Source organism: Lissotriton helveticus, chromosome 4_1 (assembly GCF_964261635.1).
Source record: "Lissotriton helveticus chromosome 4_1, aLisHel1.1, whole genome shotgun sequence".
NCBI lineage: Eukaryota > Metazoa > Chordata > Amphibia > Caudata > Salamandridae > Lissotriton > Lissotriton helveticus.
Window position 1 is genome coordinate 807,577,056 of NC_136063.1, and position 72,089 is coordinate 807,649,144.

Genomic DNA, 72,089 nt, shown 5'->3' on the forward strand with positions numbered 1-72,089 from the left:
ATAATGCATATATATTTCAACACAATACCACATTTTCTTATCCTAAATTCTCCTTAATACACCAGTTCTAGAAATAGCAGATATGAGTTTGGTAACTTTTTAGGTAGTCTTGATTTGAAAGTCACTTGTTTGTCATTGCACTCTGTCCATCCTGTTTGACATCTTAAATATATTGTGTAGTGCCCAGAGATTATAATAACTCCTTCATGAAATATGATTGCTATAGTTCTGAAAGTTCTTTTTGAAATGGAGATTTCTCCAGCTACAAAGTTTGTAATTTCAGTTCCTAATTTAGCACCATCCACTCTGCATCACTGTAGCATGACTATGACATATTTTCCATACCTTTGTAGGAACAACGTTGACCTAAATTCTAATCTGCAGTTTGGACAGGTCATATCTTGATGGGCGTTTGAAGTTATATCTTCAAAGGGCACATCTTTACAATCTGGTAATGTCAAGTAGAGGAATTGTTCTGAATTTCAGTGCTAGACGTAAATCACAGTCTTCACAGTTATGGGTCCATTTATAAGTTAAACCAAACAATGAATTGATATTCACATCTTCTTCCTCTAATAGTCCTAGAATTACCATTAAATATTCTTGAGCATCCTACTGAAGATTTTGAGACAACGCTTCTGATCCAGTATGCTCATCTGTAAATTTTCTTTTTCCAGAAGCAGAATGTATAATAGTTCTGTCACTTTTTAATTAACGGGAGACGCCACGCGATGGAGCCGGCCTAAACTACCTTTCCAAATTTCTGCCACTTTGGGCTATCTGACCTGATTGACCCGGGTTGTGAAATTGAAGTATCTTTCACTCAAAAAGAGAAGAAAAAAAAATTAAATAGCGGCTATTGTCTGGATGGAAGAATACACGCACATTTAATCCTAAGAAGAATTCATTCTATTTGCCCTGAAGAAGTCCGTGGAGGACGAAACGCGTTGGCTACAATTGTGAAGAACCAAATAAAGATTGAACTTCTAAAAACATCCAAGATTCTGCTACAGAATGTTTTTCTAATGTTATTCATTAACTTTGATTACTACTGCATATGTTTAAAAAATAATAGTTTGTGTGCTGGATCAGCTTTGCTAAAAAAAAACTATTTTTTTATGAGAAGGGTTAGTAAAACCGTCTTTCCCTCTTTTGTGAGGACTCCTACTCTTATTTCCTTTAGTATATCTCCATAATGCATATCTAGTGCTTGGGGCATATTTTGAATTACCTCTTGAATATCCAATACTTCCTATTGAATTCCTAGTTTTATTATGTTGTGGTTTCTTGAATACAAATTGTCCTTTTACGGGAGTTAGTTGTAGCAGGTCTCCAAAGACAATTAAGTGTTTTCCTCCAAAAAGTACGTTGTAGTCAGTTTTAAATATTTGCTGGATTCCAAAATGTAGAAAAGCTATCATTAGATTAGACACCATGCTCACTTCATCAATAATTAGTTGCTTTAATTTCTTAAATACTCTTTCCACTTCACGACAAGCATCACTAGATCATTTGTTTTATTCTAATTTGTTTTCATGTTCAACTGGCAGCAGTTATAATTGATGAAGGGTACATCCTTTAATATTGTGTGCAGCTAGGCCTGTTGATGCAGAAACTACACACAACATATGGGAATCTGTTGTCTTCTGTAGATAACTTGTCAGTACGTTAATCAAGAAACGTTTTCCAGTTCCAGCTTGACTACTTATGTACAGTAGAACTGGTTTATATGAAGAGAATTCAATTTATTTTTCTCATACAGAAATCCATGTCTACTATACTTTTTACCTCTTTAATAAAGAGTTTCTGATCTGTATTCAATTGTTGTATTCGTTGTTCTAGATCCACAGTTTCTAGCCTTACTTGCTGGAATGCATTCTCCACATCATGCATAACAATTGCAGCTTTATTTTCAATGATTGGCTGTGCAATAGGATGTTGACTTCCAGTTGCTAAAATTTGACTGCTCTGAAAACTCTCTCTTGCTATCTCAGCATCAATTATTTCTTCTAGTTCAAACTCATCCCCCAACATTCAATGATATAGTGGAAACGCAGAGCACTCAATGCTGTCCACAGCATTGAATGAGTCTTCATAACATGCTCAGAGGTCAAAAATCTCCCAGGCTCTTCTAACATCGGCTGGTTCAAGGCTTTAAGATCCACCCTATTTGTTATGGGGATCTTTGGGCAAATCCTGCCAACGCAACCTTCCCCTCAAAAAAGGATTTAAAGGTGCACTATTGGGAATGGGTGGCAACCAAAAGATACTCTGGTCTAACACAAAATAACCTTACTGGTAGTTTTTTTGCTATGAAAGATGTCCCCAGCCTCGAAAACTACTGGGAAATAATAACTAAGCCCCTGGACCGCAAACTCTTTCAGCAATTTAGGTGCGGTTCTTTGCCCTTAAGGGAATTCACTAAAAAATGGGGTAAGGGAGGTCCGGGTAATTGCCCAAGCTGCTTTGGACAAGAAGAGAATTTTGATCACTTTCTTTTTGTCTGTCCGCTGTATGTTGCCCCAAGAGCAAAATGGCTAAGCCCAGTTTGTAGGAATCTGGGAACTCGCTCAGTAGCAAATGCTAGTAGGATACTCAAGTCTGACCTGTCTCCCCTAATAGTAATAGGAGTTGCTAAATATATTGGGTGGGCTTGCATCCTTAGAGCCAGATATATTAATCTGTTATAGATTATATCTTTAAGTTTTTAGAATTGTTAATGTTTATGTGTAATTGTGGATCTCATAATTGCTCTAGGATTATTGTCAAGGTCATTTGACTTAGGTTCTATTGCAAACCTTCCTTTAAATGAATTTCAAAGTTGTCTAATACTAAGTGATTTAATAAGGTCTTATTGTTTTTATATTTACTCTATCTATTTTATGGAATGTACATGTATTTTTATAAATTTGTTCTTGTGTACATGTCTTTTATGATTTAATTATCGAATAAAGACTTTTGAAATTGAGTCTTCATAACAGTCAAATTCTTCAAGTAGGTCGTTTTTTTATTTCACCATGGCTTAAACAACTGTAACAAGGCTAAATAGAAAAACTCTCTTTTCCCAGGAGTTTTGCAATTTAGTTTTCGAAGGTTGATTAAATTTCCTTTGTTATGTCTGACCAAACATCCTTCACGAGCAACCACATCAAATTTAACTTCTTGACTGACATTATTTCTGAATGTATTATGTTGAAGTATTTCATAAAGACTCATCTTCTTCAGATGCGGACTTCTTCTTGGATTGTATGTATCCAGCATACTCTTCAGAATATCTATACTGTGTGGCTCAAATTCTGCAAGATATTGGATTTCAGGAAAAAAATACTTCAATACTCTGTTACGAATATTAGCAAGCCCTAAAAAGACCCATAGAACTCCTCTAGATTTAGAAAACAAACTAACTGAGCTTAACTATCCTACACACCCATAGCAGCCTATCTCCTTGTAAAAAAGCATTTTCAAACTAAAACTATACAGTTTCTTTGTAAGACTCTTTTCTTCTGAAATCTCCTCCCACATCTCCTTCATCTCAGTTTTCTCTGACTTTGTTATATAAGATGTAATGTACCGAGCAACAGCAATTGAGTTATCTGCAACAAACTGTACATCCATGTTTGTATTCCACATCTTCAGAATCATAGAATTGTAGTCATTAATGTACTTGGAAGCCTCTGCTCTTCTTATGTTGCATGTATTTTTCGGTGATTTTCTTGTAAGTGTATGTCTGACTGCAGACAAAAACCTATTGACTCTATCTTGTGAGATGACAGGTTATGGGAATCCGAAACAACATCTTGTATAAAACTTTCATTCTGTTCTGTATTTTTGCTGACATTATTTTCCTCATCTATGATTTTGGAATTTTATAAACTTTTTAAAACTTGTCTTAATAGGTTGTCTCTACTAATAAAAGACAACACATCACTGCCTGCAAACGTTAGGGCATCTTTTACCCAAAACAGTATGTGAATATTGGGAGCACCTCTGGCTTGGAACTATTTGCACCAAATGAAATGAGTCATTTCACCAAGAGCAGATTTTGTTCTGTTCAAGGTGAAAGCCTTCATTGCTTGAAATCTGAGATTAAAATATCTGCAAAAATGTGCTGGGTCTGGTGAGCACAGTTCTCCTGGCGTCTTCAGATGAATGCCTTTTATATTTGAATTGGTGTCCTGCAAGAATTCTAGCAGGTCATCCCATGCATATTCAGCACAACTCAGCATCAGGAACCTAGTAGATTTCCAAAGGTTCCTCAACATGCACTTGAGTTCACCATGACGCCAATACCAATATTCATTAGTCCCACATTGACATGCCATTAGGTTTATTAAATTCTATTCCAAGTGCTCATCTTTTCCTTGAACTATCTCCAGAAATTGTCTCACTGATATTGTCTGCAAAATAACTCTTGTTTTTAGAATATGATTCACAGCATATGAGAGGCCAGACAAGTCACTCTCAAATAATAGGTGAAATATAAACGGAATACACTGACAAAATCTAGGGTCTACTAAATAAAGTCTACTACATCTGTACTTAGCTGTAGGTATTTGCACAGGCCGCTCATTATACCTGCCATCTATTCCAGTAGGAAAAAGATGGCGGAAATACAAGCTAGTAAACTTTTCTTCCACACACTTAATGGAGCTCTTCCTGCTTCCTTCATTTGAAACAGTTCAATGGCATCAGCAATAACCACTTTAGAATGCAAATGGTGGATGCTATAATGTTCATACATGTCTTCTCTTTTGGAATGATCCACCTTCTCAATCTGACCTATTAATGGAAATGCCTGATCCTCCACCTGTGTGATATCTTGTAGTCTTTCCACATTTCTATAGTCACCATTATTTTGTACCAGATATAAAGTAGATTTTTTACTTTGTTAACATCTACTAACGTCTGCCTTATCTTCCTGTTCTTGATAGTCATAACATTTACAAGAAGTACAAGTCCTTCTTCTAAATCTCTATCTACCCCTTCTGTTTCAATGTTTTTCTTGCCATCTAATAGCAAATACACAACTCTAGCTTTTAGACATTCTGCCGCTCTTTTGGGGGTAAGGTGCCTGTCTTTGGCTCCATACGCACTACAGCCTGAAATGAGTACATAGTTTGGATAAGAATAGACTCATAAATATTTAAACCTTTAAATGCTTCAGGAATGGCAACCAGTTCTAAGCTGTTAAGCACAGCTCTAGCAGGCATTGTATTATCCTCTAATTTATTGTACAAGTACTTACATATCACTTGCCATGTGGACAAGACAAAGCATTCTTCTACAAAGAAGTACACAGCAAACGTTTACCAGTTATCATTACATTCTTTTTCATTTTTTAAATATAAGTCAACAATCCATGATTGAATTTTGTAGTGAGTGCGTCGACAACATAAACAAACATACTCTGGGTTTTCAGAGCACACTGTCTTAAATTTTGTAATCTCTTCATCAAAAGTATCAACTGTAGTACCTGTGTACTATTCTCAAACTCCTCCTATTCTCAACTCTTCAATTTCCCTACAGTCCTGTGCTATACCAAAGAAACAAAACTGCACATCATCACAAACCTTTTTTACCTCTGCCACAGTACCATGCAAAATGCCCTATTCACCGTTCCTAAACATAAAGCAGGAGTTTTTACATAGGAAATCCTCCAAGCTAAAGTGTGCATTGTAGAGTGAAGTAGAGCTAACATTCTGAAATGATGAAAGATGCTTTGGCACACTTTCTTTGATAAAAAATCTAGTGAGTATCCTGCAAATGTCCAGCTTTCTAACCTTGAAAAGAACCAAACCTTGTAAGGTACTTATTTTTTGTTTTAAACTTCACTTAGGAATTGTCTTAATAAATCAATGGATTGCTGTCAGATACTACAAACACTACTCAAATTCCATTTGTATACAGGGGTCTGACTATGGCTTCTTTGTACCTCTTCTGCAATAACTTCTTCTACATTTCTAGGTAATACCACCTCTTTTGCTATAGGACTGCCATTCTTCATTATATAACATTGTCCTCTTTCATCAATAGAATGAACAAATCTGTTGTCCTGGCTGGAGATAGCTTTCTTCATTAAAGAAAGACTCTGTAGTAGAAGTATGGATCCATTTTCCACTAAATACTGTACAAAAGTTACTTCTATTTACTAATCCTTTCTTCTGATTTTGTCTCCACATGCACCACACCATTTTGTCAAGTCTTCATTCTGTTTATAATCAAAATGAAAACCTTCCTCTTTAAAGCAAAGGCCTTCTGAACTGCACTCCCAACTTTCTGTTTCAGTGCCTCTCTCCTTCTTTTATACTTTTTCATAGTTCTCAGTAGGTTTCCAACCACTCTACTATGAAACATCCTGGCTATGATGTCCTTAAACTGCTTCTGTCTCCTGGTTAAGGTGTGTCCAACTCTTGTTACATTCTTTCCTGTAGTTTCAATACACACTTTTTCCACTCTTATTCATTCCCATAGTTAGCATTTAATTGCCATTATTTTGTAATCTTTGCAAATGTCCACATATGTATTTTCTAAAACTTACTTTGCCCTCTTACCAGTAGCTCTTTCTTCTTTCACCACTTTCTTTGTATTTTGCCACTTTTATGTCTCATTTCTGCATAGATACTGCAGTTGCTTTTCTTGCTTTTTTCCTTCAAGCTTTTGTAGGCATTCTAGCTGTCTGTAGTTATGTAGATATTGTTCTGTAAAAAAAATAAGTATATTTTAGTTTTTATTCTATCCAATGTACCAACTACTTTAGTACATTTTTTATTTTATGTTGCAATTCAAAACCTACTAAAGAACATAGCTATATAACGATATGCACTTACTGTAATATAGCAACTCAAAGCAAAACACAAAACTTAATTTATTATTTACATTTTAATATTATAGCACCCTTTCATACAACACAGCTGTACCATATCTCAGTTCTCACTTATATATGGTAAAAGACCACTTTATCGCTTCTATAGTAAATTTTAAAGAAAACATCAATGCAAGTGTTAACATACATACAGTGTTTAAATACTGTAAATCCGAAAACACAACATAAGACCTATTTCTGTGCCTCTCTACCACTCTGTCGCTGTTGGATTTAGTGTTTCAGTACTTTTCTACTTAGATGTGTCAGATTTAAATTTTGTACAGCAGTCCATATAAAAATCTACACGTTAATCTCTATCAGAGCATATAGTTCTGTAACTCTTCCATGTGCATGCAAACAGTGTGTGACAGGTTGCATATATAATTCACCAGATGGTTCTGAAAGATGACACAGTCCTCACTAAAACTTGTAAATACATGTGTTTGTAGTTGAATACATCAATACTCCCTGGATGATTGAATGAGTGCATAGGTAGTGCCTAAGTGATTCCCTGAAGATACAGGTAGTGTCTGGATAATTCCCTGTGTATTTGAGAACTTCATGGGTCGTACAATATCTGCATACTCACTGCCTGCATGTTTGCATGAGTATATCACTACTATCTATCTGGGTGTTTACAAGAATAGTGTTTGGAGTATTTAATGAGTGCATGGATAGTGCATTTGTGATTGTTTAAGTGCATGTATACCACCTGGCATATTAGATGAGTGCATGAGTAGTGTTTCAGTGGTTGCATGAGTACCTGGCTACTGCCCATGTGTTTTTGTTTGAGTTAACAAGTAGTGCCTGGGTGTTTCGATACGTACATGGGAAGTGCCTAGATAATTGAATGAGTGCATCAGTAGTTTCTGGCTGATTAGATGAGTACAACACTAGTGTCCCAGTGATTCCATGAGTCCATTATTAAGGCTTGATTGATTGGATGAAAGCAAGTTCCCTGCTAGGGTAATTCTAGTAGTGCAAGAGTATTGCCTCAATAATTTAATGAGTGCAATGGTACTGAAAGGGTGATAGGTTCACTGCAATGGTACTCCCTGTATAATTAAGTGCATGAGTAGTGTCAGTGTTTGGATGAGTACACATGTTGTGCTTCAGTATTTCAATGAGTGAATGGGTTGTAAGTGGCTGTTTGGATGGCTGCATATATACTGCCCAAGTGCTATAATGACTACATAGATACACCCTTGGTAGTTGTATAAGTAAATGGTTAGTGCCTGGGTGATTAGATAAATGCATGGTTAGTGCATGCATAGTTCAATAACTACATAAGGTAGCCTGCATGATTGCAAGAGTACATATCTACTGCCTGGGTAATTGAAGTACTCCATGGATGGTGCTTCGGTGATTTGATGACTGCCTTGCTGGTGGCTGGGTGATTGCGTGAGTGCCTAAATAGTGCCTGGTTGACTGGGAAAGTACCCTCAATGTTTTTAGATACATACCAGTTGTTACTGTATCTGCGACCTATTGGTAATGTCCTCCAATCAGTATCAAATTACTTGTTTTAGTGTATCTATCTTTTTCTAATGAGCTATGTATAAGTGAAGTCTGGATATGACACTTGATATATAATTCGATACATGGTTCTCTAGGAGCATTGTTACTCAGCGGGCACATGCATCAGTAAGTTTCTAAAACAGAAAACAAAACTAAATGTTTTCAATATTTCAAAGCACAACACCTTTTCCTAATGGCATACCTCCATCATTTTTCTCAAATATTTCTCCTACTTCTAAAACATATATTCTTAATTTCTCAAAATAAAGGTACAATCCAAATGAAGCTAGCACAAGAACTCTTGAAACATTGTGCATTATTAACCCTCCTCGATTTTAAACAAACCATGTTTAAGAAAAAGCACCATCCTCACCATATACATGAAATTTTCATTACATGAAATTTTTATTAGCCCTAAAGAACATAGATAACCATGCTAACTCATGTGATTTCTTAATAGTATACACCTTCAAGCCATATTTCCAAAAATATACACCTCTCTGCACCTTTAACTAAACTCTAAGAGTTCCACCGTACATATAACTATTGCAACTAGGAAAAGCATATCTCACCATCTAAGCATATGCAAATCGGTCATATAAGTTAAAAACCACATTGTCAAACACACTACATACCTAACAAGTATTACTACTTTCTAATTCATATGCAGGCGCAAAACATATTTTATTTGTGACTACAGTACTCCCATTTATTAATTTTATTAAAAGTGCTACAACTCCAAGAATACAAAAAAGATAGATGTTTCTATTCTGAACATGATGTTTAGACATTTAATATATTCTTAGTTTTAAATACATTCCTCATTACAACTTTCCACAATACCATACTGTAATTCTTCTATGAACTACACAATGTGAAAAAGGGGCATTAATTAATTTATTCTTACTTACCCAAACATTTGCCACTACCCTCTTAACTACGTACCCTCTAATAGATAAAATTCATCTCATATATTTTTCATATCACTGTGATACTCTTTTTTTATCAAACACCAGTATACATGTTCATTTCTAATATATTTTTTAAATGACTAAAAGGTTATGTACATACCACTGAATTGAGTTTGTCGATAAGATTTTTGTTGTAGCTTTTTTAAATAGTTTTGACAATGTTAGGATTTGTAAAAACTAAGCATAGGATTGGTACACCACTCTCAAACAAAGCAATCATAAAATGGCAACCTCTTCAACTTCCAATCTGTGATCATTCAAAGGGCAGCACATTAAATTGTCTTTCATTTTACACTACATCTCCACTTGTGAATGGATAGTATCTGTTAACCCTTTCCCTCTCTTTCAAAAAGTGATCCCTGCCTACGCATGTTTGCGATTTGTTCACGATCATCGTGGAGAAACGGGAGTCTAGACCTATGTCTAACTTTAGCTTTTTAAAATATTTAAATACTGCAAAACACTTTACTACATACTCCGGAATTGGAAACTAAATGTATGAATAGTAAAATTGCGTCATAACGTGCCAACTTCTCTAATCCCATCCCCCATACAATCTTAGCTGACTGTCTGTAGCAACCCAGTGGAATCAGTATGTCACAAGTTCAAAGTACATTCTAGAATGACCATGGTGCTTCCAAATCAGATGCAGCAGGTGTGGTTTGCTCCACAGATTCAAAAGCCTATGCATTTCTGTATCACATTTCTTTTTTTTAGAAACAGTCAATAATAGGACTTCTTGCTAATGCCCACAACCTAATTTTATTAACTTACATACTGACACCGTCCAATGAAATCAATCTTTAAAAAAAAAAAGAAAACACGTCAATTTTAATTGCTTTTCATTTGGAAAACTACCTTGTTCAGCTCCAGCCTTCTCGGGACTGCTATTGCTCCTTCTCTTGAAAATGCTTAGAGTGTGGACTGTTGGCCACAGCTCTTTCTATAGGGCTAAAGAGGCTGCAAAAAAGAGAGGTATTGACAGGGACTTTGGCTTGCCAAATGTAGAGATTACTTGGTTTGGACAGAGAAGGTTAAAGTTTCATTAGTTGCTGGCATTGATTAAAACCATTATGGATTGCCGAGCTCCTCAGTTCATGTTTGTGCACTGGGGCAGCAATGACCTAGGCACATTGACTGGGGTAGGGCTGGAAATTCTAATGAAAGAAACCTTTGCAGAACTGATGTTGCTTTTCCCTCACACTGTCTTTGTATAATCTAACATATGCCAAAGACAGAAATGGAAGTAGTCAAATCAATTCTGTCCACAGATTTACAAAGGCAGAAAACATGTAAATAAAACTTTTTCTGCATTCCTCATGGACCATATCATGGGCCGTATTTATAACAACAATCTGCATTTTGACATGCATGGAATTTATAGAAATTATGGAGTGCACTTTACAGATGAAGGCAACAGTGTGTTTCTAAGTAACCTGGAACTCTGCATCCGGTCTTATGTGAAGCTGTCATATAGACACAACCAACACAATAGCTCTTGTCAGAGCTACTGTTGTAATATTGTAAATTTTCTTAAAAAAGATCCTTTTTATGTTTTTGGTGATATTCGCATCAACGTCTTGATTGTCACGGATACATCTTGAAAACGTAAAAAAATTAGGCAGACAGTCAATGGCTACCAGCACATCCAAAAATAATGAGTAAAAAAATCCATTGTAAACTTTGCACTACACATATTACTATACACATGCTTCTTCAAACAACTTTTTAAACTCATGATTTGGTACTAAGTTCCTTTAAAATCCATCTTTAAGACCTATTTTCCCTTTTCTCTGTTATTCAGAAAGTCACCACGGCTAGGTTAACTGCGACGATTGTGCCTTTTCCATAAAGTTTAAAACACCTATATGCACACATATTACAGTATTTTACACACTAGAAGTGTATGACAGTACTCTCTAAAGTCATGTTTTTCTAGTGAGTTTCTATAAAAAACATCTCTAAAAAATATTTTCTGTTTTTGTGGTGACGCCGGAGATTGCTGGACTAGCTTCTTGACACATAAGTCAGTTAGTTGTAGCTAGGATGGAGTCTTGGCCTAGACAAGAAGCGGTAGGGTAGTTCCCTGTTACCTGCGAGTACTGTGGGAGATGGTACTTAAATTGGATGTTAGTTCTAATGGGGGCAAGCTCCTGCTTCCAAGACAATTAAAATGTGGACCAACCTACTGTCTGTCAGGGCCAGTTCTATGCAATCCGTGGAGCTGTTGCCTATTGTTGGGGAGGGGATACCATCTCGCTCGCAGAATATTTTCCCCAATCAGAGATCATGAGTCTTTCAGTGAGTCTGACAGTGACTGTATAAATGTATGAGTACATCTGTCTATCAGTGAGTGTAAGAATAAGTCTCTCAGTAGGTCTGTGAGTCAGTACATGACAGTCTGAGTGGGTCTGTGACTAAGTGAATCAATGTTTCACTGGCTATGTGAGTTGATGCATGAGTGTCTGAGTGGGTCTGTGACTGGGTGCGTGAGTGTCTTAGTGGGTCTCTGAATGGATGCATGACTGTGTAAGGAGATCAGTAAGTAGGTATATGAGTCACTGGCTGCATATGTGAATGGGTACATGAGACTGTGACTGGATCTATGAGTTGCTGCATACGTGTCTAAGTGGGTCTCTCTATCAGTGGGTGTGTCAGTGAAAAAACCAAAGGTTACCAGGATGTTATAATTTGGAAATAAAATTAAAATAAATGTAGAAATTCACTGAAGAAACAAAAACCAAATGTTACAGGGATGTTATAGTTATATTGACAATTCACCTATACAAAACATACATTTAGCAGTTATATTTAGTCTGCCATCTGGCTGGGTCATAGTGGATGGGGTAGGCAGACCTGCCATACCCTGCCTGTCCTGTTCTTCCTTTGAAGCCTCATGCTTTATGGCCCTTCCCCCTGCCCTGGCATTCCTGTGTTGCAGAGCCCTCTCCAGCAGATATCCTCTCCCCTGGTGAGCCACTTATCACTTCATCAAATCATTGCAGGATTTATCAGTACCCTTCTTCTAATTCTTTGAATTATATTTATTCAATTCCTAGCAATATGTATGCATCCATAAACTATTGCAATGTTATCCTATATGGCTAGGTATCTACAATGGGGAAAATGTAATGTGCAATTTCTCCATCACCAGGGCATACAAAACATATTTGTTAAAGGCCAAGTTTACACTTACATGACCCCCAACCCCTGGGACACCTAGGGGAGACATTGGGGTATTTTATATGTAAACATAACATGGATCCTCACCCCACAGTGCTCATAGCAGCAAAGTCGATTTTGGGAGGAACTTTACTACAATGGGGAAGTGAAATGTGCAATTTCTGGATGCCCAGGGCAATAAAAAAACATTTTCCAAGGACCCTGCTTATAATTATTACGTGACTTCCCACCCCCTGGGACACCTAAGGGAGCCCTAGAGGTACCTAATATGTAACAGTAATGTACATAATGGTGTTTATGGCGGTGCAGTGGTGGTCCGACTAACCAAAGTTGTAGGGCCCGATTCACAGAATGAACTTAAGACTCAATCCTAAACTTACTGCTATTTTGGTATTCACAGAATGCACTTACTACTTTTGGCATTCATAGAGTGAACTTACTACTTTTGGTATTCACAGAAGTTAGTATTTTGTCTTAAGTCTGTCTTAAGTCTGTCTTAAGACAAACTTAAGACAAAATCCTAACCTCTGTGAATACCAAAAGTAGTAAGTTCACTCTATGAATGCCAAAAGTAGTAAGTGCATTCTGTGAATACCAAAATAGTAGTAAGTTTAGGATTGAGTCTGTGAATCGGACCACTGATACGGAAGTAGGACTAACAGTGTAGCGGTGGCTGGACGCCTCGCCACCCGAGTCTGGCGGTGTTCAAACGGTATGCAGCATTTAGAACGCAAGCATTACCACGGAATACCTTTACAACGCGGGCGTAACAACGAAAGTTGTTACCACGCATTGCACTGGGGGGCGCTCAAGGATAGTAAATGATTTCATTTACTATCCCAACACCTTCCCTACTATCCACGGGGACTGGTGTTGGAATAGTAAATTAAATTAATCAATTTTGCGCCCCCCAGCGCAATGCGTGGTAACAACTTTCGTTGTTACGAACGCGTTGTAAAGGTACGCGTTGTCAATGTATGCGTTCTAACGTCATACATCCGTTCAAACTCCCAAGCTCGTAATCAGGCCCTTAATTTTGTATGCCTAAAACTATGAATCTAACATTGTGTATTGTAATTGGTGCCCCTGTAAAGCGTTCCAGTCCCCTTGGTCTCAGTTTGTGCTGAAAAAAAGTGCAAAATATAAAAAAATAAAGATAAACAGGGCGTTGCATATGTATGCCAGCCTGCTTGTTGTGGTGCTGGTGTATCTTTTTTCAATACAGTGCTTTTCCTTATTTTTTTGTTTAAGTGTTATCTGGAAACAAACAACATTTCTTCTTTGTGGACAATATTGAACTTTACTGGGAAATACCAGTGCATTTCAGTGCAGGTAGTTTGCCTTGCTCCATGCCAAAAAGGTCACAGGGCCAGGTATTGCTTTAATATGCTTATTTCAGCAGACCCGTAGAAAGAGGGTAAGATGGTGGCTGCTTGAAACGCCGTGCGGGCTGCCCACTCCAGCCCACATTAAAATGAGCTAAGATAATCCTGGTGACACTTGGTAAGTAGAATAATGGAGAGGATCATATATTTGGCCAAAAAAAGATTACTGTTTTACCTCAGAGGCGGAGTCCAAGCAGAAGCTAGCGGAGAGCAGGAGCTCACTTCACTGTTTATCCAAGTTAACGTGGAGGTGCTCGGGACATTTATTCACTGTGTTAAGAGTCGGGGTAGCTCCACGATGACCCTAAAGCAGAATATACCCTTGAAGGATCATGCTGAGGCTACAGCATCTATGAGGAAGCAGTGGTATGTTTGGCTCAGAATACTTTGGTCGGGCAAAGATTTTATGACATCAATGCCCTTGCAGTGGAGAGATGTGATGCAGAAGGTCCCCCAGAAAGGAATCTGAGAGAGAAAGAGCAGCAGTCTAATGCTGACACACTGAGAGAGAAACAGCTTTGATCCCAGAAAGCTTTGCTGGGCGATCTGTGGGAGCAGTGAAGAAGAAATAAGGCTGCGCAGAGGCTCTGGTGACGGACTACTTGGAAATAGGAACAAGGACTACTGGCTCCATGGTGACACAGACTGTGAGTACAGACTAATACTCTCCCCAGGGTGGTACAACATCTGGCAAGGATGGTTTAATGCTGGAGGAAGGTGCAGTAGATTATGAGACCATGGGACTGGGGCCTATGCAGAATCAATCACCAGAAATGGAAAACTTGGCGGTCCCAGAAAGTGCATGTTTGGGCCTGGAAGCTAATATGGGGCCAAGATTAGGGTGGCCCGATCTGAGAGGTGGGGGCACCCCAGAAGGCATTAAAAAATTCTACTCAGTAACAGATGAATCAGATATTGCAGAGACTACTGCAGTCAGGACGGAAGATGACTTGGCTCCTGGCATGTGTGGGTAGAGCCGTGGAAGCTCTTGTGTCAAGCCTGTCTTTCAAAAGCGGGCTGCCTTGCAAAAGAGGAAAAAACATATTGAAACATTCAAGTCTCGTGAACTGGGATACGAATATGATCGGATAATTGCCAGTCAGCTGAGATTGGACTACTCTGCCATAAGCCTCATCCAGGAAGTGGGGAGGACAGCGGCAAGAGGCACTTTGGGGAAGGGCCAGCCATGAATCCCGATGCTGAAATAACACCCTCATTGGAGCTAATATATTCCACAATAAAACAGATGCAAGGGAAATCGCGTATTGAGAACATGAGAGCACACCTTTCTACAAAAAAAGCTTAAAGGGACGATGCACAAGGTCAATAAGTTTTGCTCCGAAATGTAATAACGTACAGCGGTTGTGGAAGATTGGACTATATTACTGCAGGCAGGGGCCAAGTCAATAGAGAAGCAGATTTCCTCTCAAGAAGCTTGTATGACAGATATGATGTGGAAGCTGGAAGATTTTGAAAACTGCCAACACAGGAATAATGTTAGATTTCTTGGGGTTGCGTAAAATGCAGAGGGGAGTGACATTCGGTCTGTCATGCTGGGATTGCTTTAGGGAATCTGAGGTGCAGAGAGTGCACCATTTTCCTCTTATGTTAAAAAAAATCGGCAACCCATGCAGAAGGAGAAGCCTAGAGCCATTTTGGTCTTTTTTGGGAACTTTCTCTTGTGCCAGGCAATTTTTGAGTAGGCTAAACCAGAGGCTAAGTTTATATTTGATGGACATTTTTTTGTTCTGCCAGACTTTTGCCATGTGACAGTGGAAAGAAGGTGGCAAATGCAGCAAATGTTTGTGCCCTTTCAGGGACTTGGCCGTGAAGTGTGTCTGTTAAGCCCTGCCTGCCTTAAAAATTTTCTTAAAGGAAATCCCTTGGTATTTAACTCTGAAATTAAAGCCCAGAAATTTCTGAAGGAGATCTCAAGTTGGAGGGGGCAAGGCTCGGCTTAGGAATGTGTTGATGGCATAGATAGGATAAACAGGACCCTATATGTGATATTAAAGTAGAGGTAGTGGTAATTGCAAATCATGTTAGGGTGTGAGGAGCCTAATGGGTAGGACTCAGAGGTCGGCCTAATATTGCAAGATGTACATATTAAATAAAGGCTGGGTCACTAGAGTGGAGGCAGTAGTTGGGATCGGACTGGGGTTGTGGCCAGGTGGTGGTGAGATAGCAGGAGGCATCACCAAGGTCATGTGTGACCTATTTGCTCAAGGCATGGGTGGAGTGCGGGAGAGTCAGGGGGTTGGGGAGGAGGTCAGAGGATAGGGAGACGGTGACTGGTGGAGGGAAGGCATTCCAATCATGGAAGAAGGTTATGGGTAGGTGGTTGGATAAATACAGAGCGCCACATTTATGGCATAGATGAGTAAGTTACAAATTGCTACAGTAAATATTTGTGGGCTAAACAACCTCAGAAAACAATTGACGGGTCGATAAGGACATACAATACCCGAAAGCTAAAAATGTACGTCTGCAGGAGACGCACATTGTGGGAAGTAGGCAGGAGGTATTAGTGTTTGTGGGCTATCAACTTGTTAGTAACACCACAGTAGGAACATGCACACATGTGGTAGCCATTCTGGCTTGCAAAGGGAGGTTTAGGTTTCCACATAGTTGGGCAGACAAATTTGGTTGATAGGCCATTGTGAAATGCTGTGTAGATGATAAATCTGTGTATGGGCCGGTGGCCATCTACCCCACTGTATCTGATTGGCTTAATAATGAATTGGCTGTGTAGCCGCTCCCTCTTATTGTTTGCAGTGATTTTAATATTACTATCAAAGGGGGTGAAATGGAGACAGGTGGCAAGCAGTACCAAGGCCACAAACCATGGCTTTTTGTATCACTGATGCTTCTGGGAGTGGCTCATGGTTTATCTGATGTATGGGTCGAGATGGAAATACATGACCCTTAATATACAGTGTTCTCTGTCCCGCACCGGGTACATGTTTGGTTGGATTATTTTTATTTCTAATGGATTTCAACAGGCAAGTCAGATGCATACATATCCCAGGGTTATGTCTGACCAAAACCCACTGGTATTAGAGGTGGAGGTGGGGGTAGTTTTTTCTCCGGTGTGTAGCTGGTCATTCATAAGGGTTCTTTTGCATGACAAGGAATATGTCGATCATATGAATAATTGGATCCCGGTGTTTATATCAGAGAATATAGGGAGCACCCAGTTAAGTGTTGTCTGTGATGCTTTTAAGGCATAAATCCGAGGGGAGACCTTAAGATGTAGCTGGACCCGTTAGAAGAGGGAGAAAAACGTCTGCGAGACTTGTATGAGGCTGCAGATAAACAACTGATTGAGGACATTTCCAGTGGTGAAAAAATTGAAAAGGTGCATTGCGGTCAGCAAATCTAAGTTAATAGATATTTCTGCTAAAAAGGCGTCGGATAAATACACAGTCTGGAAGAACAAGTTGTATGAATTTAATGACTGGGTGGGGCATCTGTTGGTGCTGCGCTCAAGACGAAGGGTAGCTCAGGGAGAGATCAGGGAGATTCAGGATCCTCAAAGTGAGATGGTCTCTGACCCGGCTGGAATATGCTCCTCCTTTCAAAAATTCTATCAGCATCTGTACTCTTACCAGGGTGGTAAGGAGTCTCAAGAAATGAATGAGTATTTAGAATTAAAGATGCATGAGGGTTATTGGTAGAAGATTGAGAGCTCTTCGATCGACCAATCACGAATGAGGAGGTTATCACAGCCATTCTATTGTACCGGCAAGGAAATTGATCGGGACAAATATGATCCCAGTGGAATTTTATAAGATCTTTGCCCCCTGCTTTCAAACTCTTATGGTTGAAGTATTTCTACTGGCACAAGTGTGGGGCACTGTGCCAGAGTCTTGGGCATTGGCTAATATAATAGCATTCCCCATAAAAAGGAAACATGTGCAGCCGATTACTTTGGTCAATAGCGATGTAAAAATGTATGCAAATATTTTGACCATGAGATTAGCTGGGGTAACATAGAGGATAGTCCTTCCAAGTCCAACACAGGTTTATCCCAGGCCGCAGCACAATCGACCATATACACCGGGTTATTACATTATTTAACGCAGCTAAGGTATCCGGAGACCTTATGGCAATAATTTAACTAGATGCAGAGAAAGCGTTCGATAGGGTCTCCTGTCCTTATCTGTGGGCAGTTCTGGAGAAAAAAAAATTTGGATCTTGGGTTTATAACAGTGGTTCAAACTTTATACCGAACTCCAGTGGCCAGGATCTCAGTGATAAGCAGAAAGTCTTAAGTGGTGATCATAGAACACGGATCAAGACAGGATTGCCCCTGCTCTTCTTTGTTGTTTGCCCTTTACATAGACTCTCTGATTAGGAGAATAAAGGGAAATACTTTAATCTGACCGATATGTGGTCAGGGATGTGAGACAACAACTTTAGCAAATGCAGAGATGATCTAGCGATTGTTACCCCAGAACCTGTGGATGCTTTAAAAGAAATCGAAATGCAGGCTATGAAGTTTGGATTTCTTTCGGGGTATCTAATAAATCAAAATAAAATGCAATTTGTTGTTAATAGAAAGGTTCAACTAAATATTAGGTGGGTGGTGTCAAATGCGGTCTATCTCAGTGTGGATGTTACAATAGATATACAGAATACTGTTCAAAATAATTTCAGCCCGCTGATCCAGAATACTAAGCTAGATTTCGGGAGAATGAATAATCCTAGGCTCACATTGGGAGGAGTAACATTGTGAAAATGCTATTATTACCTAAAATTATGTATTTCTTCAGGGCTACTCCCTTGGAGGTTGAGGGGCACTGTTTCAAGGTGTTGGAGCAGATGGTTTCGAGGTTCTTGTGGGCTTACTTGCTTCCCAGAAGAGCCCTGAAGTTTATTTCACTCCCCAAGGAATATGGGGGTGGGCTGTGCCAAATTTTCAATGGACCTCTGCCCTACATCAGGTGGTAGTTGTGTTACTTGGGGCAGGGGGAAGTGGATCTGGGGAGGGGGAATACCTGTTGATTTATAACTTATTACTAGGAGGTGAGACCAGGAGCTGTCTCATGCACCAACTAGATTTTGGATATTTTAAAAGAGTCAAATTTAAAATGCTGATTTGTGCATACAGAATCTGGACAATGGTCTGGAAGAAATTGGAGATAGGTTGGTTGAATTTTTATATGTCCCTGAATAATAATCCACTGCTACAAGATATTTTTAGGGATGCACATGTTAAGAGCTGGAAAAGAATGCGGCCGGTCTATTCTTGGCGACTTTGTGGGCGATGCAAGTATTTATTTGTTTGATGAGATAAAAAGAAGTTTGAGTTGGAGCATAGGGAATCTTTTTAATGCTTGCAGATATGAGATTTCTTGAGGAAAGGGGGGTGCAGTGGGTTCTCAATGGTTTATGTGATGGATTAACTTCTTAAGTCAAAGTCCTTGGTGGGTACACTATATAGGATGTTGAATTGTAGGATGACAGATGATATAGATAAGAACATTAGCAGATGGCAGGAGCCACTACAAGTGGAAAAGGGGGATTGCAAAGACTCCTTATGCCTGGCCGACTCTATTTTAATATTGGCCAACCTGCAAATTTAGCATTTTTAAACATGGCTTAAGCTTTATATTACCCAGCGAAGATTTTGAAATGTGGAGGAGTTGCAGGGATGCACTGTCCTCGATGTGGGTGTTATGGGGTGGACCTCATACACATGTTTGACACTTGTCCTATTTTATTTTAGGCCTAAAAAGGGATATTAATAGAATGTTAGCAACAAGGCTGGGGTTGTAAATATCAATTATTCCCCAATTAACTATGTTAGGGGTGTGTGAGAGCGAGATCCCACCACATGTGCATGCTTTTATGTGTATAGCAATAGCAGTATTAAGGCTCTTGTTTGGCCGCAGGTTGGTTAGACCCTGTTCTGCCTGCAAGTCATCAGTGGATGGTTCGACTCTTAGCTATGTACCTTACAGAAACAGCAGTTTATGCTCTGAAAGGCAGAGTGGCTAAAAAAAGAGGATTGAAAGCATGGAGCTCTGGAGACTTGGATTTGGGCTTTAGTAGGGGAGGACAGGAACAGGAGAAGGGGTAGTAGTAGGTAGCGGGGATATTGAAGGGGGGTGGCCTGCAATGTCTGATGGAATATACTGTGATAACTTAAGGGGGGTAATCTATGATGAATTTCTGTTCTGTTTTGGTTGACTATGTTTTTCTGTTGTTTCCCCTTTTTTCTTGCACCTCTTTGCTATGTACGAAATGATCCTTATTGACTGGTGGCTTTCGAAACTTGTAACCTTTTAAGGAATAAAGATGAATGTATTGAGATTTGCTTGGAATGGGATTGGTGGGCTACTAGGGGTGTTATTATAATATTGATAATAAAGATTGACAAACATTAAAAGGCCCAAACAACACAATCTAATCAGTAGAACAGGATGCGTGAGTTTCTAAAGAACAAAGTGCAAATTAGTGCCTAAAAGCACAAAGCTTCAACCACGGCTATCTGGTCGTGAAGGACCGGGTCAAATTGCAAAGGTTCAGGCTGATCGCGATGGAGAGCAGGCCAAATAAAGTCCCCATTTAGTCCTGCTGAAGGTTTACCTTCTCATTTTTGTGCAGCACTATTGTTTTTCTGTGCTGGGCAAGATATTGACAGTGGGTACATGTAATTTTAGACTGTTTTTTGACTACGCTTTGAGCTTCTGGACTGAAGTGTGCCCAAAACAACAACTAGCCTTTTTACAATATAAATGTTGAGGCCCATATTTATCAATATTTCATGCAATGCAGAGCAGCAAGCCACCATGCTGTGCTATATCAAAGGGAAGGAATGAAGCGTATTTAATATTATATGGCGCATTCCTGCTCTCTTCCTGTGCCGCTGCACAAACTGGGGCTAGTGCCAACCAAGGTACTCTTGCACTTGCAGACAGGGTTGTTTTTGTGTAGGAAGGACACCTTTCTGTACAAAAACAACCCTCAGAGGCATTTTCCTCTTTCTAAGGGGATATTCACAACGACTTATCTCCGATTCATCCCCACTTGAATGCATCAAAAGTGGAGATAGATATAACACCCCATTCACAAGCTGGTGCAAACTGCAGACATCACCAGTATTCCCGCGACAACTGCCCCAAAATTTATCTCCATGGTGGACACCACCAACTAACCCCAATGAGATGCAGAGAAGGCGTTCCTGTGCAAAAACAGCCGAAAAAACCACAACACCACTGCCAGATCTGCGATGCGAGTCAAAAACACGCAATAAGCCGCAGTAGCAGCAGGTATTTAACACCTGCAGATGTAAAGCCGGATGGCTATCTGCAGTAGGCAACGAAGCCCCGCACACAGCCACACTCAAAGAACAAACTATGCCATGGAGCTACTCATCATGCAGCTCGGAGCCCTAACAGGGCCACAACACCCACCGCCACCACCCCCAGGACCGCCACCACCCCCAGGACCAGTACCCGCCCCCCCGGACCACCACCGAGGCAGCACAGAGTAAGAGAGCAGACCTAACAAAAACGCACCAGTCTCACAGACCTAACGCCGAAGGAAGTCATTGCCCACTACAGGTTCAAAAGGACAACCATCATCCTCATCTTTACCCAGGTTGTTTGTCCCAACACAGTGGAAAACCAAAATGCCTCCGCAGACAAAGCTGCTGGCTGTGCTGCACCTGTTGGCCTCTGGTACCTTCCAACCAACAACTGCCAGAGTCGGAGGAGTCTCACAGCCAGCCCTATCAAAGTTCATCACACATGTTCTGGATGCCATCCTCAGCTTCATACACCAGTACCTTCACTTCCCCCACACTGCGCAGGAACAACGGGAGACCAAACAAGTCTTCTACGCCATAGATGGATTCCCGGCCGTGTTGGGGGCAATGGACTGCACCCATGTCCCACTGTGCCCCCTGCGGATACTGCACACCACTACCACAACAGGAAGTACACGGTGAAGGAACTCTTCACCAATGTTGTCGCAAACTACCCAGGCAGTGTGCACAATTCCTACGTCTTCCGACAGTCCATCATCAACCAGCGCTTCCAGGATGGCACTTATGGAACTGGACTACTCGTTGGTAAGTGCCAAATCAACACAACACACATCTCAAATCCACCATCACACAACACACAACTGTGGGAATGCACAAGTGACCTAACCACATACATGTCAATCAACATGCCCACCTACCAGACACAATAACACCACTCCATGATGATCCTGGGCTACCCCTGCACACAATACAGCTATATCATGGCACCACAGCCACACAACAGCTGAACGTGTGTAAATGCGGAATGCAGCCATGTGTGAAGGAGGCAAGTGACCTGTGAATGGGCATGTACACAACGACAAGTGAGGTGTGGATGTGCAGGACAGACATGGGTATGCAAGCCACAGATATGTCCATGCAGACCACAACTGCTGGTGACTGGAGAGTAGTGAACAGTGGACGCAAACATGTCACTCCAGGCCATGACTCAGATAGCGGAAATACTGCTTGCTGCGTCCCCCCTGGGTGCGTGAGTGTAGTGGGTTTGCCCTGAGTACTCCAAGGCTGTGCAGGGGTGTGGACAAAAACCCCCTGGTGCAGAGCATGGTTCTCTCCTGGAAAGGCCAACGTCACTGCCAGGGCCGGGCCTCGCAGTCCACCACAAGGCCTCCGCCATGAGCAGCGGGGCCTGCGACCCTCTGCTCCTGCTGCACCCCAGGATGTTGATACCCAGACCAGGCCTGCCCAACCCAGTGCCCAAGGCAGCACTGCTCACCTGCCGACACCATCATGTGTCAGAGATGGCCCACCATGTACCGGTACAAGCTCTGAGCCCCAGTTCCACAACCTCTGCAGCCTCCACAGACCATAGCTGGCCCCCATGATGCTGGCCCACTTTACTCCATTCTCATTGACATACTTCACCAGCGTCCTCTTTGTCCCAGTAGGTCCCACATGTGATACTGTGTCCTGAGTCCTGAATGGCAGTGACCCCAAGTCCCTGGCAGCGGCCACAGCACCAGGCTCCCTTTGATCAGTAAGGCATATTTCCATGTCGCAGGCCTGCGACATGTGGTGCCACTAACCCTATTCAACGAAAGCCTGCGACACCTTGTGCCACTAACCCTTTTCAACGCAAGCCTGCGACACGTGGTGACACTAACCCTGTGCACTGTGAGTGACCATCAGCCTCCGGCAGAACATCATTGGTGTTTGAGCCTGTGGCCTGGGGGTTGTCATCAGCAATGGGCAGGGACAGACTTGATGTCTGGCATGAGTCTGTGGCATTCTTATCCACCACGTTGCCGGACACACCTGACATGTGCCCTCTGCATCATGCCCTGGGGGTTGACCTCCCATTCTCCCCAGAGACACTACACGGAAGGCACCTATGTCACATACAAGACCCTGCTCTGCCCTCATGACCCTACCCCAGTCTCCCACAGGTAAGCATCACATGGCGGTGGACCCATGTCGGCCGCTGTGCATCCAGGGCCACTAACCCCTGTGCGAATCAAGTCACCCCCTTGTTGTTCTCACATTGCATTTCTGAGTGCCTGATGACTGTTGGAGTTGTTGCCAACACCAACTACTCTCTGAGGGCTGGCTTACACTCACCCCACACACAGCCAGCACAGGTGTCACTGGATTAGTGGGCCTGCCATCACATCCTGCCGAACCAAGGATTGACTCTTTGCTCCCTGCACTGTCACAAGTGATCAAGGATATGCACTCTGCCCTTGGATGATGAGACCACTCCGAGACCCGAACACACCCGCACAGAGACAGTACAATGTGGCCCACATACGCACCAGGGGCATTGTTGAACGCACATTTGGCGTGTTGAAGTCACGTTTCAGGTGCTTGGATGGCACAGGTGGAAAGCTCCTGTACAGCCCGGACATTGTGTGCAAGATGATCATTGCATGTTGTGTGTTGCACAACATCTGTGTACGCACCAATGCCCCATGGATCCCAGTTCCAGAAATACCGGACAATGATGGGGACGATAGGGCAGGTGCCCACAACCCACTGCAGCTGCGACAGGAATGGCCCATAGGAACACCATCATTGACAATTACTTCTCATGAGCACGTGACGTTATGGCCTTCCCTGGCAATATTGGGACAGTGCAAAATGTCCAAAAGCACAGCATGTGTGAAGAAAACACATTTGCAAGTTACACGTTGTATTTGTACATTGTCATGTCACAGTTTCCTGCTGTGCCAGATGTGATTTGCCATGTTGTGCACATTTGCGGCACTAGTTGTGTCCTGTGTTCTGTTGTGGAGGTGGTGTTGTTTGTACCAGGATGTTGTCAATGTAGAGGTGCACTTATACTTATGAGCGTATTCTGCACAGTGAGCGATTAGCTCCTGCGGCTCTCATTTGTCTCCCACTGGTCCCTTTCATGCGATGTGCCTGTCAGTTCTGTGCTTCCACGGTGCTGAGATGTTGCAGGCTTGGGTAACTTGTGCTCTTTGTCGAGTTGTGACTCTTGGGCATGGTTTGTCCACAGATGTGTCTTTGACGTCAGGGGTTATTTGTGCAGGTGGTTGTGTCTGAGTGTGACCTGCTCCTTTCCGGTTGTGGTCTGCACTCAGCCATCTCAGTGTCGTGCTGTGTACATTGTCATGGTGATTGGACTGCAGCCATACTCATCATGTGGTATCTCTTGCATTGTCTGTGTGGCTTACATACATGCATGTTTGCTGTGTTTCGCACATGTGCATGTGTTGGTTGTGTGCTTAGTGATGTGTTGTGTGGGTGCCCCTTTGGGCACATGGTGTACGTGGGACTACTTTGTGTTTGTGTGTGTGCTGAAGTGTTCTCGTGGGATCAGGGACATGAGCCTGAGTCATTGTGGGTGTGCAGTGTGCTCTGCTTAATTGTGCATGTGTGCCATTGTGCCCATCTTCCCCATCCACCCACTCCCTGGTCGGTGCGCACCCTGTTGATTTGGTGTTGGGTCATGTTGGATGGTGTCTGGATCCCCGGCTACTGTCACCGTCTCCTGACTGGTGACTGTGTCCAACATCTCCATGTCATTCAGTTACTGGTGTTCTTCTGGCCCCCTCCTCCGGGGTGCGTTGCTCTTCCATTGTCCTCCTCTGCCATGAGACAGCATTCACATGGTTCGAGGTGGTGTACCATCTGTGCCTCTTTGTTGCCATTGACACGTTGGAGGTGACTGTACCCCGTCTTCCTCTTCTCATTGGCCTTCCACAGGCCCTGTATTTCTGGGTGTTCCTCCATGGGGATTGTGGGGTTCATGTTGTTCTCTGCAGTCGGTCAGGGTGCATCGTGGTACTCCACAGTTGATGTCATTTTTGGTGGCATTTTCCGTATGCTGTTCTTGTGTTTTTTCCCACATTACGCGTGGGTATTGCTGGCATCTCGCTGGTTGTCACTGTTTTCTTATCACGTTTGGGCACATCGTGTCTTTTTACGCGTTGGGGTTTGTGTTTTTATCTCCGTCGCTGTGGTTGTATCGCAGACATAGGCCGCGTTTTTGTCAGACTATCGCATGGTACCGCCTGGTTGTGAATTCCACGTTGACACAGGGTAATTTTCCCGCAAAAGGCTGCAATGTGTAAAGTTGCGTTTGCATTGTTTGGTGATGTTTAGCACACGTTCTTGTAAATATTAGAAATAAGAAACAATGAACAGAAACAAAGATATGTCTCCACATTGCGACTCTGGTGGGGAGGTGTACAATTCTGATGCATATCCAGTTCTGCCCGTGTTGGTAAATCTGTGAATGTGTCAGAATGCATCAGTTGTGGCATGGGAACACCCATGTTCCACCCATTGAATACCTCCCTGCAGTAGAGTAATGCAAGGCAGTGATATGCACTGCCTTCCATTACTCTAGATGTATTAAGTCATAGAGGGCCACGCAAGGTGGCCTTGCCTGACTTGATACATCTGAGCCTGAGTTTACTGGACAGCACGCATGAGGAAATTCTAAGTTTAGTGAACACACTTTAGAACATTGAATTAAGACAAGGGCATAGTATGTACGTGTATCGATTCTGTTTCTGTATTTTTAATAAAGTATATCGAAACGCTTTCTTTTAGTCTTACCTATCATTAGAAACTGTGCCATTCCATTAACAGCGAATCATTTCATTAACAATAAAAGGAAAGATTCATAATTTGTATTGAGGCCTTTCAGCTGAGGAAACCTCGTTCCCATTGGCCTCTCGACCACTATTTTATCTAATTATACTGTACAAAACCTAATTAGTTCAAATTAAAGCACAAACGCCACAGGAGACAGAAGTAATTCCTCATTAATCATTGTTCCACATTTCCATGATAAACAAAAGCTTCTCCTCAGGGGGAGATAAAACTATTACCGGTATAAATCAATGATCACTGCAAATATTTGTAGAATCAATGTTCTGGATACACTAGTGGCAGTAAAGATGATAAGTAGGGAACAGCAGCCGCAGTGAGAAATATTTCTAAATAGATATCAAACGACGTCTAACAGTGTGTTGCATACAGAATAAAAGATGGGCCTGCCTTTATCTTTGTGAACCAAACAAATAAAATCACAAAAAAGCAGCATTGCTTTAGTTGTGTGCGTCACAAATCTTTGTTTGACATTATTATTGAATCTAAATGAATTAATGCAATCATGTCACTGAACCAGCCAATGCTACAACAGATTGTGTATCTTGAGGGTCAACTTCACTGCTGGCTGTTTACCGAGCAACTCTTCATTCAGGTTCTAGTATTTGTAGGTTTGATTTTTACACTTTATAAGTATAGGCCCAAAAGTTATAGTCTAATTTTACTGTTTGTTGAACAAACAGAACTAACTGCTTCAACGTGACGCTTTTGGCCTGAAGAGGGTTAGCAGATATGATCAACGGTTTATGGCGTTAGGTAATGAATCAAAGCTCAGAGTTTAGTATATTTTGTAAACACATGCACGTTACATACCCTACAGGCAATGAGCATTTGCAAAATGTCTAAATCACTCCATGGGCCAGATCACGAAACATGTTTTACTGGTCCTATTAAGATAGCAGTTACTTTAAACACCTTTTACTTAACTATTATGAAAACAGAATTCTGAAGGTGGTAATGTGTGCACTTTAGGGGCACATTTACAAGGGATAATCGCCACCAGAGCGTCACATTTTATAGTGTTCTGGTGGCGATAAGCCCTTTGATTTATTTGCAAGGCGGCATTAAGCTACACCGCCTTGTAAATAAGGCCCTTTTCACACAGCACTTAGCACGAAAGGGGTGGGTAACGGGTGTTGCGAAGGTGTTCCGCGGCAACACCCATTGCTTTTGACAATGACCCTATTTTCGAGGGTGGCGTAAATATGCACCAAAAATAAGACCAGAAAAAACCTGGTCTTAACCTGGTGAAACGAGGAGAAATTAATATTATATCCTCGGTTTTGCTGTTTCTATGTGTGCTGCATTATATATAGAAACAGAACATCGCCATTAATGATTTTTCATCTGCAGGAAGGTTTCCTCTCATGCACATAAGCAGTCATTCGAAAATGATGAGCTGCAACTTCTATGTGTGCTGCACAAAGCAGCATACATAGAAATCACAAATTGCCGTTATGGATTGTTTATGTGCAGGAAGGGACACCTTTCCGCACATGAACAATCATTCCCTGCATGGCGCTATCAATTTTGGAGCTTTTGTTGCCCTCCACCAGTTTATTGTAAATATGCCCCTTAATGTATTGCGCTTTGTGTTGTTTAATTGCAGTTTTTGTGTTGTGTTCTTTTTTTACTGTTTTGTCGTGATGTACAATGTCCTGTTTTAATCAGCAGTGTCTTTTCCGCTAAGGCGGGAGAGCGTTGCCCAAATGAGAAATAAAATTAACATAAACCCATGCTACTATCATTTTATTTTTCAGTACTGGCTTCGTAGGTGCGGGTTGCCCACAGTGCAGGAGGAGGAGTGCTGGGCACTTTCTAAGTGTGCATAACGGTTTGGCCGGCCGTTTTGGGATGGCCAAACAGACATGCACACTTAGCATGACTCTACCCCGCAGTATTGCACAGCCAGGTGGAGAACACGCACAGACTCCCACTACCTGTCTGAAGGCTGGACCAGGCCACTCAGACCAATCACAACGCTGCTATAATTCTGATGACAGCAGCGTCGTAATTGGCTTAGGAGAGTCTGGCAGCCTGTGTGTTTTCTGTGTTGACCAAAGAGAATGGAGGAGAGGCGGCGGCCAGCAGGTAAGTGACATTTTCTTTTTTCCTTTTTTTAACCCCTCCCTGCCCACCACTTATGCCCAGTAGCAGTTGCTACTGGTTTTGATTGTGCTGTTACGTTTAACCCTAGGCGAAGCACTACTCTACGCTCGCATAGTGTGCGAAGTTTGTGCTACTTTGCACTACGCAAATTACACGTAGTACAGCACAAACACACGTAGCGTAGTGCAGCATTTTTTGCTTGCTCGTGGTCCTCAACAGCAAGTTGGTGACCGCGAGCGAGCAAAATGACATCCCGGCGAGACTTTTTCCTCATTCGCGATCAGCAACATCAAGTTGGAGATCGCGAGCGTGGAAAATAAACCTCCCGGCGAGATTCTCAACGCGGGGAGGCCAAGTTTCTCAATGCAAGTGGTCAAGTATGCCCGTGACCGCTTGCAATGAGAAACTACCAGTCCGCATTGAGAAAGTTGTGGCTCGAGTAGAAATCTACTCGAGCGGCAGAAAACTACCGCTTGCACTGTGCAAGTTGCGGTTTGCACTGATTGCACAGTGCGGACAAGCTTCCAGCACTATGCAATGAGTGCGAACAGCATTTTGCACAGTGCACTACAGCAGATCGCATAGTTACGTGTAGCTCGCGTAGTGCGATGTGCACTTCGCATAGCTACGTGTAGAGCTACTATGTGAACTACGCCCAGGATTAGTTACGTTGCTTTGAATGAGTTGTATTATGTTTAGCTGTTTATTTTAGATATTTCCACCCAAAAGCTGCACATGCCTTGAGTTCCTGTGACAAGCAACTCTTTGCCATTTTCCAATGGTGGTAAAATATCTCTGCTCGATCTCTTCAACCACCTAAGACACCAGATACCTCAAAACTGTGGCCACCACCAGTGCTCACTTTATGTCTTAAAGCCCCAATGTTTACTAAGACCTAATGAGGAGGCACAGTCAAGCAAAAATCAAATCTCAGTAGGATTTTTTTAATAATTAGAAATTAATTTGTAATTAAGATGTGTTTAAGTTAAAATAACTAGGCCACAATCTACATGACATGGCCACATCCAGCTTGAGTTAACAGCTTTTTGGAAAAAAATGTGCACTTTTATTTTACATAAACAAGCCTTTTCACATGCATATCAGTGTGGGGCTTTCCATATTAGAAAAATAAGCAACATAGAATGTCTCTCCAGAGTGTCTGTTGATAAACTACAGTTGTATTAATTTGCTTCCTCATGGGAAAGCAATATTTGGAATGTTCCTGTATGTTGCAATATTCAAAACCCTTTGCCTAGGCATATACTAGAGAGCCATTTATGCTCTAAACATGATTCTGTTTGTGAAGATACAAAACCAACTTACATTTCTATCATTTCCTATGCATGTATAACATAATATTATGTCCTATAATATTATACTCTTCAAAATGCCATGTTTTTGGGAGATGGTCTAGACTTTCCCTGCCTTTAAAAGTGACCTGACGCTCTTCTTGTCTGTTTAGACACTTTACACGTAGACTTTCTGACTGTACAGACTCTGTGGTAGCCTGTCTATTGATTTAAACTCAGACTTTGTTTGCCCTTTACACTGAGCAGAAGTCTGTTTACTTACTTTATACTATATTTTGGCGCTTGGCTGTTTCCTTACTTTGGAGATAGGCACTTTGTTGATCCTCTTGAATTATTTGATTTTAACGTATTATGTCTTCTGAATCCCCCTGATTTAACTAGCAATCTTTTTGTCTTCTGTAATTGTTACACCTGACCTCCTTTGTTTGATTTCCCCTGACTTTTTGCCTTCTGACCTCCTGCATTGCTGACTTCATTTTTGCTGACTTTCGGATTTTGGGCACTTTACCACTGCTGACCAGTTCTACAGTGCAGGCGATCCTTTCCTAAAACATGGTAACATTGGCTTATTCACATCTGGCTAATTTAATTTACTGATACGTCCCTAGGAAAGTGCACTACATGTGCCCAGGGCCTGTAAATTAAATGCTACTAGTGGGACTGTAGCACAGTTTATGCCACCCACTTTAGTAGCCTGTCAAACATGTCTCAGGCCTGACATTACACAGCCTGTATGTGCAGTTTTCCCCTGCCATGTCAACCTGGCAAGTTGAGCCTCTTGCCAGTCCCAAACTTTCCTTTTTAATACATATAATTCACCACTAAGTTAGGCCTTGGACAGCCCTTTGGGCAGGTTGCAGTGTATTTAAAAAGTAGGACCTGTACTGTTGAGTTTGACATGTCCTTTTAGTGAAAAATATTAAATTCGTTTTTCACTATTGCAAGGCCTATATTTCCCATAGTTTAACATTGAGATGCACCTATAACATTTTATGAGTGTAATTTCCAATTGGGAAAAGACAGATATTTCACTTTTGGTGTATCTGGACTCACAATCTAAAATCACAACTTTTGGTGAAGTTGAATTTTAAGTTGCAAGTCTGAAAATGCCACTTTTAGAAAGTTGTCTTACTTTAACCATACTGTGCCTCTGCCTCTCTCTGCATACACGTTTGGAGTGGGTGACAGCTGGGCTTTGTGCATTCCCTCTAAACAGCCACACACAAATGGAGCTTAGGTGTGCCTGATGGGCCATCCATATCCTGATGAGCGATTAACATCCTGATAGGTAATTCTGGGCAGTATGAGAAGGAGGAGCTGACAAACCTGAATATGCTGTGCCTGTCACCACATAAAGAGCTGCATACCCCCCTGTAGTGAGTCTGGAACCAGGTCAGAAAGGGCAGGCATTTTATGCATTTCAAAAGACCTCTCCTTGAAGTCTCCCTCACTTCAAAGGCACACCTGGCTATAAGTACTGGACCTCAGACACAACTAGTTCAGTACACTACTTGACCTGTGGATACTCTGCCAGGATGAATAGCCACTGAGAGGTTAAAAGGACTGATACTCTTCTAGACTCCTGTTTTGCTGTGCTGACCTGTTGCTGTGCCCTCCTTCCTGGGAGTGAGAGGGACTGGACTTGAATCTCAACAACCGAGATTCCAGAGCGACTGCAATGGCCAGCTATCTGGTCTCCTGTTTCTAAAGTCTATGGGACACAAAAGACTTCCAACCAAACTTCTGCTCTGGCACTTGGACTCTGCCATCTGTGAGTCTAATCTACCACATAGTACCACGCCAGTCCTGGACATATGGAAGTGGGCCTGAGGTGCTCTGCCCTCTGTGGTCCTCATCAGAATCATTTAAACTATATTTCGATATTTACGACCATAAAGGTGCAAAAGCATACAGTACAGCGTTGGAAGGTTGAGTTCATGGGAATAATACATTAACTGTTCTACAATCATGAAAGTGCAAGTGCATATTGTACAGATCTTCAACTTGGAATACCTATCTAAAATCCACTCGATACATTTCTAAGATCATTAGTAAAAAATGTATGTCAGATAAAAGGGTAATCAGTATAACAGCAAAAAGAGATAGAAATTAGTAAAGCCAACATGAAAGCCCTGTTTAAGTACATTTAATATCCCACTATAAAATGATGGTCATTGTATAAGTTTTAGTACAACCGCTGCCACCATAAAAGCTATAAAAACGCCATTTGTAATATATAAAAAAGTATAAAATAGTTGCATCGTCAAGAACATATTACAGCACATGTGTACAACCAGGCCTCTCTAATGTCATGCTAAAACTAGAAAGTATCATGCTCGCAGCGCGTCAGGGGTAGAGCTATCAATAATGCATGTAGTGAGATTAAGTATGCATAGTTTGCTGAAAAAAGAGTTGGGTCATAACACTAAAAAATTCCTTTTTATCATGCAATTCCAGTTAAACCCGACTTGCAAACACCCCTCACAGAAGTATTGTCAAAAGCTAAAAACAATAAAATGCATATGCAAGGTATATAAATAGGCCTGGGTTTGTTATCTTGAGAGCCCAGTGACAGCTACTCATAGGCCTCATACGACTGTGGGCTGCCACATTCCTGTCAGGGCCGTCCTTCTAATTAACCATGCATGGCTTAGGAACTTAGCCACACTGCAGGCAAAAAGCGGTCTTGTGTCCGATCTAAGGATTTGCAGGGCAACGCAATACTCCCATGTGTCCAGTTGCCGGCAAATCGGTTTTAACCACTTTTCCCTTGGTGTGGAATGTGCCTCACATACAAACATAACATGGGCAATACTTTCTACAAGGGCCTTGAAGCACAGACATCCTTATACACTGGGTTGCATGTGTGCCATTTGGATGTGGTTTTGTTGACAGGAAGTGTGCCGAACCTAAAGTGGATATAAGAGACTGTCCTGTGGGACCTGGATTATATCTAGAAAAGGCTCTAAATATCTTTCCTGCTTGTGGAAATAAAATTCTGCAGTGAGTCTCCACAGGTTTGGGTTGCTAAATTCTTGTTGGTCCACCCAATCCCAGTAAAGACGCTTGAGCTCTTCTTTCCTCTGTGGGTCTTGTGTGTCCCAGTGGGCTCTGAGCCCTATGGCTGTCATCATTTTCCTGATATTTGCAATCCGACCCACTTTACTATTCATGTCTAGCCTGATGACCTCGGAAAGGGTTTCCACGTAAGGGAGAAGATCTTGGGTTTGCCTAACGCATCAGATCAGAATCAATGCGAAGCCCTGAAAAGCCTTATAGCAAGCTGCTGGACTCACGGTAATCAATGCCAGTTGGCGCTAAGCATAGCAAAGCCTCAGCAAGGCTTGACATTCCTGTTCATCGCTGTGTTTTTCTGTGCCCCGGTTCTGATAAACTGGCAGCTGCCAGTCCATCTGAACCAACGCACAGTGACACCAAGCCCTGCTAAGCCTCAACGCACAGCTCCTCAGGATCGATGCTAAGTGACACCAAGCCCTGCAAAGCCTTTCTGTGCTGCTTCCCAGGACTGACACAAAGCAACGTCAACTCCCCAAAGCCTCACCCCATAGCTTCTCTGAACCAACGCCAGTTCACGCAAAGCCTTGCAAAACAATGCAGCGGTGGACCGTGCAGCAGATGCTGTGTTTAGCAGGCCCCAGTGGGTCCCTGTAACTGGCTTGCACCCCACTGTGGTCGGTCTGAACTTGTGACTTTGTCCCAGTCCATCACAACCCGATAACCACAGTTGGTGCTTTGTGCTCTTATGTGCTATTTTCACCAACTTCTTCAAAATTGAATCTCTCTGAATTTACTAACTGTTTTTTTGTCGTTTTGGTCCTGTTTTATTAAAAAAATCACAATCTTTTTTTCTAAACTGATGTGGATTCTTTTGCAGTGTTTTCACTGTGTTACTGTTTGATATGTTGCACAAATACTTAACACATTGCCTCTTAAGTTAAGCCTGACTGCTCTGTGCCAAGCTACCAGAGGGTGAGCACAGGTAAATTAGGGTTGGTATAGGGTGCGTATCTGACTTAACCTGACTAGGATTGTGGTTCCTACTTGGACGGGGTGCATTCCTCCTCCAACGATAGACCCAATTTTTAACAGTAATGATTTCAATTTTGAATAAACCTTCATAGTTTTAACTTGAATTCCTGCCTTGTAAAGATTTTATGAATTGGTATTAGGACTTAGTATGATGAAGACATACCAGGTCTTACAAAGACTCAGACAGTCCAGATTCTGCATATCAACTCTCTAATTATTTACTTGTAGATTAGACTTACCCAACAGTAAATACATTAGTGTGCAATGATACAATAGATATACTTCTGCAGATCCAACAAGACTAAGTCAAAGCATTTTACACACCAATGTGCAAATGTGGTGTAAAAACAAACAAATGTAAAGATATCTTCCCAATCCTCTTTCACAGAATCACTAATGAGTGAATTTATCTTTTGGAAAGTGTTCTTGTAAATGCAAAAATTAAATCCGGAATTTGTAACGCTCAATTTACTCACCCCTTAAGGGTCTCAAGATGCTAAGCGCCGTCGTGGTGTTTAACTGAGCTATTACCCAGAGTCACATGGTGCTGAGCTGAGCTGCCGCTGGAGCGAGAAATTGAACTGTGATTCCTGCGCTCTGAAGTCAGCTGCCCTGGCAGCTGCGTAACACCTCTCCCTTTATTGAACACCTGTAGTAGAATAACAGTACTCCTTCAAAAGGTAACAAGTTATACTACTGCAGTTATGTGTGGGGAGAGAAGGAGAGATTCCCCACTGCATTCTTTTGTATGGACTCTGTGATGGAGGCACTATGGAGTGTTGAACCTTGACAGAACACTGCAAATAATCTGTAATACATATGATTAGGCTGCCTTGAAAAAACTGCTCTGCAAGCTGTGAGGTGGTGTGCCCCCAAATGTTTGTCTTGACTGTTTAGCGGGCTGGAGAACTCTGTGCACTTTAGCCCTGCTAAGCAGGGGTAAAGTGTCTGTGCTCCTCCTTTTAACCTGACTACATTGGCATCGTTCTAATTGACATTTTAGCTTACATGTAGGTCCCTAGATACAAAGTGTACCACTGGCCTGTAAGTGACATGTTACTGGTTGACTGCAGCACCAATTGAGCCATCCACTACTGTGACCGTGCAAACATGGTTTAAGGCTTACTCTTGTAGCTTGCTGTAGCAGTATAAAATGTGCAATTCAGCCTGTCAAAATATACCCTTTTGACAGGTCATAACTACTGGTGGGGAGTAAATTCCTCTGTACCATAGCAGTTCACTGAGTTTTGCCACTGGCACGCTCACAGCGAGAAATTGCGCACTGTTGTGCACATCACTAACTACACACGGCAAGGATGAGTTCGGTATGTCAGGCCAAGATCTATTGTGTCCAGCATTACAAATGAAACTGAAAGAATAAAAACATGATCTGAAGTTAAATATGGAACTGGCTGAGACCACATTTCCTTTAGGAATCCCTGCATGCATTGTGTTCGACTGCACACAGAGTCTGCATCGATCTGACTGTCTGCAGGTCATGCTTCTGAAGAAAACTTAAACAAGAGTGTTTGTCTGTCTTCTACTGTTGTGTCAGCTTACTGGCTGCTTACTGGTGCTTTCCACCGTAGATAGCTGGCACAGTATCATATGGCATCATTTCATCATTAATGTCAGTGGACTTTATGAACACCACTCACCTTCGTAGCCAGATCTCATTTTCTTAGAAATTATGTTCTATTTTATGCACATATCACATACCAAATGACGCTGAAGGGGCTGCAGCACAAAGAAGACCCCTATTCCTCCTGTATGCCACTACTTGAACATGCTAAAAAATACTGGAAAATGAAGCCTCTCTCTCCCACGGTGTGCGGATAAGTTTTCTCCATTGTCCCAAAAATTAGTATAAACCAAAAACAACACTTTTGAGAAGAGAGAGCTCCTTTAGCCGGGTATGGTGGCTCAGTGGACTAATGGGTGTACTCACTGCAGGGGACTGGGTTCGACCTCATCATCACAGGTTCAAATCACGGCGGGTCCACTCAGCTCTTTATCCATCTGAGGTCGATAAAATGAGTACCATTGAGTTCCGTTACAACAAAAATCTGTTATTCAGCGCCAAGCTACCCGTAGCGGTGAACGTACGATTTACAAATACACATTATGTTATGTTAAGATGGCTGTCTGAAAATGTAAAAAAAAAATATATCATTTGTGTCCCCCTCCTGTCACAACTCCCCCAAACATGCTTTAATGATGCGCCAAAAATTCATACTGCAACTGGAAACATTAAAGCTGTGAAATGTTGTGAGATTAAACAGTGACGATCCAGTAACAAAGTAGTTAAGGTATTTAAGTCAATTCTGAGGAGCTAGATGATAATATGTGACGGGTTGGGATTCCTTTGAATGTCAAGTAAAGTATACAAGGCAGAGACATTTTAGGGTGTCCCTGAGCCCACAAGACATCATCCATATTCATGAGGCATTGTTATTTGCAGACACAAATTCAGTTTTGAGTAATTGAAGAACAAAGTACAATTTGTTTGTGAACCTGCAATTATAGCATAATATGCTTATCCCTATAAAACAATGTCCTTCCCTCAGTGTTGTGATGATGTCCACAGTGACCACAGTAGCAGGGCACTAGGACCAGCCCGAGGTGGGACGAGGGCGGGCAGAAAGGGAGGAGCTGGGGGGCTAGGAACGGCAGTTATCCGTTAGCCCACGAGGAAGAAGCATGGGAAATAAAGGAGCTGTGACCTGCAACCCGTGTCCGCGTGTATTTGTATGACGCTAGACACTACATCTGGCGACGAGGGGACCTCGAACACACACGTGTGTGAAGACGGCTAACCAGGTGCACACCCGGGGGCGATCGACTAGCCCCAGAGCTCGCCCCACGTGTGGGGGTTGAAGCGTGTCACTGCGCCTGCCTACCGGGAGCCCACCCAGCGGCGAAGAAAACAAAGCTCGCCCAGCGTGTGGAGGCTTGAGCGTTTATCTACAGTGCCCACCGAGAGTCCACCTCGGCGGCAAAAGTGACAAAAACACGAAGAAGAAGCGAAGAAACTCCCCTACCTGAAAGAGTGACTCCAGCGGTGAATCGCGGCTGCAACTGACAAGCGGTGAGTGGAGAGTGGAAGCACAGAGTGAATGAGTGGCTCCGGCCGAAGAAACGAGCAGAAACGACTGAAATCTCGCTGAAAACGAGATTCCCGGCGGCCATTTTGAAGTCAGGCAATATTGACCAATCCCCTGCGAGGGATCATCGGCGGCCATTTTGAAGTCAGGCAAAGAGCCTGAAACAGCAAGCAAGCACTGGCAAGCAACAAACAAGCATTGGCAAGTAACAAACAAGCACGGGCGAGTGCAACAAAATAACAAACAAGCACTGGCGAGTGCAATAGAAGCAATAATAAAGCACTGGCAAGTGCAACAAAAGAACAAACAAGCACTGGCAAGTGCAATAAAGACAATAAACAAACACTAGCAAGTACAACGAAAACAACAAACAAGCACAAGCAAATACAATACATAAATGAAGGCAACGGCAAATAACGACAAACAAGCAATAAGGAAACATGACAAACATGAGTAAAGACTAATACCAAAGTAACCTTTCAACACTGCGTGAAGAGAAATAATTGGAAAACACGGGAAGCAAAGTAAACAGTCCTGTGACCGTAGCAGATCAAAATCTTCCTCCCTCATGGCGGTGGAAAAAGCAACACAACGATCCAATCCCTGCATTGAAGTGCCACCCCCAGTGACACAGACTGACACTCAGAGTTTGGGTCCTAAATGGAACCGGTGGCTGGAATCACTGGATAATTTTCTTGACACCAACGGTGAGCGAAGAGATGGAAAATGTTTGACACTACTCCTCCAGTTGGTGGGTCATGAGGGCCGACGTTTAATCAGAACTTTTTCTGAAAAGGACACAGAGACTTATGAAAGACTCCAAGAGACGCTACGCGCCCATTTCAATGCAAAGGACGACGTGGATCATGAACGCATCGCCTTCAACACAGCACGGCAGGAACAAGGAGAATCATTGCCAAACTTCATCACTCGGCTGCAAAGTCTGGTACAATGCTGCCACTTCAACACATTTACAAATGAGGACGCAGTTCGACTCCGGGTAATCGAAGGCTGTTCAAGGTCTGAGACAAAGCACAAGATTCTTCGAGGGCATTTGTCGCTAAAGGAGATAATCAGGAAGGCCGAAATTGGAGAGCGGGTCAAAGCAAGAGAACTATCAAAAAAATTGCACCTATGTGCAAGACACCAAGATTCCAGGAAAGAGACATCTCTAAAGTCTGTGAATAAAGCCCAGGAAATAAACAAAACCAGAAACGGGGAGGGTGAGACGGATCAGAGATAAGACAACGGGCGAGACAAAGTAACATGAAGTACTCTGAGTCAACAATACAAAAGACCGGGACGATCCAAGAGTGCGACAGCGTCACTGACTCGACCTCAAGGAGTTATCCAACATATGGTGCAAGCGATGATGAAACAGATGAAGTGTCAAGTGGGACAGATCGCACCAATGGACCAGGTGACAGCCTGCCCAACAAATGTGCAAGAAAGGAAAACTATAGAAGACTGGACCAGTCACGTCAACACTGGAAATCGGTACATGATCACACCCGTAACACAGATGTCAGTGCACAAAACAAGCGGGAAGAAGAAGGAAACTGGATAAGACGGACTGATCCACTCAGACACCGGGAAGAGGAAGACGAACGCATCCACGACATCCGAGACAATGAAGAAACGGAGAGGAGGCCATTATCATCACACGAGAGAAGCAGAGATACAATACCAAGTGGTCAAACACAAGAAATAAATATGTGGTTATCAAACAACCTCTCCAACAAGATGACACCGAAGTCACTTCGAGAAAGGTCGCCGGAGAAACATCCCACAGAGAACTCCGACTCTGGGAGCAGCTCGTCACGGCCTACCTGTTTCAGAAATCCTCCATTCAAGACACTCTCAAAGGAACAATATCAAAGGAAATCAACAAAATACTCCTCTCATTCAGAAAGCACGTCTGTTCGATCCCTCGAGTCGACCGAGTCATGGTCCCGAAGGCGGCCATGGCGTCAACCACCTGAACACACCCCAGAACAAAAGGACACTATTCCCATCAAGAGTAACGTATCTCACATCGATGTCCCTGAGTACTCAATCCCTCCACAAGACAACCAGTCATGTCAGTCGCAGGTACATCAAGATATAAACAAGATACCTTCACCCCTGATAGGGTCATTGAGGCTGACTCAAAGGGCCTACAAAAAGAAAACAGAGATAGTGGACATTACCCACCGGATGGGAAAGGACCATCCAGTAACTCTGCAAGGAAAACCAGACGTGTTAACAGAGACAGATCATCATCAGATGAGAGAGGAACATGCACATGCGCAGACAGTCAAAGCGTTCACCAGTCCCAAACGTGAGTGGGAGTGGGTGAGACAACCAGAGGCCGCGAATGAGTCCCCGAACAAAGCCAAGATGGTCTTTTCAGATAGCGCCTCACCGTCTGGTATACATGACTTTGAACAGGAGGGCAGTGCTGCCCTCGACCGGACAAGACAAAAAGAAGTAAAACCAGATGCGGGTGCTCGGAAGAGAACCCAAACAACATCCCCTCATGAAGGAGATCAAGCGTCAATTAAACAAGAGCCACAAAGGAAGACAGACTGCCGACATCAAGCTTAGCTTTTCACAGTCACCTCAGAAACTGAAGATAAGTGGATCACCCAGAAGCTGATTGGAAACCACCACGAACCTGAGCACAAGAAGACCACGCGAGACGTCTCGCAATTCCAAAGATACACTCCTGTAGTAAAAGATGTTCTCGTCAAAGTGACAGAAAGCCACACAAAGGAAATGGAGATGCATCTCCATAGCTTAAACAGGTGGCCTGCAGACCCATGTGGCTGATTGAGGAACTATAAACAGGTTGGACGCTAAGTTTATTTTGTTAACAAGGGGGAGATGTAATATTGTGATGCAGTCTAGCGTTTCAACAAAACGGAACTATGATCACTGCGGAGGACGACGGAAGACGACTCACCCGCAACGTGACGTACTTTAAGAAGTGCAGCCCCAATGTCAAGGAACTACTGACTGAACCAAGAGTAGAGAGAGGAGAAGCAGAGACACTACCAAGTCGCAGTCAGGCATTGATAGAAATCACTGACGAGCGCGAGCCTGACAGTCAGGATCTTCAGGCGTGACCCAGACGGGTCACCACAAAAACCGTCTCGCCTGAATGAAGAACTATAAACAGACAGTTGATGACTAGAAAGAAGAAGGTGCAAACAGTTTGCTGTGTTTTGTTTGATTTGTGTGTGTTTTGTTTACAGAGGGGGGAGATGTGATGATGTCCACAGTGACCACAGTAGCAGGGCACTAGGACCAGCCCGAGGTGGGACGAGGGCGGGCAGAAAGGGAGGAGCTGGGGGGCTAGGAACGGCAGTTAGCCGTTAGCCCACGAGGAAGAAGCATTGGAAATAAAGGAGCTGTGACCTGCAACCCGTGTCTGCGTGTATTTGTATGATGCTAGACACTACATCTACAGAATCACACTACAAGTGTGATTCTGATATTAGGGATACCAAGGGAGCCCCGTAGGTGCTGATACCATGTTTATCAGCATTCTCCATGGTCTTGCTGATGTCATTCTCAGCGTACCTTTGCAGGGCTTCAAATATCGAAGGACGCGACCAGGAGTTGGTGTCCTCAATTTCCAGCAAGTAGCAGACTTGATAAAGGCCACATACAGTACAGGAAAGTGGCAGACTGCCTTGTAATTTTTTCAGCATCTGTGTCTGGGTTGAGGCAGGACACAGATTGATAGGGAGCTGTTATAGAAAAGAGTGAACTTTCATGCACCTTACAGTGACAAAACAGCACCGCTCACCAGTTTCTACCTTACCTTGTAATAGTGGTACATTGTCAACACACACCTTACTCATGTATTTGAATAGGGAACAATTATAGGGGTGGGTGGAACTCTGGGGAATTTTGCTGAGTTTTTATGAAATGCCACAAATTCCACAGAGTAAAACTCCAGGAGTTCTGCCCACCCCTAGTCACAACCTCCCTTTAAATATTAATATATCATCCCTACGTAGGAATTGTGACCCACAAGGCAGAATGCATGATATGCAAAGTTAAGACATGTAGAAATGTAATGTTAACATGTCCTTTCAGTGACTAGCTTTTTTTCGTTCAATGTTGTGAGCCCATTATTTAATATGCAGAAAATCAGAAAGCAGAATAAAATCCTAATACTGTGTCTCGGGAATGGGACTAGCTGGAAAAAAACTACTATTTTAATAGTTATTAACAACCCAATTTAACGTGAAGCAATTATTTGTAATAAATATTAAGGAAAAGTACCTTTCCGAACGTTACCTTTTCCATGCTTGAAGTTTCTGGAGACTAATTTGCATTTTCTCTCAAACTTCCCTCAGACAGTGATCAGCATTTGAATAGGTGTGAAAACGGTGTGAAATGCTTGCCAAGGTCAGAAAATAAGCCAGCCTGAATCGACAGGTATGACTCCTCTGAACATCACCAAATAGGCAGGGTGTGGGCTGTGAACATCTATTTTAACATCACAATGTCAAATTCTGCTTGAAAGGTCTGATGGATTTCATATAACATGTTGGAAAGCACTTGCAAGGCTGGGAAGAGTACAGCTATTGTGCATGAACTGTCTGGTTGCTAATGAACCTTATTCTGTCCTAGCAGACTTTTGTCTCTGGGATTTACATATAACACTAGGACCACATTTGAAAGGAAGGAAAACAGGATGGCAAAATAATTCTTGAGTAGCCGTATCTGCTGTTTGGTTGCTGGAAAGCCCTACTTATGTTCTACTAGACTTCTGTCTCTGGGTTTATTGGAGGGTCAGTGGCTTCTTCAAACTGGATTTTGGTGTTAGATGTGGAATGACACTGAGATTACCATATTACACTCCCAACACATGCAGATGGCCATCAGAGCCCAATGTGAGTGTAGCTGAAGCATTTTAGCATTTTGCAAATGTCCAAAGTGGCAAAGTTGGCATGGCTGACCTCTGGAATATTTACCCCATTGGTTGGGGTATGCCCAGGAGTCATTCCAACACAATAGCTTGTGCCAGGCATACACGTGGCACTACAGACACCCACTTCAGAACAATTCTGGCCATGAGGAAGAAAAGAAGAGGACTGGACCTGCTGTCTGTGACCTGAGAAGAGACTTTAAGGACTGGATCTGTTCCATCTAGTACAGAAGACAAAGAAGTGGACTCCGAGGGTCATAAGGCTGACCTTCGATTCTAGCTACAGGGATATAGCAAGCTACAAGAGGCCTTGCCTGCAACTGCCCAGCTGCCAACCAGGCTACTCCGTCACAAATGTGACAGGTATCCCGTCTGCCGTATTACAAGTCCACTATATCCTATGGAACTTGTAATACAGTGGACGTGATATTCGTCAAGTTTGTGACAGAGTAACCCCTCAGCCAAACTCTAAATCTGGCCCTAAGTCAGAAAGTACAATTGTTGACCAGGATGAACCTAATCAGTGTTTCGGCCCACATTTTATCACTGCCAAGCTCAAATTGCACCTAGGGCCCAGTCTACCCTAAGCATTGACAGCCATTAGCACAATATGGTCCTTGGTGTTATTCTTACTTACAATATTAACAATATATATCTCCAGTTCCCCTTGTTGTATTTTTGGTGTTATTTTGTTTGTTAAATTTTACTCTATTTTTCTAATTCTATTTGAGATTTTTGTTGTTTTGCATTTCAACTTTATTACAGTTTTTGTACTACATGAATAATTTACACATTGCCTTACTTTAAGCCTGTCTGCTCTGTGCCATGGCTTCCAGGGGTATAAATCAGTTCAATTTAGTGACTTTGATGGTTTACTCAGACAAGGGTTTTGATTATTCCTTGAGGTGGGTAGTCACTCATTACAATAATTATGCCATTTTTTACAGAGTAGACCTGTGCAATTTGAATCATATTGTCCTCAGCATGTATTGACCTTTCTGTTTTTATGTATATAAAGTCATGTAAGTGCTTTCTTCATTTAGGGATGGGGAAGGTTGCATGCACATCTGGGGGTGGGAGGTAGAAACATGAAGAAGCATGTGAAAACTCAAACTTCAAGAAGTTTGTAAGTATTCACATACCACTTTCAAGTAGCTCCCCACTTTAGAAAGGCATGCAAATTGATGATGTCAAAGGTAGGAGTATGCGTAATCCCAAGATGGGAATAAATAGGATTTCTGGATGAGAAAAAATAGTTTCTCTGTAGGGAAGTGAAGAAGTTAAATGTGCATGCTTAGGCATGCAGAAATGTCAATCTAAATTCTGCGTGTGCAAATCTTCCACGTCTGAGTATTTTAGCTAAGCTACAGATCAGCCTAGAAATCCTTCGGTACTCTTTTGACTCTGTAATTCCCTGAAAAGTTAGACATTTGCTTCAAATTGAGACGTAGATACTTAGGAACACATTTGTGACTGTTCATCCTCGTCTTTCTCATAGGTGCTAAGAAATATTTCCCACATACAATGAACGATTCCCTTCTTCTTAAGCATCCTGTTATCAGGTATATCTCAGGCCCCAGCTGTAGATTTTTGTTGGCATCTCCTAAAGAAACATGTAGCTATATCTTTCCGAAGATCATTTCAGCTGTTAGACCAATTACATTTGCAAGCTTTCATTACAAGAGCATATTCTTGCATAATTTCCAGCATGTCTCTCGGTGATCATTACATGAAATGCAGAAGATTCCGAAATTACAGCACTTTGTTTAATTGAGATTTCGTTCAGGTAAACATCCTAAAGTGGGAAAATGTGAACAGACTGAAAGTGCGCTGCTGTTGTTCGCGTCACACATATTTTAGTGCTGTTTTTTAAGCAGGAAATTATCCTCACGTCAAATTAGACATATTTTGGGCTAAATAATTGTTCAAAATGCCACACTATCATTGTGTCTAATAGCATGTCATTTTGCATATTTTTGGGCATTTTGCATAATTTTCGCTATAGAAATTCCGCCAATTCTACTCATGATTAATTTACATGCATTCACCTACCAAATTCAGCAACACTCAATAAGAATCAGGGTGTTAAACAACTGAAAACTGAAGGTTTCATGTCAGGCCCTGAATTTCAAAGACCACTGAGGCAATTTACTGAATGTTAGAACCAAAGTGGAACTGCCTGCCAAAAAACAATGTTTGTGTCAATTCTGATACAACTAGTGCATAGATGACAATTTAGAACCTGTGCTCACCGTTCATGGTCCCAAACATGGAGAGAATAGGACACAATTACTTGTAGGATATCAGGAGCCTTAGGTACTGATCTATGGTGCTTCAAGGAGACTGGGTGAATGACCAACACTCAATATGCATTAAACAGTGGCCAAAATCAAACAGGACGATTTCAGACAGCACTCTTGGCCCTTGTCTTGAAGCTGCACGGCAAATGGCAATCAATGCAGTGGACACCGTTTAAATCAAATGACAATGTAAAACATTTGCACAATGAATTGATGCTAATGCATTTGTCTAGAGGACCTATCCCAGAGAACCAAGTGGAGCCAGAGGTGTTACTTACAGTAACACCTGTAACTTAAGAGAGTGATTCTTTGGGTTCCTAAAGTGAAGATGTGGCTGAGTATTAGGGAATTGATGGTTCTTGCGTGGCTCCTATAATAACAACCAGAAAGGGAAAGTAAGTAGTATTTCATGCCTGGTGCATTATCCACTTCACCTACACCTGCTTATCCTTAGTCTTAATCCTACCCTTACTCTTGCTCTCAACCTAAGTCCTCCTCTGAGTCCTACTTACTTCTCCAACTCTACTCTTAACATAAAAATCCGGAGGAATATATTTAATTAAATGAACTGAATTTGAGATTATTTTTGGCTATTCAATAACAGAGTGCTGGATTAATAAAAAATTCAAAAGTAAAGCATACACAGTTGATGCCTTGAAGGCTCTCAAAGGCAGAGTCATACCGAGTATGTAAAAGGTCAGACATTCTTCGTAGTCCCAAATGGGCGGCTAAATCAATACGAAAATGGACAGTCTCCAAAGCAGCATCTATGTCTCCAGGAAAATCTTCTAAAAAATCTCTGACTCACCCCAAATTCAAGTGGTTTTATACATCATTCTTGAATAGTAAACTAACATTTTTGCTGATTCATCATGGAGTGAACAAATGTATAATTTCTTCATCAAATCAGAGCACATGACCAATAAGCGTTAGATTGCCTTAGTACTTGAAGCACAAACACGCTACATAATTATTCAGCACCCTCTATGCTAATGTCATCAGGAGATGTTCAAACAGAAAATTATACATTAACAATAAAGTGTTATGTTAATAAATATGTCTCAGTGAACCGTCAGAAGTAAAATTAAACATGTTAAAAGTTGAAGCTAAATGGGGAAGGCTCATCAGGAGCAAAACAATAATAACAGTGGAAAATAACTAACTGCATCACAGCTTGACTGTGCTCTGTGAAACTCGTGGGGAGAGGATATGCACATGGGCAGGAACACTAAATGAGTGACAGAACTTACTTCCATCTTGATGCCGTTTTACACATTAATGTGGCCTAATTAACAATCATTATAAAAAATGCACTTCTACTCATCGTATGAAATTTGTTTCAAAACCAGTCACATTGTATCAGTCTGTACATGTGAATTAAATTTGTGAGTTTAAATACTTACTTCCCACTGTTAATGTTACACAAAAATAGAAACCGATAAAATCTCTAACAAATTCCCCCTCTGTTTACTCTATAATCACTAAAACACACAATTAATAAAAAATAATGAATCAAGAAATAATAGCATGTCTGTTTCACATTCTAATTTTTCTTAGCATTCTCTTCCTTCATTTTTAACTGGTTGTAAACACGACCCTTGACATCCTCCAATTTAATTTCTTCCTAAACTTTTTAATCTTAATGATTTTTCTTTTTACTTAAACCTACAGGTTAGAAACAAACATCCAAAGATTTTTCTAAAAAAAAATAAGAAAATTACTCAAATCATTATGATTACTACAGGTGTTAGGATTAATCTCCCCCTTTCAAGTTCTCAGTCCATTCACCAACCTTGTTAAAAGCCTTCCCTATCTCACTAACCCAGGAACCTACAGACTCCTTCTAAAGCTCGGGCTCTACAATAAATGTTAGTCACATTGGTTATATATACATTAATAACCCTGCTGTTATTAGGCATGAAGGTGCAACATTCCTTAACCTTTAGTGCCTTGCCATAACTACCTTCCATTGCATGTAGCATATCAATTGCTGAAGAGTATTCATTACCATTGCATGTATAACAATTAATTCAGAATACATTTTAGTAAGCGTAGGAGCCATGGTAGAAGGAAGCCAGCCCACAAAGCGTAGACAAACATCTAATTTTCACATTATTCATAGCCACACCTACTGGAGGGATAATAGCACCTAATACTCCTAATACTATCTTTCCAAAACCATTTTTCACTCTCGTCAAACCAATCGCATCATCCATTCCACTCTTACGTTAGAATCTAGGAAACACTGAAGCAAGATAACATGATCTAACCCAATTATGCAGCAAATTAAAATAAACAGTCTTATCACACACACAATGGATCCCTCTCAGAATTAGTTCTTAACTAATAGGAACATCTGCTCTCCTATCTTTATCTCATCTCTTCAGTCTCTCACAATCTTCACTCTCCTCTCATTATATTTTTTGACACATTCATGTTCCCCTTTTCTTAAACCACATCCATGCTCCTGATTAGTTTTCTTAGATTAATGTAATTTGTGCAACTGTTTTCAGAATCTTACTATATTTAAGATCCTTGTTCACTGCTTCATCTTCAAATATAGGCATATCTTTGAGTTAAAGTTTTAAACCGACAAATATGGAGACAAAAAATCACTTTTTTAAATTATACTTACAAAGACATTGCAGGGCAGTCTATATGAAAGAGGAACATGTAGATAAGTAGCCCCTTCACATGCAGAAGGACGAAAACTGCACACATATCTATTTTTAACATTTATTATTTCTATGTATTCCTGTAACATTTTACCATAAATATTATTGTGAAATCCACTAAATAAAATTAACTCCCATATGTACTGTAGTTAACTCAGTCTTTGTGGGGACATTTTGCACCAGAAAATATAGGCACAACAACAGGTCAACTAAGAGTATTAATATAAATAATTGGGTAATCAAACGGAAAGATTTACATCATTTGCTGTAGATTACTTCTATTGAGACAAAAAACAAATGTTATAATGAAGGCCCCAAAAAGCATTAACAAACAATTTCTTTAAAATAATTATAACTTATTTTCTTCAAAACAATAACAAAGTCAAAATAAACTTCAAAAAGTTTCTTCTTTTTTTTCAAAGGCACATATCAGTTCGAGCTGTCATAGATTATTTTTTCTTCTAGTACTCGTCAAAAATTTTAATAGTTTAGCGTTATCTTAAACAGTCTTTTCAAACTTTTCAGGGTGATTCTTCTTCTTCCTCTTCTGATTCTCTTTCACGTTCTCTTTCGAAGATGTACTGGCAACAAATTAGTAGACTATTGTTTTCTGATTTTGTCTCTTCTTCTTCTTCCTCAGATATTGTTCCTATAAATACCCATTTATGTCATCCGGATTACTGGCCACAGACTCCACAATTTTGGTGTTGTTGGTGTAAGACTTGCAGTCTTCAAAATGGCATCCTTTTGGACCTAACATTCTAAAATATTCAAGTTTATTATATGCTTCACCTAAAACCTCTGTTTAAGTTAATGGCCCTGCATCGTCATATTTTAATTTAATGAGAGACATGCAACAGGAATGTTCTTAATCACTGGTATTAATTATTTTATCCTTAAAACCCTTTTAAGAAATTCTTTGCAGGTCATCTTCCTCTCTTGGTTATAAACATGTGGAAACTGAAGTTAAATTTACTGTAGATGCAGATGATGTTTTACTCGATGTTTCGGAACCACAGATTTCCATTCCATTTTTATTAACTTACTAAATGAATATTCAACCATATCTAGTTCTAAAATAAACATGGATACGTTGAAAGTCATGCCCTTAAATAAATACTGTTTGAACTAAATATTTGAAATTCTGGTTTACATAGAAATCAAAGAGTATCAAATGTGTGGGAATTAAATATTCCAATTCTGTAAAAGAAACAACCCCCGTCGATTTAGCAGAGGATAAACATAAAAAACTTACTTTGACAGAGAAATTGTCACCTTTGTATTTATCATGGTGGGGCAGATTAGATACCATCAAAATGATGATAATGTCAATTGTTAATTTCTAGTTATTAATGCTTCCAGTGATACTCCTTAAGAATTGTGTAAAACCCTTAATAGATTGCTTATTACATTTTTATGGAACAAAACAAAAGCACATATGTCATAACATGAATTGCTCCAACCTAAAGATTTGGCTGGGGTGAACTTTCCTGATGTTACAAAATATCATTCTGCTTTTGTACTGAAACAAAGTTGGTGCTTTGTTATCCAATGATGATACTGCTCATCTTACTGTGTGGCTTCCAGTGGAGGACTCATCAAATTCTCTATTCAGCTTCAGGAAAATGGCCCATATTTCAATGCCTCTAAAATCCTTCTCCTCTCATGTTGTTAATAATTTGAATATCTAACAGTCTTGCAGGCTTTTCTAGAATGTCCTATTTAATAGAATAATAAGATTAATTATTGAAGCAAATACTTTTTGGGAAGGAGTGGATGGCAAAGGGTATCATTCAAGTTAATGTGTTACACTTGGTAACTGACTGTTTCTCCTCTTATGAGCTTGAACATAAATAAAATAGCTCTCCTTTCCTACATTCAAATATGAGTTGTTTAAGATGACTATTCCACAATACGTCAGTCCTCAAAACTTCAGATTCAAATTAACCACAGTAAATGTCCTGCTATTTTTAGTTTTTCCTTACTCTTAATGCTTCCTACATTTATCTACATCTTGACTATTTGCCCACCAACCAATCCAAATGCAAAATGGAGATGCATTGGGAACTAGATTTAAACTGCAATTTTCCACTTCATACATGGAATACCATTTAGCCTAAAATTCATTCCAACTCTTGTTAAGCTAGTACCAAACAAACATTGTACTATTTTTTACAATTGTATTTTTTTCCTCTACCGCTCTCCATTGATGCAACCTCACCATAGATGATAAATGTTGAACCTGTAGTATTTTTAATGGAAATTGTATTCATATGTTTTTATTGTCTGTCATTTAAATACTTCTACTTAAAAATGTGGGCAAAAATCTCAGCTATTTGCTCTACAAAACTTCCTTTTGATATAAAGCATATTTCCTTTGGTGGCTTTTCACTGATATGACATGGACATCTGTCTTCTGCACAACCTGAAGCTTTCTTAAAACCTCCATGCATGCACCCAAATAAAGAACGTTGCCATAGTCCAGGCGAGAGGTGATCAAAGCCTGGACTACAGTTCTTTGGGAGGTGACAGGAAGCATCCACATGATCTTGCAAAGCCATTTCAGGATGGCAAAACATGTCGCGGCCACTCTCACCACCTGCGACCGCATGGAGAGGTTTTCATCGATTATAAAGCCCAGGTTAAGAACCTGCGTGACAGGCAGAGGAAAAGGGCCCATTTCATGAGGCCAGTGTTTGGAACCCCATGAGTCTCTAGGTTTTCCCAATATTAAAACCTCAGTGTTATCCTCGTTTAACTTCAGGAAATTAGCCTGCATCCATTGGGAGACCTTACTAAGTCCATACTGGAGAGTTGACATGTTTCCCTCTTTGGCGGAAGAAAGAGAAAAGATGATTTGGGTATCATCTGCATATGAGAACAGTGAGAGACCAGCGTCTTCCACAATGGTAGCTAAGGGTCTAACATAGATGTTAAAGAGTAAAGGACTCAATATGGACCCTTGAGGAACTCCATATGCAGATGAACAGGTTTTGGAAACAGCCTTTGAGGAAAAGACCTGGAAGGTGCGATCACTAAGAAAGGAGGTAAGCCAAGATAGAGCAAGGCCTTCAATACCTACGGACCGGAGGGAGGCAAGCAAGATGGAATGAGAAACAGTATCGAAAGCAGCACTCAAATCAAGCAGAATGAGTGCCATTGTCTCCCCTCAGTCCAGGCCGTGGCGCAACCTTTCCGTCACTCCAAGGAGAGTAGTCTCAGTGGAGAAATTGGCCCTGAACCCTGATTGAGAGGGGTGCAAGATACCAAAACTCTCAACAAAGTGTGTCAACTGGTTGTTTACATGTTTCTCTAGAATCTTCGAGAACACTGGAAGCAGAGAAATAGGCCTGAAGTTTGACAAATTAGAAGGGTCGGCACCGGCCTTCTTCAGTAGGGGAATAATCAGGGCGCGTTCCACTCTGGAGGAATCCAAGCTTCTCTTAATGATAGATAAAGAAGTTCCCTGATGATTTCTAATGATTCAGGGAGTTGGCCTAAAATATTTATGGGTAGCGGTTCCCGCGGGGAACCAGATATGATACTGGCTAAACATTCTAGAAAGGAGTCCGTATTAAGAGGAAGCCAGAGACAAAGCTTTGCCAAAGTATTGGGCTCTCCTCTCCAGGTGGAATCAGGGTATAGATTGAGTCGACTAGCGGGGCAAGTGGTTTCTAATTTGCTATGGAGAAGTTCAGCTATCTCAGTGAAAAAGTAGGCGATGCTGTTGCATTGAGTCAAATCCAGTATAGGAGGAACAGGAACAGTGTCCCAGCCTGCCAGTTTCTTTACTACAGAAAATAAAGTGTGAGGACAGTTTTGGGCATGTACAATGATATTCGTAGATGCCTCTAGCTCTCTTGCATAGAGCATGATAATTATTGAGGGCTATCTTGTAGTCAGATTTGCAGGTTGGCGAATAAGAATTTTGCCATCTCCTCTCAAGAGTTTTGCATTTCGATTTTACAACTTTAAGATCCTCCGTAAACCACGGGGCAGGAGGGCGATGAGGGAGCTTCCATTTAGTGTTAAAAGGCAGACTAGAATTAACAGTGTTAGTAAACCATTCTGACGCAGCGGCATCAAACTTCGGGAGGGGCAAAGTAGAATCCGGCGATTAGTTAATAGTAGGGTATTAAAGGATTCCATATTCAGTTTGCCCCAGCGTTTAAAGCTACCAAGGTCCTCAGAGGAAATCATGGCCTTCTTATCGGAGATTTCTAAATTAAATTGAACTGCAAAGTGGTCCGACCATTCTAAAGGAAGAGCGCAAACACGGCAGTCAAAGGGGAGATCAGATAAAATAGGGTCAAGTAAATGGCCTGCCACATGATTAGGGCCCGCATTATATAAGGACAAATTCAGAGCCTCAAGATCAGACAGAAAGGTACTACTGGTGGTACACTGAGGATCTTCTAAATGTAAATTAAGGTCGCCAAGAAGAGTAAAGTTGGCGGCTTTTAATAAAAAAGGGGCAATTGTGTCAGAAAAAGAAGACACCCACGGGCCAGGATTTCCAGGAGGCTGATACATCAAAAGGCTGGACAAAGTCAGCTGCGGCGTAGCCGCAAATTTATATATTGTGGCTTCTCAGCCCGAAAAAGGCATAGGTTCAAATTTACAGGAGTAGGAGGCTTTAAATATCACCGCAATGCCGCCGCCATTCCCTGCCTCTCTGTCCTTCCTGACAATATCTGAGCCAGGTGGAAGAGCAGCTGCGACATAGGGACTGGAGCTGGCCTGCAACCAGGTCTCAGTGAGAAATAGGGCATCGGGTTGCTCAGAACTTATAAAATCAAAGATGTTGTCCTTGTGTCTGGGAAGAGACTGACAACTAATGTTTCAAATGCGAAGGCAGTTCGCAGTATTGTAAGAGGTTGGCGATGATACAAATGTGGGGGTAGGCCGAACCAAAAAACCGTCATTACATACGGTCTTTCTATGGCTCGGCTTACCCAGTAAAAAAGCACAATGAGGGCATTTGAAGCCATTTGTTGGGAAAATACAAGTGGAACATTTAAAAGAGTGAGTATGTCTCAGTTGCTTTAGATGAACAGCAGTATAACTCAAAATATAGTCGTTACTCACACAATTTTGTGTATGGTATCTGGCCACTGGGCACGGACGGGCGCAGACGGGCTTGCCTCTAGCACGCCAGTGGCACGCCCGCTGCGCGTTTGCATTCACCTTGCTTAAATAGGGAATGCTCAAGCGCAACTAGAGCGCTAACTTCAAAGAGGTAAGGCCCCGGTGTCACCCAAGAAAGTAAAGAGGGACAACCAAGCTCGAGGCACGGAATCCAGACAGTGCAGGTAATGGCATAAGAACAGAAGAGTAAAACCACACGTTAGAAACAAATTAGAATCGAGTGTCAGAATGTAAAAGGGGTAGAGTAATCCTCTATTGCAATTTTAAAGTGCGAGTGAGAGGGCAGATAAAAAGTGTCCTACGAAAATCTTAAAAACAGTATGGCAGCAATACAACGAGTTGTGATTACAGCAGTCTCTAGTCTAGGTTGCACATTTTTACATATCTTTACAGAGCTGTAAAATGGTATATCTTACTACGGCTCGGTGTACCCAGTAAAAAAGCACAATGAGGGCATTTGAAGCCATTCGTTGGGAAAATACAAGTGGAACATTTAAAAGAGTGAATATGTCTCAGTTGCTTTAGATGAACAGCAGTATAACTCAAAATATAGTCGTTACTCACACAATTTTGTGTATGGTATCCGGCAACTGGGCGCGGACAGGCGCAGACGGGCTTGCCTCTGGCACGCCAGCTGCACGCCCGCTGCACGCTTGCATTCGCCTTGCTTAAATAGGGAATGCTCAAGCGCGACTAGAGCGCTAACCTCAAAGAGGTAAGGCCCCGGTGTCACCCAAGAAAGTAAAGAGGGACAACCAAGCTCGGAGCACGGAATCCAGACAGTGCAGGTAATGGCAAAAGAACAGAAGAGTACAACCACACATTAGAAACAAATTAGGATCGAGTGTTAGAATGTAAAAGGGGTAGAGTAATCCCCTATTGCAATTTTAAAGTGCGAGTCAGAGGGCAGGTAAAAAGTGTCCTACGAAAATCTTAAAAACAGTATGGCAGCAATACAACAAGTTGTGCTTACAGCAGTCTCTAGTCAGGGCTGCGTGCTCGCATTCACCTTGCTTAAATAGGGAATGCTCAAGCGCGACTAGGGCGCTAACCTCAAAGAGGTAAGGCCCCGGTGTCACCCAAGAAAGTAAAGAGGGACAACCAAGCACGGAGCTCAGAATCCAGACAGTGCAGGTAATGGCATAAGAACAGAAGAGTAAAACCACACGTTAAAAACAAATTAGGATTGAGTGACAGAATGTAAAAGGGGTAGAGTAATCCCCTATTGCAATTTTAAAGTGCGAGTGAGAGGGCAGAAAAAAAGTGTCCTACGAAAATCTTAAAAACAGTATGGCAGCAATACAACGAGTTGTGATTACAGCAGTCTCTAGTCTAGGTTGCACATTTTTTACATATCTTTACACAGCTGTAAAGTGGTATATCTTATATTGTTAATTGTTAGGTTTAGTAATATTGCTCTTTATGTTATCTCTGTTATTTCTTTTGGAGTACTTAAAATCACAGGTTTTCAAACATAAAAAATTGATAAAATGTTGCAATTTCCCACACCTAGGAAAAATGGATACACATCAGTTTATGTTTCACCTAGACAGCTATCCTCACTTAAAAACAGACCTATGTAAGTCTCTGTACAATAGTGGAGTTACAGTAACTGGTCTCAAGTGTGTGCCACAGGAAACCATAGAGTTAGGCAGATTTTAATTTTCTCTATTTAGCCTCTGTTGCTGCCTTTATCCTTTACATGAGGAATCAACTGGGAAGGCGAATTGGTACTTAAGGATAGAGCAAATTGATCTTTAACTCAATTTGGCTTCTAAAAGATATGAGTGGCTGTATTAAAGGCTTTGATGCTCTCTGTCAGTTGAGGGCTGCTTCTCTAGTTGTCTCTATGCGTTCACGCTCCTCATAATTAGCACCTGTAAAGATGCTAAGAAGTGTTTAGGACTAGAGGTGGGTGGAACTCACAGTTTTACTCCACAGAGCTACCCAAGAACTGTGCGAGGGTCCTCGGAGTTCCGCAGGCAGTGGAGTTGTGGCATGTCACACTGCTTGCGCTAGTTTTTAGTGCCAGGAGCTTGTACCACATTCTAAAATCAGCATGAACAGCACCATGCAGCATGCCAGAGGGTGCTGCTTCTTTCTGAGACTCAAGTAGATTTTCTACTTGAGTGGCAGCTTTCTCACTGTGAGCAACACCTTTCTCAACACAAGCGGTAGAGACAGGCTGTGAATGCCTGTGTTGGGAAATCTCACTGGGAGGCGGTCTAGCGCTTGATTTTCTCACTCACATGAGCTAACTTATACTTGCTGAGCTATGTGTGAGAAAAAACTCCACCACGCAGTGGTCGCCACAGTTTTTCAAAAAACTCCAGGCTCCAATCAGAGTAAGAGTGGACAAACTGTTTATGTGTGGCATTTTCTCACAAGTAAAACCAAGCTATCAAGTCCATAAAAAGAGAGAACTATCAAAAAGTACACCCTTTTGAACAATGAAAAACTCTAACAGATCTTGAAACTGCTGGAAAACCCCTAAAATGGAAAGCCACTACCCTACTGCCCCTATTTTATTTTAAATGGCTTGCAGATTCACAATACTTTCCATTTCTGGCACTCCAAATACACAAGTTGCATTCTCCACTGCACTAACAAGTATTCAATTATGTTTCTCTGTAGTCACACACACATTTACATACCCACACCCCTGAAGAAAACTTTATTCGGAAACCTCATTATGACGGATGCCGCCAACAGACTACAAACTGATCGTCTAAGTTGATCGATCTTTGTGCCACAAGAAATACTTATTCTTAGTTGTAACTACAAGAATTGGCATTATTCTTATGAAAGATCATCTAAGTTGAACGATCTTTGTGCCACATGAAATATTTATGCTTAGTTGGAAATATAAGAATTGAAGTTATTGTTATAAAAGCCCTGAGGAAGCACTGGTTCGATGACCATGTAAGGGTGAAACACGTGTCGGCTGTTGAGAGTTCCTAATTGCACCTTTCTTGCTATGGCCACCGGACAATAAATATATTCAAAATTACTACCTGGAATCATGAAGCATTTTTTATCCAAACAACTGAAAAATGGAGGAGGAGGCATTCACACACTCCTAAGTTACTCTATTAACAAATTGAGGTTTTTATAACGTAAAATAGTAGATTTGCCACCAATTTTTTTTCAAATCAGTTATCTTTCCATATTATATATATTCCGAAAGGAATTGTTTTATAATATTCTCTATACACATTTTGTGGCAGCCTAACTTATGCTGTTTGTAATACAGTTTTGAGATAATGACTTGCATATTTACAGTCCTTTCATTTGCAGATTGGGACCTTAAAACACTGTAAATACACAAGCCAATTGTCACAACTTTGCCAAGTAAGATTCAATTCTATTTCTCCTTACTCACACATAGACATCTGCAGAGTTTGAATTAACTATCAGACTACAAGGAAATCAGGTAACCTTGTCCTTGTGCTCATACCGAGGCAATAGGGCAGTTGTTTTACAAATTGAACTAAACAGTAGAATGAACATGGCTAAATGTGCTCAATTCAGTCGTATTGCAAATCCAGATGACAGTAAGCTGAAAAATGTAAAAGTCTGTCTGAAAATGGGAGCGTTTTGTCACCATGATTTGATCCTGCAATGGTGGGGCTTCTATCGTGGTGGCAGCAATAATTGCCTCTGCCTGTGGGGCCTCCTGGTGCCTAACGGGCCAGGTCTGCAGGACTACGATAAAAGCATCATCTGCCTGCTCTAGACTGTGGCATAGCGCAAACCCCAGCTCATAATTCTGGGTGGTGCTGGCTGTCATGTGTGCAGGCTGGACTGTAAAAGATGTCACTGACTCTGGCAGGCTGTGAACACAACAAAGAAAAGAAAAGCTGCTTGCTTGCCATTCGTACCATATGCCACTGACCAATCAGGTCCTGCATTGTCACAGTGGGGCAGTCAGATTGCCTAAAAAAACAACACAAGGCATACTACAACCCTCTGGATCCACGCTTGGCAGGCACTGTCCGACTGAATTGCTGGACAACAGAGACACTGGTATGCACTAGTGCTCAGGTTTGGCTTTTTACATGAAATTCTGAGGTGAGGGCACCAGTAAATTCTTTGATGAGTAAGTCAGTGAGCTACTTAAACAATAAATTGAGGCAACAAACTTTCCAAGCACAGCATATGCCAGTGCAGGATGTATGACGTTACAACGCAGGCTATTACAACGCCTGCCTTTACAACGCGGTTTTTAGATCGCATACCATTACAACGCATAGCGCTTTTGGGTGCTGGATAGTGAATAGTTTAATGTACTATTCCAATTCCAGTCCCCGTGTACACTAGGGAAGGTTATTGGATAGTAAATTAAGCTATTCCCTATCCTAGAGCGCCCCCCAGCGCAATGCGTTGTAATGGTTTGCGTTGTAATGACCGCTATGGTCACCAGCAATAAAATTAATTTGTCTCACCCCTGATGCATGGTGGCGGGGTGGGCTTTTCTACTCCTAAATCTCTGGGCGTGATCATCAAACAATCCCCTCCACTGGTCATATTGACCTTTGTTCGTAGACAATTAGAAGTGTAAAACAGCAATCATCTACATCAATCCAACAATGCAAACATTGTTTATGACATTAGAATAGTCAATAAAGAGAGTTTTGTATGAGTTAGAGTTTTATTCTTCAATGTCTCAGGTTTTAATCAGTTGTACTCAATAAGAATTAGTCTTTTACGCATCAGCATGAGAAATGCACATAATCCGAAAATGTACATTTCAATATAAGTTAAAATAGAACATTAGTCAAAACAACAGCACATTTTGTTATAATGCATCAAGCGTGTTCCATACAAGTAGTTACCTAATCTAAATATTTTAAAATAAGGTATGAGTTCAAATACTCAATAAAGAATTCTGATGAGAGAATTGATGCATAAGCATAAAGCCTCTGCATGTCAAGCTTGAAAGTATTCGCAACTCTAAATCACCAGAGAATCAATGAAACTAGACTAAGCAACCTCTAATGTAGATAAGTATTAGAAACTGTAAGATGAGTCCTGACAGAGAGTCGGAGAAGGAGAATCCTGCGACGACTTTAGGAAAATGATTTAATACAAACAATATTCCAAACTGCATCAAGCGTCTTTTTGTCTCCTGATTTGAGCAACAGGATTGTAGTTAACACCTGGGAATAGGTAAATGCCCTACAATCATACGTCTTTAGACATTAGTCCTTGAAAAGTTACATCGTTCACATTCTGCGGTTCAGACTGTTCTTCTCATGAATCATCCTTCCTGTAGCCTCTTCTCCTCCAGGTTTATAATACAAAATAAGTGTCTGTTCCATAACTAATAGAAGGCTTCTGTTAAGTTACAACATCTGCAGTCAAAAAGAAAAACATATAGTGGAAAAATAACCATGCAATGTAAAAACAGGCCTTTGAATGTTAATGCATTATTTCAGTTAACATGGCATCAACAACTAAGCTAACCTAAATTAGCACTTATTTACTTCACTTGTAGGCCTCTAACATTTAAGTATGATTACCTGCCACGACTTTTCGTATTTTGCAAATGTGCTATTCAAGCATAGGCTTTTGGACAGCATTAAAAAAAGCATTTTTGTTTGCCAATCGTATTCGTTCTGCAGTTGCAAATGGAAGTGCACATGGCCTCTCCAGCGGTATCCATCATGAGATTCTCCACTGTCCCAGAAACTCACCAGCTAAACACTTTGATCCCTTCCACATTAAAGGGAGATCCTCATTCTGTATTCATGCATTCTTAGTCAGATATTTTTACTCTGTCAGATATCATGCAGCAAATTTTACACTAAATTAGAAAATAAAAAGAGAAATATGTTTAACAACAAAAAAGTTATTTTAAATTCAAACCAGTGTGCTGGTATGGAATTGTTCAATACCACAAGAAAACAAAACATTAATTCTACATTTTCTCTTACATTTTATACGGCAGACATTGCAGAGAAATGAGCTGAAGACGGATTGAGCCCCCGAAATTAAAAGAAAGTGTTGTAGAGCAGCAGAATTATTTATGGCAGTCAGATTTTGAACAGGGCAGTTGTTTTGAATTCTTGTTAGGCTTACCATTTGCTAGGACGTCACTGAGATCTTGCTTGGGGAGCAAGGATTGGGGAGAGAACAGCTAGGGCTGTATATCTCAAATCTGGGGGACAGGGTTCGAGTCTCAGCAATGATGCTCAACATCCTGTGACTCTGGGCAAATTACTTAATCTCCCTGGGCCTTATTTATGAGGCCATGCATCAATTTTGCACTGCTGTTGTGTCACTTTTTGTGACGCAATGGCAGCGTAAAACATGCCACCTGTTGCGTTCTATGTACAAAGAGACTCATCTAAGCAGATGTGTTACTTTGTAAACCCCTGCGCTACATTATACTTGCGTCAGGTATTTTAGTGCATGCGTAAGTTTGCTAGGCTGATCATCCGATTTAAATTCAAATAACCCTCGATGAAATAATGTATATGTCCTTTAGAGACTTCTTGGGTCTCTGGCTGGAGGGGGGTAGGGTAGGGTTCATTTCAACATACGAGTTAGAAAGCCTATAGATCAGTTCGAAAAATATAGGAAAAAATGTGGACTAGTGACGAAGTGTCGGCTCTCAAAATCGGAGCAATTTTTTGAATATGTGAGATTAACCGTGGGAAACGCGAGAAAAGAGCAAGGGAAAAGAAAAATCTAATATGAAATATCGTTATCAAGGGTGGAGAGGCAAGATGGCCGCGGACCGATCCGCTGAGTGAGAGGCTGATATCTCTCCTCTCTCCTCTCTCCAGTATAAGAAAATAGATGCGAGCAGATGCGAGCAGAAAAGACGTAGTTACACATGCCCATGCAGCTAAAGGAGAGGAACCACGGAGGCATTACACTAAAACTGTTATTGCTGAAGCAAAGGATTCTTCAACGCGTAGAGTTAGTGACCCGGCTGGTAAAGGGCATAGCTTTACTCCTGGGGCTTGAAGAGGCGGCGAAAACCATAAAAAGGCCGATATACGGAGCACGAGAGCAGAACAATCTGGAAAGGATGCTCCCACAGATTGCAACGAGAAATCAGGCTGCCAGGTCCAAGAAACCGGACTTGGAAGCAGACATGGATTCAGTCGCAAAAAAGAGAGAGCTGAGGCGAAAGGAGAGGGAGAGCAAGGCCGAACTTAGAGCGGAGCAGAAGGCTGAGCGCCGGGCAATGGTAGCGGCAGCAAGCATTGGACGTGCAGAGAAGAAAGCGTTAAGAGCGGAGATGGCAGCGAAAGAAATCACCCCCAGAGTCAGCAGAGGTGGGTTAAGACAGCCTACCTTGGCGGAATCCTTCGGTGGGGGGAATAACAGCAGAGAAGCTTCAATGGATCGTAGCAGAGGGCGAGTAAAGGCTGATGCTGAGGACACCATGACGCCGCCGCCACGAGAACCTGCTCCAGCTCCAGTTGCAGGGGGCACGGTGGAAGCAGTGGCAGAGCCAGAACAAGTCGAAGGAATGGGAGCACCGGTGGAAGACGAGACCTGTACGGAGGAACAAGGGCCGGCAGCAGTTACAGAGCAGGGTCCAGGAGAGCTGTTAACTGTGCCCAGCGCCATATTGGAGGTATGTGCAGTAAGCGGGGAAGCAGGACTGGAGAACATGGCAACACTCGAGGGGGAAAACTCAGGCGATATATCTGGAGCAATGGAGGGGGAAATAAAAGACAGTGCTCAGGACAATGTATGTGCAGCAAGCGTAGATGCAGGACTGGAGGGGGGGGGCCTGCATCATTATTACTAGAAAACATGGCAACACCCGAGGGAAACAAAGCGGGCGATACATCTGGAGCATTCGAGGGGTGGGGGGAAAAGGACAGTGCCAAGGAGAATGGCAACAGCAACGTTAGTGCTGCTAACAACCAGGGGAGCAGCAGCAACCAGAGTAATAGCTGCCCTGCGATCTGCCCCGAAGTGAGTGTGACAGGGGCAGGGGCATCAGTAGAAAAGGCAACTACTAACTGTCTGCCCCACAATGAGGGTAATAGTGTCTCGGAAAACACCGCCAGTCAAAACGTGACAGAAGCACTCACTCTGGTCGACCCTTTACGTCCAGGACCTCAAGGCATACCAGCAGTGGGTAAGAAGGGCGGGGTAGACAATAGTGTTGATAAGTCTATGGGGAAGAGTGCCAACGCCAATGTCACCGCAAGAGACTCAAACTTGAATAAAAGTAAGGCACATTCGGGACATGCACCTGCGCTGTCAGGGGGGCTCACTTCTCCAGTTCTAGCAGGGGCAGCAGGTCTATTGCCAGGCCCGCTACCAGGGACCCCAGGGGAAGACATTTTTTACTCAGTGAATGATGAGACCGACGAGACAGATGAGACCTCGGGCGTACACAAAAACAAGGAAATACCCCCTGAGACTGAAACAGATGACTCGGATGCGAACCTTGAAGAAACGGAAGTATCTACTTCGGAATTGGACACTGAGTCGGACCCTGAGTCCGAGACGGGCCTGACCCAATCTTCCCTGGATGACAGTACTCAGAGGCAAACGGTTGTAAGAAAGAAACAACAAAACATTAGGAAACAGCAAAGAAGGTCTAGCCCTAGGCATAGGGAGAGGCCTAGTAAACTGGTCTGGGATTACTCAGCAACCTCTAAGCTGTATCACGACGAAGGAGGGAGTAGGTCCCAGCATAATAATGACTCTTCAGGTCCGCAGACACAAGTACAGGGCCCTACAATAGAGATGCTTTATAATACTCTAAGGCAAATGCAGGGAGAAGGTAGAGCTGAAGCCAAGAGGGCGAAGAAAGCAAGCAAGAAAATTGAGAGGTCACTGAGTAAAGTGAACAAGATGTATGCAGAGATGGCTGGCCGTATGGCAGAAGTGGAGGAAAGAACAGGCCAATTGGAGGACGAAGTCTCTCAGTGGAAGGAGTTCAAGTCGGCGCAGGAAAAATTCAACGAGGATTTACAATGGAAGGCAGAAGATGCGGAAAACAGGCAGAGGAGGAATAATATTAGGTTACTGGGGATTCCAGAGGGAGTCGAGGAACAGAACCCTAGGGCCTTTGTGGTTACCTTGTTAAGAGAATCATTCCCGGAGATCACAGCCTGGAACTGGGACGTTGAGGTACAACGGGCCCACAGATTTCCCCTGACAATGAAGAAATCATATGGCGCTCCTCAGAATGAGAGACCAAGAGCTATGCTCATATACATTGGGAATTTTCTGGCCAGACAGGAGATTATGGACAAGGCTAGGCCACAAGATCGCCGGGCCTTTAAAGGAAATTCCTTCTTCGCTCGACCGGACTTTTGTCACGCTACGGTGGAGAGGAGATGGAGATTACGACAAATGATAGATCCGTTTCAAAAAGCTGGATGTGAGGCCTACCTCCTGTTTCCTGCAAGGTTGAAAGTAATATTAGAGGGGCGCACTAGAATGTTCTTCTCGGAAATTAAAGCACAGAGCTTTTTGACTGAACTAAGTGGGAAAAAGAGAAAATAGAAGAAAATAGAAGAAAAACAGAATTAGATAACAAAGGAAGAGATACTAACTGACCAGATGGGAAAGGACACAATGCGGTGATGGACTATAGTATTCTGTATATACACAGAGTGAATGGCTCTGGGGAGACACAATGTAGGGGGCAAGGAATACTTAGAAGGGGCTTATTTAAAAGTCATACTATTTTCTTTTGTATTCGTGGCTAATAAAGGAGAATAAAGGTAGGGAGAGGGGAGGGTACAGCATCACTCAAGGGGGTTGGGAACCAGTCATACGTAGGTCAGGATTGACCTAGTTGCCTGTGGAAAGGGAGGTCGGGGGGGAGGGTTAGGGGGGGGAAGCACCAGAAAGGGAGAGACAGGGGGGTACGGGCAGGTTGTGGGCAAAGTAGGGAAACAAGATCTCAGTTCACAGTGGGGGAAGAGAAAGAAACTGATGAAACCGAGGGGAGGCAACAAAAATAAGAGCTGCGCAGGACACTGGGGTATAGGAGTAGGGCTAAGAGATGGGCAGTCCAGAATGTTGGAAGATCTGAAAATTTTCCTATGAGCACAAACATTAAAATCGTGACTATGAACGTATGCGGGCTGAACGATAGAATAAAAAGGCAGCGGGTATCTCTATTACTGAAAAACACCGGGCGGATTTTTTTTGCTTACAGGAAACACATGTCGAAGGGAATAGGTCATTTTTGTTGGAGCAAATGGGATTTAGGTTACTAGCTAACTCCAAACAGGGGGCCAGAATTAGAGGGGTTGCTATCCTGACAAAACACTCAAATATAAGAACGAGGAAGAAATTCGAGGACCAGTGGGGGAGATGTGCTTTGATAGAGTGTTTCATAGGGGAAGAATGGGTCACTATAGGCTCTATCTATGGGTCAACAGAGGACGATCCAGAGTTGTTTGAATTTCTAGACATCGAACTACCTGCGTGGGCACCAAGAGCTATCTTGGCAGGAGATTTTAATATTGATGGAGCTAGGGGATTGGGGCTAGATTCTATGGGACAATACCAGGGGAGGAAAAAGAGGGTATGTAGGGCAATACAGAAACTAGCCAGAAATAATGCATTGATGGATGTGTGGGGGGCCAAGAAACCTTCTGATCCTGGCTATACATTTGTTTCGGCTCCGCATCGGAAATGCGTTAGATTAGATTATTTTTTTGTATCTAGGACACTATTAGGTACCTCAGCGATAGATAGGATGCCAAGGATATTGTCAGACCATAATCCCCTTAAGTTAACAATAGAAGGAAGCGGGTTCAAGAAAGTGACAGGATCATGGACATTTGAAAGGGGATTATTAAAAGATGACGACTACATTACACATATGCACTTGTGGATTAGGGATTTTTGGGACATTAATAGGGGGAGCACCACCATTGGGAATGACTGGGACACATTCAAAGCAGGGGTAAGAGGCGAAACATTGAGCTACTCTATTGCCAAACGAAGGAAGGAAAAAATAGAGGTTGAACGGGTAAATAATGCCCTGAGAATAGCGGAAGCAAGATTGGAACAAGCCACATTAGATCAGAACGAATACAATGAGCGGGTATTGGAAGCAACGATAGCAAGAGCAGAAGCTGTAGAGGGGGTGGCAATTAAGGCTGCTAGATTATATGATACACAGAGAGAAAGGTGCTACGAATTTAGTGAAAAGATAGGACATACCTTAGCAGCACGTACAAGACAAAGGGTGGCCAAGGGAGAGATTAAGGAAATAAAAGACAACACTGGGCGTTTAATCACGGATGAGAAGGGGATAGCAGAGGTATTTAGGGAGTTTTACAGCAAGCTATACAAGGAAGATCAAGTACGGGACAGGGGGGAAATATCGGACTACCTACAGAATATCTCGGGCAAGGTTTTAAATAGGGAGGATAGAGAGTTTCTTGACGCTGACCTGAGAGACGAGGAGATTAATGAGGCTATATTGGGTTTACCAAAGGGGAAAGCAGCAGGTCCAGACTTGATACCAGGAGAGTTTTATAAGGTATTCCTGCACTCAATATTTAAAGATTTAGCAAGAACATTTAGGGGGGTGCAACATGGCCAGGCAATACCGGCAAGTTGGGCCGGGGCGGACATCGTAATAATACTTAAAAAAGGAAAGGATGCAACAGAACCAGGGTCGTACCGCCCCATAACATTAATTAACGCAGACACCAAAATATTCTCGAAAATACAGGCAGATAGATTCGCTAAGATAATAACCCAATTAGTTAGCACTAATCAACATGGCTTTATACCACAAAGGGGCACTACACTTCATATCAGGAAAATGATAACACTTTTTGATGTTCAGGAAGTAGAAGGGAAACCTATAGCGGCCATGTTATTGGACGCAGAAAAAGCCTTTGACAGGGTGGCATGGGAGTACCTGTGGGCGGTTTTAAGAAGGGGAGGGGTAGGTGAGGTTTTTGTCAAAGTCATTCAATCACTCTATACGAACCCTACTGCCTGTGTTAGGGTGAACTCTGGCCGTACTAGACCCCTGGATATTACAAGGGGCACTCGGCAAGGATGCCCTTGTTCGCCCCTATTATTTGCTATGTACATTGACCCCTTGATATTGAGGTTAGAGCAGAACAATCGAATTAATCCAATAAACACTAGCAGGGGAGACATTAAGGTTCTAGCATATGCAGATGACATAGAGGCAGATCGGTTCGGAAGAATAGCAGGGTATGCTCTGAACAAAAGCAAGTCACAAATCATAAAGAACGTTTACACAATATGTACAGATGCACGGGTGGTTGATGAGGGGATGTATTTAGGTGTTACGATCACGGCTGAACTGGAAAAATTGGTGGAAATTAACATTAATCCCATTATTACAAAAGCAAAGAAAGATCTGGATAGGGTAAATAATTTACATATGTCCATAGTAGGTAGAGTACACTACGTAAAAATGAACTTGTTGCCGAAATTTCTGTATTTATTTAGAACAATCCCGCTGTTTTTTAGTATGAGTTGGTTTAATAAGCTGGAGATTATGGTAAATCGATTTGTTTGGTCCCAGGGGAAGACGAGAAGAGCATTGAAGTACATGTCATTACCACGAGACAGGGGGGGATGGGCGTTGCCAGATTTCAAAATGTATTACTGGGCGGCAGCATTACAGCAGATGACGGGTTTATTGGGAGGTGCGGAGCGGGAAATTGAGATTCCTACGGGGTCAACAGAGGTGTATGGGATAATACTTGGCGGGGAGACAAACAATGCTTTCCTTAAATACTCGGAGCCAAGCTATTTTAAGCGGACCAGGTTCAAGACACTAGAAGCTGCTGGTAAAATATGGAAAGCATTCAAGAAAAGTTTTGGCTTGGGAAGACTTCATGCACACACTAGATTAATGGAGGATCCAATGCTGCCCACAGAAATATTTGCGAATGCTATATTTAAGGAATGGGTTCGTTTGGGAATTAAGAATTTGGGGGATCTAATAGGGGAGGCAGGGGTAAGGCAATTCACAGAAATCCAGCAGGAATTTGGTGTTAGCAATAGGACTTTTTTTAAATATTTACAACTAAGAAGCTTTCTAGGTAATAAACGAGGAGGACCAATGGGTTTTAAAGCAAATCCGATAATACAGATGGTTGAGGGGGGCCAATCTTGCTCAATCAAAAGGTTGTATGCTGAACTAATAGAACATCGAGGGGATGACCTTGAAAAATATGAGACCAAATGGAGGGAAGCAATAGGAGCAACAGAGGGCGTATTCTTAAGGTCACTAAGATTAGGACGGGAAACCCTGTGTTCAGCGGCATTGCAGGCACAACACTATAAGACGCTATACAAACTCTACTACACACCAGTTAGAATTGCCCAGTGGGGAGGAACACAGGGGGTTAGGTGCCCTAGGTGCGATAGTACGGAGGCAGATATAGTGCATATGTTTGCGGGGTGCCCAAACCTTTCTCCGCTAATAAAAAGTATTGAAACATTTTTTGATAACTCCTTGGCATTTAAATTGAAGCTGACACCAGAAGTAATACTACTAGGACTAGAGGGGAGTAACTCACAGCAAAATCAAAATGGGGGTTTTTTGTTTGTGGCCACGGCTGTTCTGCGCCTATGTATAGCAGCTGCCTGGAAAGATAAGATACCACCTTCGTTCCAGCACTGGTTGGCTAGGTTACTGCATATGTATAATCTGGAGAAAGCTATCTATGCCAGAAGGGGGAAAAAGGGTAGAGCGCTGGGATTACAGCTGTGGAAGCCCATTGCAGAATGGAAAAGTAGGATGGCAAGTGTCTAGGGGTGTGAATAGCTGGATGTGATAAAATATATATACGCCTTATATATGCCTCTTGGGGGTATCTTCTGTCCCCTTTACATTTCCCTTTAACTGCGTTTTATTAATGTTCCTTTATTTATCTATTGTGTTCTTCTTTTTCTTCCCCAACTTGTTTTGCTTTGTTTTGTTATAAGATGTATATATTATGGAAGTATGCAAGTATGCAATGGAATTGTTTTATGTGATTATTTAGAAACTTGCCTGCTGTTGAAAGATATTGACTGGTGCGGGGGGGGGGGGGGTAAAAAAATTGCTTTAAAAATTGTCAATAAAAATATAAAAAAAAAAAAAAGAAATATCGTTATCAAACAGCTTAGTTCAATCACGCAGTTTCCATATAACAAGTTTCTGGCCCTCCTGTTCCATCGTCATAAAAACCACTGTTTCAATTTAATGAACATTAAGCAGTGAGGACCATCACTCTTCGATGGTAGAAGTGTAGAGAGCCACCCGGGCCCTCTACTACTAGATTGCCACTTTCATGCCTCCACACACCCCTCGGGGTGGGTTCGACCCGAGGGGATAAATAAACGGCCGAGAACGCTTGGAGTCTTCCGGCCACAAGTGTGAAAGTAATTGTCTTGTGTGCTTCATCCACGCGCTGCTGCGTCCTAACCTCACCTAGGCCCCACCATGCTACATTGGCGACGAGGCCAGTCGCATCCCACACGTGCCCGCCTACCTTACGTGGTTCATGCTGGGAGCGTGCGGAGCCCACCCGCGCTGCCCTGCTCCCTCTGTTGCCGCTCGGCGCTCTGAAGGAAGCTCGCAGAGTCCACCCTCATCACTCTGCTATGAACGACACCTGCTGCTGCCTGGAGCCTGATGCCCGCAGCCTCTGCAGCCGTGCCACCTGCCCCGCTGCTGGGCTGATCAGCTTGTGCCCGCCCACGCGTTTCCCTGGCCTTCGGGAGTGCGATCAGCCGGCGGCGCTCGCTGGAGAAGTGCTAATCGTGGGGTAAGTGCCCGCTGCCCCTCCCGCATGGCGTTCACCTCGAGGACGTCTCCGCTCCTGCTCCCTGCAGCTCTGATGCCACGTTGAGGCCCGTAGGCCTAAAGTCATTCCCCACACCTGCTGTCTGACGGTGAGGCCCCGGGACTGCCCCATCTGCTGTCTGGTCCAGCCCAGCACATGCCCAAGCGGACTTTTCTCTCTCCACCGAGTGCTAGCAAGTCACAATGGCACCAGGTGGTGGCACAGTAGGACTGAGCTGTTTATTCTGGGATTCCCAAGGCAGGCCCACGCCCCTGGAGTCAGCTGGGGGTTGGGGAAGGAAAAAGGAACTGGGGACTGAAAACAAGGAAACATAGACACATGGAGTCTCACTGAGCAAAGAACTGAGAAAGGATGAAAGGAACAGAGCAAGGCACACAGCAGCCTGCAACACTCACATTTTACCTCGTTCCACGGGGCAACGCCAGAGGGCGCACTACCTCCGGCGCGCACGTGTAGCCACGAGGCAGTCAGTGGCACGTGGTCCTGTGCCGACACACATGCCCAGCTGCAGATTTTCGACATCCTGGTCACATCCTCGCGCCGGTGCTCCAATGCATGGCCATCATGAGCACAGCTGTCCCTGCTGCCCAGCAGCTGGCACTGCTGTCCAGCAGGATGGAACAAATCATCCACGTGGGGGTGCCAACGCACCTTCCCCAGGGCACAGCCACATGACGGTCGCACCTCTGCCCCTCTTCAGTGAAGCCTCAGACCTTGCCATAGCAGCGCCAAGATGGAAAGCATGGATTGGACGGCTCAACCACTACTTCAAGGGGACAAGGGAAATTGGCGGCACTGTCAAACGGTCACATCTCATCTACTAAGGGGCGGGGAAATCTATGACCTTTTTGAGACGCTCCCCAACACAGGGAATAATGACGATTACGAGGAGGCGGTCGCCGCGCTCAACAAGCACTTTGAGCCCCAAATGAACTCCGACTTTGAGAAGTACAAGTTCAAGAGGGCGTGGCAGATGGACTATGTACGGCTATGCTGGTTGGCCAGCACTAAGCATGGGCGAATTTTACGAACTCGCGGTGCGCGAATTTGCGAATTTGCGAACTCGCGATCCGCAAAATTCGCGAATTCGTGCGAATTTACGAATTTTCTGTTTTTGCCAGTTTGCGAGGGTTTTGTACAAGTTCGGGAACGCGAACTTACTTATGTGGTCCCAACGGTCGCGACCATGTTGTTTCTACGTGTCCAGCCTGTTAGCGACCCTGTGGTTCATCGCGGCCACCCTCCGGTTCACCACTGCCACCCTCTGGTTCTCCAATGCCACCCTCTGGATTATCACTGTCCCCCTCTGGTTTATCACAGCACCCTCTGGTTCATCACTGCCACCCTCTGGTTCATCACTGCCACCCTCTGGTTTGCCACTGCCACCCTCTGGATCATCACTGTCCCCCTCTGGTTCATCACTGCCACCCTCTGGTTGATCACTGCCATCCTCTGGTTCATCCCTGCCACCCTCTGGTTCATCACTGCCACCCTCTCGTTTGCCACTGCCACACTCTGGATCATCACTGTCCCCCTCTGGTTTTTCACAGCACCCTCTGGTTCATCCCTGCCAACCTCTGGTTCATCACTGCCACCCTCTCGTTTGCCACTGCCACCCTCTGAATCATCACTGTCCCCCTCTGGTTTATCACAGTACCCTCTGGTTCATCACTGCCACCCTCTGGTTCATCCCTGCCACCCTCTGGTTCATCACTGCCACCCTCTCATTTGCCACTGCCACCCTCTGGATCATCACTGTCCCCCTCTGGTTTATCACAGCACCCTCTGGTTCATCCTTGCCACCCTCTGGTTCATCACTGCCACCCTCTGGTTTGCCACTGCCACCCTCTGGATCATCACTGTCCTCCTCTGGTTCAAGGCTGCCACCCTCTGGTTGATCACTGCCATCCTCTGGTTCATCTCTGCCACCCTCTGGTTCATCACTGCCACCCTCTCGTTTGCCACTGACACCCTCTGGATCATCACTGTCCCCCTCTGGTTTATCACAGCACCCTCTGGTTCATCCCTGCCACCCCCTGGTTCATCACTGCCACCCTCTGGTTTGCCACTGCCACCCTCTGGATCATCACTGTCCCCCTCTGGTTCAAGGCTGCCACCCTCTGGTTGATCACTGCCATCCTCTGGGTCATCCCTGCCACCCTCTGGTTCATCACTGCCACCCTCTTGTTTGCCACTGCCACCCTCTGGATCATCACTGTCTCCCTCTGGTTTATCACAGCACCTTCTGGTTCATCACTGCCACCCTCTGGTTCATCCCTGCCACCCTCTGGTTCATCACTGCCACCCTCTCGTTTGCCACTGCCACCCTCTGGATCATCACTGTCCCCCTCTGGTTTATCACAGCACCCTCTGGTTCATCCCTGCCACCCTCTGGTTCATCACTGCCACCCTCTGGTTTGCCACTGCCACCCTCTGGATCATCACTGTCCCCCTCTGGTTCAAGGCTGCCACCCTCTGGTTGATCACTGCCATCCTCTGGTTCATCCCTGCCACCCTCTGGTTCATCACTGCCACCCTCTCGTTTGCCACTGCCACCCTCTGGATCTTCACTGTCCCCCTCTGGTTTATCACAGCACCCTCTGGTTCATCACTGCCACCTTCTGGTTGATCACTGCCACCCTCTGGTTCATCAATGCCACCCTCTGGTTGATTACTGCCATCCTCTGGTTCCTCCCTGCCACCCTTTGGTTCATCACTGCCACCCTCTGGTTTGCCACTGCCACCCTCTGGATCAGCACTGTCCCCCTCTGGTTCAAGGCTGCCACCCTCTGGTTCATCACTGCCACCCTCTGGTTTGCCACTGCCATCCGCTTGTTCACCACTGTAGATTATGGGGGGAAAGCAAAGCACACCTTCCCAGCCTCAACTGAGATGATTTAATTTGGGGCTGGTTAATGTGTCACTGAATTTGTGCTTCAAGTCTGGCACCTGCTACCTTAGCTGTAAGACCTTCCTGTTGCAGTGATTTTATTTAAAGGAGCAATGTGCCATACTTGTAACTATTCTCTGACCCTGCTTTGAGGGTCAGAGCAGGGTCAGAGAATAGTTGAAAGTAGGCAACTGAACTCTGGAGGGGCCCCTCAGGAAGCAGTACAGGGAATGGTTACAAATTAGTTTGAACTTTTGCACCTGCTAAGTGCTTTCAGTTTTCCAAAATTTGTTTTTCTTCCATTTCGCGAGATTTGCGGGACGCGAAATCGAACTTGCAATCCGCAAATTCGTGCAAATTTGCTGATTTCTCTTTTTTTTGGCATGTTCGGGCTGTTTTTCATTTTTTTTGCGTGTTCGCGCGGTTTTTTGCTTCTTCGCGGGCCGCTTGCAGCGCACCGACTCCGAGGTTGCCCATGAGGTCATGTACGGGCGCGGCCATCTTGTTTGCGTGACGTGTTTCCGTTTCCGGCCGCTCGTTGCGAGTTCGCATCGTATGCGGCACGCGATTACGTATTCGTGAGCGTTTTTGCGCGGCCATCTTGTTTTTCATTCACTGCTATGGTTTTGGGCATGCTACCTCTCTATCCACCTTACATCTTTGCAATCCTATGTTTTTCGTAACTTTTTTTTTTTTTTGCATTTTATCTCTCTCTTTAATTTCCTACATCTATATTTTGTGTTTTTTTTAAACTTTTTGTTACTTTATTACCTACTTTATTTCTTTTGCTCTCTCTCTTATTTTTTTTCACACCTATTCTTCTTTCCTTCTTCTTGTGCCCAGGACCATGGCTAAGGGAGGCAACAAGGGCAAGGGGAAAGGCCCAGCCCCACGTACCCGGCTCCCTTGCGGGCGTTGGAGGGGGAGGAAGTGCAGCCCAGGGAGATCTTTTCTGCGGTGGAGGTTGTCGCCTTGCTGGTTTTTGTCCAGGTCCACCTCCCTAAGACCGTGGCAGCAGGTGGGCGGATTGCTTCCGGTTACGGCCTCCGGGAGCGTCGCCAGCTGTGGGACACGGTGTGCCGGTGCATGCATAAGGAGTCTGGGGTCCGGCGCACCTACCACCAAGTGACGCACCGGTGGAGTGACATCTTGGACCGGGAGCATGACCTCGTCGACCTGCTTGGTGTGGAGATCCCTGGGATTGGTAAGTAGCTATTTAATAACTACTTTTTTTCCTTCTGCTCTGTTATATTGCTAATCTATTTTTTTCCTGAAGAGTACGAATGCTGCTGATTAGATTACATTGCAGGTAAATTAATGTTTAAATAGCTTCTGTTATTGCAGGTGCTCGCCTGGTTATTGGCGTTGATACTATGCTTACTTGTTTGCAACTTTTTAGTCATTTGAGAGCATTACTACGTCATGCTAGAGACAGTAGACTCAAGTCTAGTCCTTCTTTGTACTCCTGCTGCTGCCACTTTGAAGAGATAGTGGTGGATTGAAACGTTGAGTATACTATTTATTACTTGTTCTAGGACATTTGTTAGTGGTCTGCAATCATGATGACGGACTGTGTGTGTCACGCGACGTCTCGTGCTGCTGAGTGATGGCAGTCGTAGTAGAACCTTTTTGTTGTTGATGTAGTTAGTGAATTACATAACTTTCCTATTAGACGGTCTGCGAATCCTGCAATACTGTACTACTATCCTCTTAGTTGACCAGATCAGATGCAATTGATGTTAATTTGTTTCCCCGACATAATTTTAGATTGAGTACAAAGAAATCAAATATTTCCCAAAAAACAATCATCCACGTTGTGTTTCTTTATTTCATGATCACCAGCAGAAACTCCCAGGGGCAAGGCGACGTTGACAGAGACTCCGGTGGCAGAAGTTGGACAGGAGCAGTCCCTTCCAGGCTCTTCTGCTGGCCCCAGTAAGTTGTCTTATTGTTATCTTAATACTTATACTTCCCTAACTTTTACAGCCCCTATTTATTATAAACTGGTTCCTAATAATTCTATGTTTTACAAAATAGTCTTGGATCTTCTTCTAATGTAGACTACTTTCTACATTCTTATCCTGCCTCTACCATCACTCTCTGTGCTACTACTATTTACAATTATGAGTAGGTCTGTGTAGGTAGCTAAGCTTGCCCATTCGGCAAATGGTGTGAAACAAAACTCTGATACAGCAATAGCTCTAGGCACTGAGTGTAGTCCTCTGGGTTGCCCTTGCTGTCTATTCCAGTCTTCTTAATGTAAGTGCTTTGACAATTTGCAACAACAAAATGTAATTGTTTATACCTACTAAACGGTAGCAGTGTCCTTTTTGATTTGAGAGGAGCACATCCCATACCGCTAGTGTTTCAGGGACTATTCTGCACACAAAGAAGTATGGACAAGATGATAGGTGCAGTTCGTCTTTCGACATACCTCAGTCCGAACAGAAGTTGAACCCCCAATCCCCTGACAGACTATCTAGAATGTCTGACCAATGATTTTTACGACCCAGAAGAACAGAAGAAGAGAGACTACCTCCGAGTCCCGGCCTATCTGAGTCACTGAAACATGACTGCCAAGTGCAGTAGTTCAAACCTTTCCGCTCACTCACTCGTAAACAAAAACCACACTGTGTTTGTTAGTTTTAAAGTTTTATTTTCAATTAAGAAATGAAAACATAGTACTGCTGGTGATGACTTACTAGTAGTTGGAGAATTGTCTGGCAGAAGGG